This window comes from Grampus griseus (assembly GCF_964374135.1).
Source record: "Grampus griseus genome assembly, chromosome: 17".
In the NCBI taxonomy this organism is placed as follows: domain Eukaryota; kingdom Metazoa; phylum Chordata; class Mammalia; order Artiodactyla; family Delphinidae; genus Grampus; species Grampus griseus.
Window position 1 is genome coordinate 46,228,676 of NC_139011.1, and position 72,089 is coordinate 46,300,764.

The window sequence follows — 72,089 nt, forward strand, 5'->3', positions numbered from 1 at the left end:
CCACATTAGTACAGTTCTTTGGCCTACGGAATAAGAGCTATCAAAGCGGGAAAGGCCAATGGGGAGCCTCTGAAATTGCACAGGCAAGATAGTAAATAAAAAACAATATAGAAATTTCCAGTTGTGATGTACAACATGACTATAAGCTAACAATACTGTTTTGTATATTTGAAAGTTTGTATGTGTGTGAAGTATGGGGTCAGTCTTCATTTCTTTTGTAGTGTTAACTAATAACCCTAGGACCATTTACTGAAAAAGGAAGAACTTTCTTCCATTGATCTGTAATATCACTCTTGAAAAATCAAATTACATATGCAGATCAACATGGTTGACCTAACATGGGTTAGGTCTATTTTGACACAGTTGCCTATTTTTTATCCTCGTGTCAACAGAACACTGACAATATAACTTTATAAATACATCCTGATACTTGGTAGTTGTAAGCACTCCAGCTTTATTCTTCTTCAAAATTTCCTTGACTATTCTCAGCCTTTGCATTTCCATATAGATTTAAAAAACTGCTTATCAATTTCCACTCAAAAAATTGGGACTTTTTAAATTCATTTTTCATTGTATAGAAAGATCAATTTTGTGAGAAATGGCATCTTAATCCACGAACATGGTATACTATACTGAATTTATTTAGAACTTATTTTCATTTCTGTCAGTAGTTTTTTGCAGTCAATAATGTTTTGTGTCACATCTTTTGATAGATTTCTTATAAGGTATTTGATGACTGTTGGTGCTACTATAATTAGCTATTTAAATGTCACATTCTATTTATTTTCTGGAATAAAGGTATACAACTGAATTTTTTAGACATTGTGTTCAGTGACCTTATTAAATATACTTTTCAGTTCTTTTAGATTTTCAATGTACATGATCATGTTATTTGTGAATAATGACTGTTATTTCTTCCTTTCCAATCCATATGCCTTTTCTTTCTCCCTTTTACATTGCTTAGAACATCCGAAACCATGTTTAAAATAAATGGTAAGAGCAAATATGTCCTTATTTCATTCCTGATGTCAGGGGGAAACATGAAATAATTTACCTTAAGTATAATGTAAGCAGCAGTTATTTGGTAGATGCCTTTTATCTGATCAAGAAGTTCCCTTCATTCCAATTTTGCTGAGAATAAATGGATGAATGTGGAATTTTATCAAAGGATTTTACTGCAGCTACCAAGATGATCATTATTTTGTTCCCTTTTTCCTGTTATTCTGGTGAATTACATTTATTTTTTTCCCCCGGTTAACACCCACCCTTCTATTTCTGGAATAAGCCCCACTTAGTCATGATTATCCTTTTTATATACCACCTGATTCAATTCACTAATTTTGTGTATAAGATTTTTGCATCTATGTTCATAACAGAGCCTTTCATAAACCAGCCTTTTGAAGTGACATCTTTCTTCCTTCTCATTTCAGAATGCTTTTGAAAACCAAAAATTATGTGAATTATTACACATCAGAAGTGTACTCTAGGGTGTTTACTTTGTAGTGTGTAGACTGTAGGATGGATTAGTGCAGGAGGTGGATGGTGAAGGATTAGGAAGCTACTATAGCATTAAGAGAAGAGCTTGCACCAGCTTGGTACAAGTAGAAATGGAAAGGACGGATAGACTCCCCAGTACTTAGCTACTGATTAGATGAAAGTGCAACATTATGAAACAGAGAAATTAGGAGAACTTTATCTGAGCTTGGAGAAGAGTAAAAATAATTGGAGTGAAATACTTATCTTCACCATAATTATCACAATCATTAGGATCCATACGAAGGAATGAACGCAATTTAAGCAATTGCAAATGCATGGAAATACGTAACTGGTCACTACGTTAATATCTTTAATTAGAAAGTTTCCTTACGTTGCTTTGAAGCTGATTTTTAAAATCATTTCCATTCACAATCAGAAAAAAAATCGATAATCTTGTATTCATTGAACACCTTAAAATGGGATCCTTTTAAGACAGCACATTTCAATACACATTACGCTATTCCTTTCCTAACCACAGGGTGGCGACTAGGCGCCAACGCCGCACTTCTGTCTATCCCTCCGCTTCTTAGGCAGGTGTGGCTTCCAGGAGCGCGCACGTCCCGGAGTCTGCGCCAATCGCAGGCGCTGCGGCCGCGCACGTCGGTCAGCCGCGGTTACGCTGTCGCGCATCGGCCAGACCCTAGTGTTCCAGGCCATGTGGAAGTTGCTCCCAGCTGCGGGCCCTGCCCGAGGTAAGGGCGGTAGGGAGATGTCCGGGGACCGATTTCCCGGGAGCAGATGCGGTGGGCAGAGGGTTTGCGGATGGTTACTTTCGGACGGTTCTCGCCCTGGGAGACTGCGAAAGCTGGTGCGAAAGCCGCGCATTTGTTGTGTGGGGACTGCGTAGTCTTTCTCGGCGGGTGCGCAGTGCTTGCGAACCAGGCTTTGGTCTGACGGGGGGAGGAGGCATGCGACACTGGGCCGTTTAGTGACCGCCGGGTCCTTTCCTCCCGGTCTACCGCCAGGTTCTCCGTGGTTGGGACCAACTCCTCTGGCGGGACTAGCTCTGACCTGGGCTTAAATGGTCTTCCGGATTGAGTCTTGGCCGGGTATATGTTACGACATCTAGCGTTTTAAGCTTTTGAGGAAACATCCAGAATAAGTTAACAGTCTGGAAGACTATGACTCTGTCTTGAGCGCATTGTGAGGAGCCACGGAGATGACTTGTGTAAATGGCAACTACAGGAAAGCATAATTTTGGTTTTGTTTCGGAGCCTTTTACCGTTTTGTCATCACAACAACTGAAAACATTTTTTTCTGCATTTCTAGCAGCGGAAAATGGTAATTGCATGTAAATTGGTTGCCTAATATATGTAAGCACTTATTAGTTGATAGATAAGCAGTTGTAGCCTATGATTGGCCTTGCCCTCCGGAAGTTTACATTATGAGTGAAGAAAAGATCTACGTAGAGGCTAAATGGACTGACAGTGTAAGGAAGTATGGAGAGGGCAAACTAATGGTAAGGAAAATAAATACTGTAATAATACTGTAGATACTAAAAAGTATAGAGACTCAAAGATCAAGTTTCACTGTGGACTTGGAGCATTGTGAGGTGTAACACAGTAGGAACAGTTTCCAGAAACAGTTGTAGCCTGTGGCTGGCTCTTTGAGTTCCTTTAAGGAGGCAGCAGAAGAAAAATGCCCCTAGTGCCAGTGGGTGGCATTCTTAACTTTTGGGGGATCTTGAACTCTTTTCGGAATCAGATGGAGGCTATGGGGTTCCATCCTTCTAAGAAAAATGTAGGGAAACCAACACAAAAGATTTTTGTTGAAAGAGTCCACTCTAGGTTAAGAATCTGATTAATAAAATATAATCCAGGTCTCGTCAAGGTTTACCTGGACTCCTTTCTACTTGTCTAGTTTATTTGCCCTAATCACTCTACCACTCCAGTGGTACCAGACTAAACTCTACAAGTCTTCAACGTACATGCTGTTCTTCCAACAATTTGTGATTTCCAAATTTTTTTTAAACTAATAACCTTTTCACGTTGTTCTAAAAGCTACCTTTAACATAAAAAAAAAAAATCCCCAAATTATGCACTTGAATCTGGTCTGGACTTTTCTTGCATTGATCTATATTTTTTACTCTTGATCCAATACCATACTTTTTAACTGCTTTCACTTTGGCATATTTTACCACCTGGTAGAGGAAGTTCCCAAAATATTCACATTTTTCTGGACAGTTTTTCACATTATATTTTCCTGATGGAATTTTGAATTTGCTTATCAAGCTCCAAACATAGTGTTGTGATTTTATTTGGTAATGCATTAAATTATAAGTTAATTTGGGCAAGCATTGACAAAATTGTTTTCCTGTTAGAAAAATGGTAGAGCTTTCTATCTATTTAGATTTGCCTCCTTCAGTGAGGCTTTACTGGAAAACACAAGTTTGATTTATGTAAAGTTGATTATTAGCCTTTAAATAGCAAAATAAAAATGTTTAAATATTTGCCGTATGTATATCTTAAATACATGTTTATGTATGTGTGTACCTGTTAATTTACTTTTTAAAAAAATTCTCTTAGAACCATACAGACTTTTGGCTGGTGTTGAGTACATTGTTGGAAGGAAAAACTGTGGCATTCTAATTGAAGATGATCAGTCAATCAGCCGAAATCATGCTGTATTAACTGTTAACTTTTCTGTAACTAACCTGGTAAGTTACTAATTTTATTTCACTAGCTGACAGTAAGAGGATTGAAATCACAAAAGTTTACCTTGGTGTATATGTAAGAGAGTTTGGGAGACTTTTTTATAAAGCTGTTAGTTTTCTTTAAATGTTAACAAAATTAAGGACGTTTGGGCAGTGGTACTGGTGATATTTGTTTATTTAAGATTTGAAGTTTCTGTTTCAGTATTTTACTATTTGTTTTAGTGATTTAGAAACTCAGGGGAAGTAGAACGTATTTCTATTTATTTACTTGAACATTTATTGAGTGCTTACTGTGTGTCAGTCACTGTGCCAAAGCCTGGGAATAGAACAGTGAATAGACCATCGTGACTCCTGCTTTAATGAGTTAATGCAGCCATATGAACACTGGTGTTTCCTGTATATCTTAGGTTTTCACAAGGGAAATTGATTGCTTTACTAGGGAAAACAGCTGTTGTATATGCCCCACAGCTCCTTTGAATGGCTTTGAGTTTGTTTTGGTGTGTTGGTTGTTTTAATAATAAAGGTAGATTATAAAAGTAATATAAATATATACAAATAGCTGTGCTCATGGTAATGCTGGTGGTAATTAAGGAAGAAAAGCCATTATTTTGAGCAAAGACTGCATGTTGGCAAATACTGGATCTGTTCAGTAATATTTAGGTTTTGTGTCTGTATTCTTTTAGGTATAGAAAAACATTGTTGAAAATACTAAAGAAAAAAATTGTTACTGCAAGTCAGACACTCTAGCCTTTTTGCATTGGACTGATTTTTACTATGTGATTTTGATAATTTAAAAAAAAACAAAAACCTTAGGAATGAAGCTGTCATGTTATACATGAAACAGACTGTACAAAAGCAAACAATTCTCAAATTATGAGGGGTCAGGAAAATCTCCCCTGACTTACAAAAATAAAGAAAATGTATGTTCTAAGAGGAGTGATTCTGGAATTGACATTTTTCTCTTAATTGCTAGTTGAGTGATCATTCTTTGCTTGCAACCAAAACAATAACTCTATTGCCTACTGTGTTGGGAGGTTAGCCACCTATCACCTATTCCAGAAGTTATCAACCTTTTGTTTTGAAACCTTTCCCCTTAGGAATAGTATTTACTGAGCAGTAAGAGACTTTAAATTATGTATTGATTTTTTTTTCAGAGTCAAACAGATGAAATCCCTATATTGACAATAAAAGATAATTCTAAGTATGGTACCTTTGTTAATGAGGAAAAAATGCAGAATGGCCTTTCCCGAATTTTGAAGACAGGGGATAGAGTTACCTTTGGAGTGTTTGAAAGTAAATTTAGGTAAGAATTTTTAAATTGATATTAAAATGGACAGCTTTATTTTGTACCAATCAGATTCTAAAGGAAAAGGATATTTATGGATAATGAATTGGGACCAGTCTATTTAGTTCCTACTTAGGACAGTGGTGAACTTTGCACCACACGTGGTTAGTGCATTTTATTAATCATAGATAGTGAAAAGAGTGAATGAGAGTTTGAGTGGGCCCTAAGAACCTTGATGGGAGCTACTTTTGTTTGATTCTGCATAGGTCAAAGTATAATGTTAAACTTTGATCACTGTTTTTTTCTTAATTGCGACTTAAGACTTAGGAAGTGATAATTTCATAAGTTAGAAAGTTTAGTAATTTAATAAAAATTAAAATAACAGCATATGATGTGAGCTTAAAGTTTAAAGTAACATAAGTTGCCATCTCTATAACTATGATAACTTTGTGTAACTTATTCTCATTTACAGAGTAGAGTATGAACCTTTGGTTGCGTGCTCTTCTTGTTTAGATGTCTCTGGGAAAACTGCTTTAAGTCAAGCTGTATTGCAACTTGGAGGACTTACTGTAAACAATTGGACAGAGGAATGTACTCACCTTGTCATGACATCAGTTAAAGTTACCATTAAAGTAAGTTGAATGCCTTGTTGTTATGTTAAAGTAAGTTCTCTGAATTTAAGTTTATTCCTTTACCCACTATACACGGATGTTTTAAAAGTCACTTGCTTTAAAACTATCAGAACTGTTAGTTGTAGATGTATATATGCCAATGAATCCCATATCTACCGTATAGGCTAGAATGGGGCAAGCAAAAGCACATTAAATTATATTTCAGATATTGATTTAGCATTTAAATGATTTATATTATCCTTTCACCAAGAAGTTATTACAGCCTATAGTTTGTGTTTTCAGTCTAAAAGCAAAGCAATTAGAGATCAACTGCCAATCTTCAAAGTTAGCAGCTCATGTCTTTCCTTCCTCCAGTCTCTGATACCATCTCATATTTTCATGCTCTTTTCTTTAGTTCTTATTTGGCTTTAGACCCTAATCACAAAGACTTTACGTTCTTACAATATTACCTTAATGTATTGTCACAATCTAGAGATATGTAGATATATGTTATTTGTCAAAGCAGTGATATATTTTGGGATGTTTCAGACTTTGCATCATCTTCAGATTTGGTTAATCCAAAACTAATTGAAGAATGATTTTGGGAGGTGATTTGTCTCCTTCAGCAGGTTGACTATAGATATGTGAGATTGTTTTAGGTTAATATCTATAGTGAAAAGCAACAGTAGATTCCTTTATTCAATGATACAAAAATCCTTTAATATATAATTAATTAAATTAGAATATGTGTCTTATACCTAAATAGGTGTCATAGAGAAAGGCTTGCTGTTCAAATTGAACCTCATGTTAAACTTGGATCAAAAATTGTTTCATCTTTGTAAGTTTATGAAATTGATTTATAAATTCAACAGAGTGATTAGCCTCCTGAATAGTAATTTATGCTAATAAACCCAAATAATAGATTCATAATTCAAAATGTCCATTTATTAGTTTATAGTAGGGATGTATCTTTATAGTGACCAGAATATTTACATGTAGACTCCAACATGGTCCTCTTGAAGATACCAAGGTACCTGAGAAATGGAATAGGTAATCATGCCATTGCTTGGTGGGTATGAAATAAGAGCAAAGGCAGTTAGATTGTCTTGAAAGATATTTTACTGAGTCTGTGACAGACCTGGAAACTAGGATCCATTTACCATAGTACACAGTATTCCAGTGACTAGGATGCTAATGGCCACCCAGTCCCTGGATATTAGAGAGTACTGTATATATACCAACAAAGGCTTGCAGAGCAATACTCCTTTTTCAATATTTATGATCAATCGTGTGCAAAAAATATTTGTCATTATATTATTTTTTTAGTAAATTTTCCAAAAATACAGGTTAGTTTATGTTTTTAAAATTGTTGAATGTTAGAACCAAAAGGTAACCTAAAGAGCATTCAGTTCAGTTTTTATTTTCTGAAGAGGAAACTGAGGCATGGAGCAATTGAATCCTTTGCCCAGGATCACATGTATTGGAGTTTACTCAGTCCAGTGTTGAATTGCACATTACTGCTTCATGCAAGAAGTCAATTATTTCATTCATATTTGAGGTTCATAACTTTCAGATTTCATTCTTGAGAGATACCCTAAATTGCTTGCTCACATTTAGGTAATTTCCCATGTTTATTAGAAGCATTCTTACCAATTCTTTAGTTGTATTATTTCCTGGAATTATGCTGAATCTTATTTTCATTGCCAGTGATGGTATATTTTAATCTGTCTCAAATTTTGTGGATACATCTTATTTGAGGCTTATAGTTTAATTCACTTGCTAGTTGAAGTTTCTTCCCCCACTCCATCTGTATATACTTATTTTCAGCTTTTGTCCAACACTAAAGAGTTATTCCTTTATTTACTTTCTTAAAAAGACTTTATTCCATAATTAAAATCAGTTTGAAAGGCAATTAAGGTGAAAGAACTCTCTCATGTTTATCTCTTGTTACTGTCTTCTCTAGGGCAGACATTACATTTCCTTAATTCTAAGATGTACATTTTAATGTTTTTAAAATGGTATACATTTTTAAATTGACTTGTATTTTATGTTATGTTGTTCTGCCCTCCCCAGGCAGTTTTTAAATTAATATTGTAATTGGTAACTTCTTTTTTTTCACCTTTAATAATGATTGTTTATTGTTTATTGCTACTTGCCTGTATGTTACATTTATTTGTTATTTCAACAGTCTTATTGCTATTTTAGCATATAGGCCTTTGCTTTGCCGAATTCTGACTTACATGAGTTGTAGTTACCACAGTTTGTTTATTTTTAATTTTTATTTTATATTGGAGTATAGCTGATTAACAACCTTGTTAGTTTCAGGTGTACAGCAAAGTGATTCAGTTATACATACACATGTATCTATTCTTTTTCAAATTCTTTTCCCATTTAGGTTATTACAGAATATCAAGCAGAGTCCCCTGTGCTATACAGTAGGTCCTCATTGGTTATCTATTTTAAATATAGCATTGTGTATATGTCAATCCCAAACTCCCAATCTGTCCCCCCCTGTATTGTAATTGGTAGCTTCTAATAATCAAGTGATTATACAGGGATTTTTATACTAAAACTAGGCAGTGACCAGTACTGACTTCTGTTTTATAGATTGTGTCTCCTTTATAAATTTAGAGAGACAGGAGGAAAAACAGAATAGAACAGCCTCTTTGTAGTCTATAACTTACATCTTTAAAAAAACTAGGGTATGAGTATATGTATTCACATGTTTTCTTCTTTTTAGACAATATGTGCACTCATTTGTGGGCGTCCGATTGTAAAACCAGAATATTTTACTGAATTTCTTAAAACAGTTCAGTCCAAGAAACAGCCTCCAGAAATTGAAAGGTATATTGCTTATTTTAAATATAATAAAATATGACATACAAAATATGATAGCACTGGTTTTATTTAGGTTAATTCCCTCTTTATTGACTATTTCAGGATGTAATGTTACAGTTCAGTATTATTAATGAAGTTTTCTTGTTAGTATGTGAAGAAAGTTTCCCAGTTCTTTGTTGATTGTTCTTATCTCTGTGAAACACATGTTACATATGTGCCAATATTAAAAGGAAAATATTGAAGGACAGTAATAGCATAGAGGTGAAATCAGTAGAGCACACATGCCAATGCTGGGCATCATGCATGCAGGACACCAGGAATTGTGTGGTGCAGCATCCCTGTTGTGGAGCCTCAGAGTCCTGGGCCAGAATATTAACAGCGCTGTGGCCTTGGGAATTGAGCTGATTTCTTCTAAGTGTCAGTTACCTCCTTTGAAAAATGAGACTAATACCTGTCCTGCTGAGTGTCTAAGTATTCAGTATTATTAGTATTAGTATAAGTATTATTTATCTTAACTAGTGGCATACATAAAGTCTGAGCATATTGCCTGGCATCATAATAGGTGCTTATTAAAAGAAGTGTAGCTAATTGCAATATCTGGGAAGATTCATAGTAGCTTGATTATTTAATTTTTTGGATGCTCTGCTAAATTTGTGAACCACCAGACTAAAGGATCTATCCACTGTATGTATTGTATTAGTAATGTTTGCAGTAATATAAGCTATGGTTGAGGAGGAAGATATTTGTGATTTTTCTTTTTAGATTGCATGGTTAAAATACTGGTGACTGTAAAACGGTGGGTGTTTTTAGTCGACATAAGAACATGCTTGCTTAAAATGTATGTCAGCTTATAGTCTATATGGCATAACAGATTTGAGGATGTTTTAAAAATCTAAAATTCTATGCAAATTAAGTATTTTATTACCCAATTTAAGTTAAGTATTACCTATTCAAGCTAAGTATTTTATTACCAATTTAAAAATATTACTAGCTATTATAAGCTAATTTGCCCAGTACATATATTTTTAGGAACTATTTATACCTGATAATATGTATTTGCTTTTAAAAGTAACTGAATATCAGATTTTTCTCTTTGTTTTTCATTTTCATTTGGGAGGTTTCGTGTATTTTATAATCTGGTTAACAGAAAATATGCTTTCCTCTGGAAAGAGATCTTCAGATTTTATTTTATTTATTTTTTGACCACACCAAGTGGCTTGTGGGATCTGAGTTCCCTGACCAGGGATTGAACCTGGGCCCTTGGCAGTGAAAATGCAGAGTCCTAACCACTGGACCACCAGGGAATTCTCGAGATTTTAAAATAGATGATTCTTAACCTTTTTTGAGTCCTAGACCCGCTGTGAGAAAATGAAAGCACTGGTCTCTCCTCTAGAAACTTCACTTACTACCAACTTACATAGTATTTCAACAGAATTACATTTTTCCCTGAAGTCTATTTATGACCCTCCCTAGAAAAGTTGATAAATCCTATAAATAATGACTCTTGTTACAGATAATAAACCATTGTTAATTCTAGATTACTTAAGAGTGGAGGGGTCTGAATTTTTACTACTGGTGATATGTTTTATGGTCTTAGAGTTTTTAGAATTAGTCATTGATTCTTGCTTATTTGTTCAGATTCTCAGGTGTATTTAACCTTGGTTTTTTGGTTTTTTGTTGTTTTTACTTTAGGTTAGGCATAGTTTTTTTCTGGCTTCAATTTGCGATTGTATTAACTTAGATGACTATAATAAAACATCCCTACTCTAAGATTGTTCACTAACTCCTAATTCAGTGTTAACCAGGAAAGACTATTACATTAGTTCATGTTTGATGATGGCAACTGATAATCAAGTTTTTAATACTATTTTAAAATACGTAGTTTTTTGCCTAAATAGATTGCTATACTTATTGGGATCCATTTTGATATGTTTGTTGAAGACTAATTTGACTCCATACTCAATTAAATGATTAAATTTAAGATATTAAATAGTAGTAGGATGGGTTATAAAAGGGATATGAGATAAATTGTGGTGGCTCTTCTATTACATAACTACCTGTTCTTTTAGTTCTGTAAAAGCATTATCACTAGTCCTGAATTTAAATTAGGAGGCATACTATATTTTTACCTAACAAAATGTGTAGTCCTTTTTGGTACAGTTATGTCTGCATCTTTGCACTGTTACCACGAAACAGAGTAAGTGAAGGGTTAAGATAGAGTACCTGATGTGGTTTGTGATACCTAATTTTCCTATACTGTTATCAAAGTACCAATGTAGATGAAGTCATTTTTAGATTACATTTAAAAGAAGTATTTAATTTTGATACTCTGTGCTCTAATAAAGGAAGTTCATTAAAATATTATATATGTCTGAATGTTAAAAAAAAATGATCCTCAAGAGAAAAAGGGAGTTTCCCTTTCTCAGTTTATTTTAAACAACAAGCAGCATTGTTTTCAGAAAACACTGTTGGGAGAGAGAGTCCTTACATCATACAAAACTTGCTGGTTATGCCAAGAATGAAAGGCCCTGACTACCCTATACCCAGGCCATTTCTCAGGGTTATGTTTGCAGTGAGAAACCTGGAGGGATGAGATAATATCTCCTTCCCAGGACAGAGAGCAGGCCTGCTTATAGCTTGTTATAAAATGGGTGGATTCCCAAGTTCAGTGTAACACTACCCATGGTATATACCTCTCCTGTAACACAACCCATGGTATGTACCTTCTGTGTCATCCCCAGGGGACTTGGCATGGAAGGAGACCTGCTGCAAACACACTGAGGCTTGCTGCTTGCTTTGTCTCTGACCCAGGAGTCTTGTGTCTTCTGTCAGCATCCATGAAAGAGGAATAGGTTAACTTATTAGCTTGTAATAAAATCTCAGACCCAAGAGACACATTAGCATGAAACAATCTTGGTAAATGAAAGTTTAGGAAGCTTATAGAGTTGACCTTAAATAATCAATTAAAATTTAAAGCAAAGAAATTTAACACACACTAGAGATTTTTTTCCTGGAGATACAAGCTCAGATTTACAAGGTGTGGATGCCAATGTAATTCAAACCTTTTGGAGATCACCAAAAAAAATCATGAAATCATGAACAGGTACCTTTGGAACTAATGAAATAAACAGCTATCCAGATGTTGGGCAAAGAAATATTGTGGCTTGGAATAGTTTCCATGGCCAGAATTATACATGAATTCAGAAAAATTCTGTATTTGGAAAATCTTGGGACAGAAGTGAAAATGATGTGCTCTGAGTTAGATGAAATTTATTGAACATCATGTGAAGAATTTATATAAAGTTATAAAATATACATAGGAAAAAGTCAATATTTCTAGATTAATATTTTATAGAATTTGTGAATAATATGTACCAGTTACTACATAATAAAGCATAATTATTTTATTTGTAGCTCTTGAAGTTTCTGTGTAAGTATGCCAAAAAATGTTTTAATTTTTTCATTATAGAAGTTAGAGGTCACTTTATATTTGTGGTATTCTTGTATTCAGGCAGTGTGCCTCTAACCTAGGTCTCTGCCAAGTTAATTTACTGTTTTCCAATTTTATTACTAGCTGTCAAATCACTATAGCCTCAGTGATGCTTTAAAACTTCTAGAATGTAATTTTTCAGAAATATTGACTTTTTAATGATGTTTTCTTCACATTTATCACTAGTCTCTCCTTTCTTGTTTTCATCCTTAATACTACTAAAGAGAGAAAGATTTTTCTGCGTATATGAAGTTCCAGAACATGGTCTGTTATTTGTCACTGTATTATATATATCATATATGTATATATATATCATATATATGTATATCATATATATGTATATGTATGTATGACTCCAACATTTGATTCGATTCTTGATAATATGGTGGGTTTTTTTCCTTTCGAGATCAGTCTTATTGAGTATTGGGGCTCAAATTTACCAATATTTTTAAAAGAAAACCAAAATACATTTTTCTAGTCCCAGAATTTTAATACTCACATTTGTATTGAGGGATGTTTTTACTTTCTGTCTACTTCTAATTTATTAGGTGAAATTTTTATTTCTGTTTTATACTGCCGGTTTATTAAATATTTATTGAACCAGGCAAGATAGACCTGAGGATATAATGATGAGCCAAAAAGCATTACAGTTTCTGCCATCTTGGCACTTAGTAGAGGAACCAAACATCAAAGAATCACACAAATAAAAGTTAGAACTCTGGAAAGCTAATTGCATATCATTCTCATGGAATGTGACTTGGTATAACAAATGTTCACTCTTCATTGAACTAAACTGTAGTTAACTGTTATCTGTTATCTGTGGCAAAATTAAGAATGACAATGTGAAAAACACAAAGCTGCAGATAATTTTAAAATGCTATTTTAGTCATTAGAAAGCAGTAGGAATCTCACATTTAGTCAGTCATATGTATGTATTAAACATTTACATTCTATTTTTGTCTGAGACTGGCCCAATAATCTAGTGTTGTTACATTACTATGTAGACTAATTTGTAAACACCCATTTGTATATATATGAAGCCTTTTACACTAAAAGAAGTATAAGCTACGGAAGAATTTTCTTGAAAGGGATGTAAGGTATTTGATGAAGAGATATTAAAATTTTTCCTATTTATGAATTAGAATGCCTGTTAATTTTTTAGTGCTACCTATTTTCTCATTGTAGATTTAATTAATAGTTAAAATAGTTTCCACTATTTTCTGTATGTGTTTAAAAGTAGAATAAACAGAATTTTAAAGTCAGTTATTTAGAAAACTGCAATAACTCCCCGGGTTTGCATTCCATCCTACCAACTAAATCTGCTCTTACCTGCAGATAACTCAGTCATTTGACATTGCAGATTCTAGGAATCACTACTTTAAAATAGCCTTAAAACATCCATTAGTAATCTAGCAGATTAAAACCCATGCATTTGTGGTTTAGTCAGTTATAAAAGTTTTTTTTAATTAATAAAATTTTAGTCATGACAGCTTACTGTATGAGATAATGTATGTTTCCAAGGAGAAATCTGGGGGGTGGGAGGAGGGAAATGTAAGGAAATTAGTTCTAAAATGCTGGATGGTGACTCTTATGACCAAAACATTTTTGTCATATTGGATGTTGCTCTCTGTGGATAGTTAACTCTAGTGACTGTCCAGATTCCCCCCCATCCTACATTGTCCCCTCATCATCACCATTATGCTTTAGTAATTTTTTTAAAATCTTTTTTAAAGACTTAATTTTTAGAGCAGTTTTAGGTTCACAGCAAAATGGAGAGGAAAGTACAGGTTTCCTGTATTCCCACTGCTCCCACACATGCATAGCCTACCCCATTATTGATATCCCCCACCAGAGTAGCACATTTATTACAATCGGTGAGCCTACATTGACACATCATAATCACCCAAAGTCCATAGTTTACATTAGGATTCAGTCTTTGTATTGTACATTCTTTGGGTTTGAACAAATGTAGAATGACATATATCCATCATTATAGTATCATATGGAGTATTTTCACTGTCTAAAAACCCTCTGTACTCTACCTATTCATCCCTCCACTTCCCCAACTCCCAGCAACCACTGATCTTTTACTGTCTTCATAGCTCTGCCTTTTCCAGAATGTCATATAGTTGGAATCATACAATATGTAGCCTTTCCAAATTGGCCTTTTTCACTTAGTAATATGCATTTAAGTTTCCTCCATGTCTTCTCATGGCTTGATAGCTCATTTCTTTTTAGCACTAAATAATATTCCGTGTTTGAATGTACCACAGTTAATTTATTCATTAACTACTGAAGGACATCTTGGGTGCTTCCAAGTTATGGCATGAGTTCAACTCCTCTGGGTAAATGCCAAGAAGCATGACTGCTGGATCATATGGTTAAGAATGTGCTTAGTTTTGTGGGAAAGTGCCAAAGTGTCCTCTAAAGTGGCTGTACCATTTTGCATTCCCACCAGCAATGAATAAAAGTACCTGTTCTTCTACATCTTCACCAGCATTTGGTGGTATCAGTGTTCTAGATTTTAGCCATTCTAGTAGGTGTGTAGTGGTATCTCTTTGTTTTAATTTGCATTTCCTTGATGATATATAATATTGAGCAACTTTTCATATGCTTATTTGCTCTCTCTATTTCTTGGGAGAGGTATCTATTAAAGTCTTTGGCCCTTTTTAAAAATCAGGTTGTTTGTGTTCTTGTTGAATTTTAAGAGTTCTTTGTATATTTTTTATAACAGTCAGATGTGTCTTTTGCAAGTGTTTTCTCCTGGTCTGTGGTTTGTCTTCTCATTCTCTTGATGTTATCTTTTACAGAGTGGAACCTTTTAATTTTAATGAAGTCTAGCTTATCATTTATTTATTTCATGGATGAAGCCATTGGTGTTATATTTAAAGAGTCATCTCCATATCCAAGGTCATCTAGATTTTCTCCTGTGTTATCTTGCAGGAGTTTTATAGTTTTGCATTTTATGTTTAGGTCTATGATCCATTTTGAGTTAATTTTTGTGAAGAGTGTAAGATCTGGGTCTAGATTCATTTTTTTTGCATGTGAATGTCCAGTTCCATCACCAATTGTTGAAAAGACTAAGCTCCATTGTACTGCCTTTGCTCTGTTGTAAAAGATCAGAATTGATTCTATGTGAGTTTATTTCTGGGCTCTTCATTCTCCTCCACTGATCTATTTGTCTATCTTTTTGCCAGTACCATGCTTTTTTTTTTAATTAAAAATTTTTTTTTAATTTTTAAAATTTTTTGGCTGCGTTGGGTCTTTGTTGCTGTGAGCAGGCTTTCTTTAGTTGCGGCGAATAGGGGCTACTCTTCGTTGCGGTGTGAGGGCTTCTCATTGCAGTGGCTTCTCTTGTTGCGGAGCACGGGCTCTAGGCACGTGGGCTTCAGTAGTCGTGGCATGTGGGCTCAGTAGTTGTGGCGCACGGCCTTAGTTGTTCCGTGGCATGTGAGATCTTCCCGGACCAGGGCTCGAACCCATGTCCCCTGCGTTGGCCGGCGGATTCTTTTTTTTTTTTAATCTTTTATTTATTTATTTATTTTAATTTATTTATTTTTGGCTGCTTTGGGTCTTCGTTGCTGTGCGCGGGCTTTCTCTAGTTGCAGCGAGCGAGGGCTACTCTTCGTTGCCGTGTGCGGGCTTCTCATCATGGTGGCTTCTCTTGTTGCGGAGCACGAGCTGTAGGGGCGCGGGCCTCAGTAGTTTTGGCGCACGGGCTTAGTTGCTCTGCGGCATGTGGGATCTTCCCGGACCAAGGCTCAAACCTGTGTCCCCTGCAATGGCAGGGAGATTCTTAACCACTGCGCCACCAGGGAAGTCCCACACTCTCTTGATTACTGCCGCTTTACATTAAGTCTTGGATTCTGTAGTGTTAGTACTCCAACCTCGTTCTTCTTCCTTAATATTGTGTTGGCTGTTCTGGGTCTTTTGCCTCTCCATGTAAACTTTAGAATGTTTGTTAACATTCACAAAATAACTTGCTGGGAGTTACTGGGATTGTGTTTAATCTATAGATGAAGTTGGGAAGAACTGACATGTTGACAATATCGAGCCTTTCTATCCATGAACATTAATAGTTTTTACTAGAAGGTAGAGAGAAACTAAAAGTCTGCTCAGTTATGAATAGCTGTAACAAAAGATCTGATTATATAGAAAGTTATATGAACTGAATTATCTGTTGATTTTACTTCTCTATTTTCTTCTTTTCCCTAATCTCTATGGATGATTAAGATGTGTTTATAGTGTTACATTAAAGAGCTAAAAGATTGTATTTTTAAATCTTTGGGAATTTTATTTAAACTCACAAAATGTAGGTTTTAAAATTCCCTGAGCTTCTCCAAAGAGAGTTGTAACAAAACACTTACAGCAGTAGTTCATAGAATTACAATATGAACATTATTACTAATACTTACTGGTTCCTAAGCAAGCACAGCATGCTAATAGAATTTGATCTTTAATGGATGATGTTTCAACCATTTGGTTTTGGGGTTTTTTTTTGGTTTGTTTTTACTTTTTTAAAAAACTTTTTAAGTACTTTTTTCTCTCTTAGCTATTTGTAATTTACATAAGTTGTTTGATTCATATATATTTAATTGTATCTCATTATGAGTCCTTAAGTCCCAGATAAAACTCTTAATTTTTTAATAATATAATGGTATTATGGAAATTAAGCCTTTCTAGTGTCTAGATTGCCATTCCATTTAAAAATCTAATGTTATACATTAGATTATACATACATACAGTGTAGGGTATAATTAGAATGTACTTTATTTTATTTTTTATAGTTTTTACCCACCTATTGATGAACCAGTTATTGGAAGTAAAAATATTGATCTGTCAGAACGACAGGAAAGAAAACAAATCTTCAAAGGGAAAACATTTGTCTTTCTAAATGCCAAACAGGTAATGTTATAAGCTAAATTTTTGTAAAGAAAATGTTATAAACTAGGATAAATTATTACTGTTGTCAATAGTTGTTAATACACTTCCTTTTGAGATTTTGTGTAGAAGTGTGAAGTGAAATAAAAAACTGCCCAGGCACCAGAACTTGCCCAGCGTTCATGTATATGACTATGGCATTTCTTAATATCTCTTAATTGGCTTATTAATTGTTTATATAAATACGTACAGGGAGGAGACCAAAAGCTTTGGTTTAAGTTCTAACTTGTTCGGTTAGTAAGCAGCTGTTGAATGTCTTCTGTGTGCTGAAATGACAGTTCCAGGAGTTAATGTTGCAAGTGGAAAAATCATGCAAGTAAGCCCACAGTTACAGTGCTGTGTGAAGAGGAGCTGTAGATGATGTAAGGATTCCAGGGTGCAGTGGTACCTGGTGAACTAGGGATTTTCTCAGAGTGGAAGCTCAGATTGTCCTCTCAGGAAGTATTATAAAATCAATTTTTCTTCAATTCTGCTTATATTTTATTTCCCAAATCAAATGCTTATAATTTTAAGAATGTATTCAAGACATTAATTATGGCTATTTCATTACTTTTTTTCTTTTTCTTTCCATTTTTAGCATAAAAAATTAAGTGCAGCAGTTGTATTTGGAGGAGGAGATGCTAGGTTGATAACAGAAGACAATGAAGAAGATAGTTTCTTTTCAGCTCCTGGAACTTGTGTTGTTGATGTAGGAATAACAGATTCACAGACCTTAATTCCTGACTCTCAGAAAAAACGGATTCATTCAATTATGGATATACTCCAGAGGTACAGAATTATCTTTATTAGTTAAAAAAAAGGGCAAGTAGGTGATTTTATAGGTAACTTTTTTTGCACTCCACATAATAATGTAAAGGTATATACAAGAATTATTGTAAAGATTTTATTGTGTATGGTACTTGGAAATTTATTGTGACTTAGTATGCTAGAAATAGAATATATTTATCCATGTCAGTTTTATCTCAATATTTATTTTCTGCTGCTTTTTTGTTACTTTAATAGAATTTGCAGAATATACCTCTCTTAATAAAGCAGTATTTGTTTTTCTCTAGAATATGTAGTTGAGGAAGTTAAAACTCAAATGTAAAATTGTTCTGAAATAGCCTCAAGCTGGAATGTATTTTTCCTTTGTTTATTACCCATCGAAAATTTGTGTGAAAATTAGGCTATTATGGCTATATAGGCTGTTATGGGAAAGCAGGAAAAAAAGTATCAAGTATCCTAGAATAGTGTTTGTAGTGTGGAGGGGAGGCAGTTTGAAAGCACTAAAGCAAGGATTTTTTTCCTGGACTCTTTACTGGTGTTAATAATCTTAGCATTTTTGAAGCACAAAGTAAAAAAATCAGCCTTGGCAGTCCGTTGACTGAATTTCTATTCACCTAGTAAAAAATAGTTAGGGCTGGGACTTCGCTGATGGTCCAGTGGCTAAGACTCCACGCTCCCAATGCAGGGGGCCTGGGTTCGATCCCTGTTGAGGGAACTAGATCCCACATGTTGCAACTAAAAGACCCTGCATGCTGCAACTAACGATCCTGCATGCTGCGACTAGAAGATCCTGCACACCACAACTAAGACCCAGCATGGCAAAATAAATAAATAAATATTTTAAGAAAATAGTTAGGGCCCAGGGTATTTATATGTCTAAAAAGTCCATAAAATAAGCTCTCCACAGTATTCATTTTTCCTGACCCAGGAGTCTTTCCGACCATGAAGACTGCTTTTTTTAAAAATGGGTTTGCCGAGGTAAAAAGTAAAATTTCAGTCATGTGTCCCATAAATATTTTGCTTAATGGAGATGTGTTAACTGCTGTGAAAAAGAAAATATTTGTGTAACAAAAATACCATCTTACTACTACAACCAAAATATACTGTGATTCTATTGTGTTTTAGGCACTGGGAATATAATGGTTAACAAGATAGCTATGGACCCTGCCACCACTGGAGCTTACAAGTAAACAGATAATTACAACTGTGTATAAGAAAGCAGAATAACAGGGCAGAGGGGAGAAGTTTATTTTAAATAGAGAAGGCTTCTTTCAGGCAGTATTTTACTTATGACCAGTTTACCAATCTTTAAAAGCCATGCTGAACAATAGCAATAATAGCTTACTTACATAATACTATATACTGTAGCAGGTCCTGTTCTAAGAGTTCTACATATATTAAGACATTTAATCCTCATACAATCATGTGTATTTTTACTGCTATGTTCCCCGTTGTGCAGAGAGGGCAAAAGGGGATTTGAGTAGAACACAGGGAGCGAGCAGAGGAGCCAGGATGTGAATACATGCAGTCTGGTTCCAGAGTCCATGCTCTTTACCATTACATCTTGCTGCCTTGCTGGAGTGGAGGTTGCTCAGTGGCTGGTGACTTGATCATGAGATGACATTTTGTTCTGTACTCTCTGGATCCTGTTTCAATTTGGTCATAGAGAGAGGACAATTTTACAGTTTGAGAAAGACTGTCACTTAAAATAACACCTGTCCATTTAGTCCAAGCCGTTGATAGCAATTGAAGGTACAGTTATATCAAACCAGTAAAGTCAGCTATTGACTGAATTTCAGACAATAGGGCAACATTGGGATGGGTTAGTGCCATGGTGCTATTGATTAGTTGTCAGAAGTGGGTATAGGAAATCAGTGATTAAAATTAAATATCTCTGAAAAAGATTTGAAGTCTAGGGGAACAATATAACCCTGATTTTTGTTCTTGCTGAGATATTTTCCCAATGTCTTAGCCCATATTTGGGAACTCTTCCTGTTACTAATTTAATTATTTTCTCTTTATCCTCTCCTCCTTTGCCTTATCCTCTTCTCACCTGTTCCATAGCTTTGCATAAAATTGAATGAATCATAATCTTTGGATCATGATACACCGTCATCACTGAACTATAAATAATACACATTCATTTTGTTCACTAATTATTTACTTAGTTATTTTAAATAAATTTTTATTATTGTAAACTGCTACTGAGATTATCTTTGTATGTTTCCTATTGGTACTTGTGCAGGATTTTCTTTGGGATATATTACTACATTACTAGGGTTAGAACACTCAACAGTATCAAACTGTTTTCCGCTTTATACTCCCACCCACGGTATATAAGAGATTAAGTTAGATGCACGTCATTTTCAATACTCGGTATTTTCAGACTATCATTTTTGCCAATTTAATGGATATATAATCATATCTTGTGATTTTGATTTGTATTTCCCTGATCACCAGTGATGGTTAATGTTTCTTCAAAAGTTTATTAGATGTTAATTTTTCCATCTTTGTGAAATACATGTCTCTTGCCCAGTTTTCTATTGGGATAATTGTATTCTTTTTTTGTTTTAAATACAGATTTCCCCAGTTTTATGTGTTCTTGTGTGTGTAGTGTATGTGTGTGTATTTAGTTCTATATAATTTTATTACATGTGTAGGTTCATGTGTTCACCATAGTTAAGATACAGAACAGTTCCATCACCACAAGAATCCCTTGTGTTGTTCTTTTATAACCACACACCCCTCCCTACCTCCCCCTCCATGTCCCTAAACTTTGGCAACCACTAATTTCTTCTTCATTTCTAAAATTTATTATTTAGAAAATGATATATAAATGAAATCATACAGCATGTAACCTTTTAGAATTTTTATTTTCACTCACCATAATTCCTCAGAGATTCATCTAGGTTTTGTGTATCAGTAGTTCATCCTTTTTTTATTGCTGAGTAGTGTTTCATGGTATGGATAACCATGGTATGGATATTGTCTCTTTAATTACATTTTCTAGTTTACTGTTGATGTATAGAAATTCAGCTGACATTGATATTAATCTCATATCCCACCACCTCGTTGGACTCCCCTTTTATTTCTAATACTTTATAGTCTTTTTTTATATAAACCATATCATCTATAAATAATATTTCTCTCCTCCTTTTTAATCCTTTTTGCCTCTGGTACTGCTCTCTCTCTTTTATTCTCTTGGTTTTGGACCAACTGGGACATCCAAAGCTGTTGGATAGAAGTGGTGATAGTAGCCACCACATTCATCTCACTATTGACTTTAAAAGTAATGCTTCCAGTATTTCCCCATTTAAGATGATGTATGTCTTATAACATCATTAAATGTGTATTTTGTTTTACATAGCCAATCTTTTATAACTAATTTTCATGATATGACGTATGTATAGTTTCAAAAGTATTAGTAGGGTAGTAAAATACCAATTTTGAATTGCCTGAAATACAAGTAGGTGTATGTGATCACTTGATGATAATACTTTTTAAAATCTTTTTTTGTGTGTTATTATAAATTCACTTAGAGTTCAAGTCTAAGTTAAACTAATACATATAAAACAATGAATGTTAAGCATTTGAAAAATAACTTTTAGACTACTACAGCCACTTAAAATACATATACATATGTATATTTTACGTATTCTGTAGTATGGATATACTATGGTTTGTTGAGTCATCCATCCATCGAAGGACATCTGCATTTTTCCAGCTTTTGTTACAAATAAAGCTGATATGAACATTCATATACAGGTTTCTTTGTGAACATAAGTGTTTATTTCTCTGGAATAAACTCCCAAGAGTGCAGTTTCTGGATTATATGGTAATTGCATATTTGTGTGCCTTTTTTTTTAATTTGTAGGAGTTTTTTATATATTCTTGGCATTAATCCTTTTTTCACTTGTATGTGATCTTTTTCTACTCATAGATCAAAAAGATATTCACCTATATTTTTTACTAATTTTTACTAGTATTTTGATATTTTGTTTTTGAAATTTATTTTTGATCTATCTGGAATTGATTCTGTTTTATACCAAGGGACCTTACATGCATGGGAATGTTTTTGGCCGTCTTTTCCATTGAGCAATATGTCTCTTAAACTAATACCACGTTTACTACATTGTCTTAATTACTATAACAGTTTAAGTCCTCATATCTAGTAGGACAAATATTTTCTTTCTGCTCTTCTTCAGAAGCATCCTGGCTATTCTTGGCTTTTTATTTTTCCATATACATTTTAGAATCACCTTTTTAAAAACTTAACAAAAAAACAAATGTTAAGCATTTGAAAATGACTTGCTAAGCTACTACAACCACTTAAAATATCTCTACAATAAGTATTAAAAGGAGTTTTAAAGCTCTTAAAATTTGAGGTTTAGTTTCTATGTAGCATTATTAAGTTATATTAAATTATGTTTTATAAAATCAGTCATTATTCACATTACAGAATAACAAGATAGGTTCACCATAAGATTCCTTTAATAAGAAGATTCATTAATACATGTAAATTTGGTAAAATGATTTGATTTACTAACATACGTATAGATGTAGCTTATTTATAGTTCTCTGTACTTTTCTCCCTCCTTATCCTTCTCCCCTCTTTTTCTCTCTTTTAAGTTTTATCTTAGGATTCTAGTAACCATAGATTTGCTTTAAAAAATCTTTTTTATTGCTTCATCTGGGTATTACTATTATTCTGAAAATTACAGAGTTTTAGAACTGGAAGGATCTGTATCCTTTACTCTAGACCTTTGTTTTACAGATGAAATAATTGAATTACTAAAAGGTGGTGAACTTGCCCAATGTAACATTGCTCCAGTGAATAAGCTAGTACTATAGGTATTTGCAGTTCTCTCTGTACCATAAAATAGTGATGTCACTTTGCGGGGGGGTGGAAGATAGATTCAGTTTGACATCATCTTAATAAAAGTTGTTAGTTTTAATATATCATCATACTTAAACTATTTTATTCTAACAGGCAAGGTCTTAGACCTATTCCTGAAGCAGAAATTGGATTGGCAGTTATTTTCATTACTACAGAGAATTACTGTGATCCTCAGGGCCAGCCCAGTACAGGTAATTAAAATACTATTTTATTGATTCTTTAGCAACTTTATTTTATAAATTGCTGATTGGCTGTATCTCCATTATTTTTTTAAATATTTATTTATTTATTTGGCTGCATCGGGTCTTAGTTGTGGCACGCAGGATCTTTGTTGCAGCACGCGGGCTTCTCTCTAGTTGTAACGTATGGGCTCTAGAGCGCACGGGCTTTGTTGCCGCGCAGCATGTGGGATCTTAGTTCCCCAACCAGGTATCGAACCCACGTCCCCTGCATTGGAAGGCAGATTCTTAACTACTGGACCACGAAGGAAGTCCCTGTATGTATGTACTATACTTGCCACAGGTGACCATCTTCACCGTCTTTTAAAAGCCATATGTTTATCTGTTCATTTATTCATTCGATAAGTATTTGTGGCTGCCAAGTACTAGGCACAGTTGTAAGTACTGAAGATACAGTGGTGAATAAAGTAAACAAGATACTTGTTACTGTGAACTTTATATTCTAAAAGTCAGGATTCAGACAGTTAACAAGCAAACAAACACATCTGATAAGTTCTGTTAAGGACAAGTACAAAGAGAAAGCTAAAACAAGATGATGTGATAGTGACTGGGAGTATTTTAGATTGGTAGTCAGGGACAGTCTCACTTAAGATGTCATATTTGAGCCTCACACATCCTGAATGATGAGAAAAGGCAGCCATGGGAGGATATGGATAGCAGAATTCCAGGTAGAAGGAACAGATCACAATCGTGTCTGCGTGGAGAATGGATTCCAGGGGTCCAAAATGGAAGTGGGGATATGAGTAGAAGCTTTTGTGGAGGTCCAGGTGAGAGAGAGCCTGGTGCCTTGGACCATGGTGGTAGTAGTAGAGATGCAGAAAAGCAAATAAATTCAGGCCAAATTTTGGAACTAGACCCAGCACATCTTGCCCGTGGAGGATTTAGAAACAACTCCTAATCTTTTGGCATGAGTAGCTGGTTGGGTGGTGATGCCATTTTACAGAGATGAAGAATACATATTATAATTATCTCAGTGTTGACTATCACAAAAGCCAGTTTACTCAGGGCAGCTATTACCCCTTGGTTTGTTTTTTGTTTTTTGTTTTTTTGGTACACGGGCCTCTCTCATTGCGGATTACAGGCTCCGGACGCGCAGGCTCAGCGGCCATGGCTCACGGGCCCAGCCGCTCCACGGCATGTGGGATCTTCCCAGATCGGGGCACGAACCTATGTCCCCGGCATCAGCAGGCGGACTCTCAACCACTGCGCCACCAGGGAAGCCCTACCCCTTGGTTTTTTAAAACTCATTCCCCTACTTTTCTTGATAAGGTGATGTTGCCATCAAGAAGATGGTTCATTTATTCTTTTCTTCTCGCTTCTTTACCTTAGATATTTTTACGTTTATTCTTCCTCATAACTTTTCTTTGTCTAGTTATGTGTGCATCCATTTGGTATTTCTTTATACATTTATTTGCCTCCTAAGTTCTTTTTATAGCTATTTGTCAGCAGTTATTGGACTTTGGCTAAAAGACAAGTAAGGGCAGCACTATGTAATAATACACTCCAGGGGATATCATTTACATTGTAGCCCACTGAATGGCACCTATAGAATTGGACAGTGTACCTCCTGATTAGTAATAATAGCTGCTGTCTCTTGAGTCTGCAGAGACTGAAGTATGTGCTTTACACAAGGCATTACAATTTAATCTGCAAAACAATCCTTTTAAGATAGATGACATTGTTTGCATTTTATAGATGAGGGAACTGATGTACAGAGAGGTTAAGAAATTAGCCAGAGGTCACATAGCAAATAATTTGATTCAAACTGACTCTTGAAGTCAAAGCTTTTATGATGTTATTACACTGCTATTATGATTGATGGTGTAGGGGTTACTGAGAGCAGATATAAAAGGATAAACAGACTAGTACTTGGATTTTATGATTTGGTTAAGAATGTTTATTCGCCTGATATCTGTACCCTTTCCCATGAGTACACTAGATATGTTTCTGTCTATATGTGGGTAACCTTCAAATACAGTTTTAAGAACTTGTGAAGTTTCCATAATAATTGTGATATGGTGAATGTTTCCTCAAAATTCAGGACTAACATTCTTAGAATTTATCCTTAGAGTCAGAAGTCAAGACCAGCTCTTCAACCTCTCTTAGAGAGAAAACTACTTTGATGTGGATACCAAAATGAGCCATATTCTTATAGAAGCTGTCCATTAGAAAGCTCCACAGCCCTTTAGAAATAGCATGTACTGTAAATACTATTTTGTTGATTGTGCATTTCTGTTCTGTTACAGAAAAAAATAAAATGCTATGTGTAATTTCAGACTTTAACAACACAACAAAAAATATGTAAAAATAAACAATCATTGGGTCTATGTGAGTATCTCCTCTTGTCCCAGGTCCCTGTTTGGAACAACTGTCCTCTGTTCTCTTTTAGAAAACTAATCTCAACTAGCTATATGCTTCAGAAACATTTTTTTAAAATTCAAATTCACATTCTCTGTATTCCAGGATATTCTGGGATGCAGCCAAGGCATCAGATTTTTTTGGTTTCTTTTGCTTGATTTTAACCTCCTGTTTGTCATATAAACTCCAAGAAACTAGGGAAGGACTGAACTAGAGAGGAACCTTCTTTTATATAAATGGAGGAGGCACTCAGACTATAAATTTAAGTCATTTTTTTACTCATACAAGACTTGAAATTGTTCCTCTGTAGCTTCTGCTCAAGAGGTCTGCTACCATCGCTTCCCACAGCCACTGCCCTATTTAACCCTCCATGTCTTTATTTCCTGAGGGCTGTTCTAACCGCCCTCAGTAAGGTCCTGCCTCCATATTCATCTCTACAGTTAATATTTCACTTTGCCACTAGAATCACCTTCCCTTCTCCTAAAAACTTTTACTAGTTCTTATTATCTATAGAATAAATCCCTGAGCCCTTTGTCTAGACTTTCGAGCCTTCAACAGTTTAGCTGTAGCCTATCTCTTCCCATCCTCATCTTTTTTTAATATACTTCCCTACAGAATACATACGCCATATTTTTTTATGTGCCATACTCCTTGACCTTGCTCATCATGGTCCTTGTTCCTAGAATGCTAGCACTGCTCTTCAAAATCTGACTCCTTCCACAAATGCTCACCTCTTTCGTGAAGTTTTTCTAGGTTTTTTCCTCTCCCATAACTCTTCTCCAAGTCAGGTTAATTAATTTGGTTTTTTATACCCCAGTAACTTTTTTTTTTGCATTCCAGTTAGAACTTTTTCCTACTTTGAAGCATAGCCAGTTGTTTCCATGCGTCTTTCAGCCACTAGACTGATTATAAACCCTTACTAATTTTGGTTTCTCTGACATCACCAAGCCCAATACTTGTTTATAGTTGGTATAAATATTTGCTTAATTGAACTAAGTTATTGGTACACAAGATTATCTTTGCTAGGGTGGAGCAACAAAATTTTATCATCCACTGTTAGAAATGTATTTATGGCCAGAAGGTCCTTAAAGATCATCTAATCTTTCTATTAAAAGGTAAGAGACCTCAAGGCTGAGAAAAGTTAAGGTCCCATAAATAAAAGAGCCAAGACAATCCTAAAATTGGGGTTTTGTGACTGCTAGACCAGCATCTTTTCTATTGTGTTATTTCATATGGGAACAAGGTCATAAGGAATTGATAAAAAATCTACATTATAATTAGTAGTATTATTTCTTGCACATATTCATAGGTAGGTCTGTGTGGGTTCCAAGTCGTAGACATCAGACTTACAAACAATTTTAGAACACGGCTAGTTTTGGGGAGAACAGAGTGAATGCATGTCTTCTTTCCTCCCTTTTTCTCCTTTGTTTCCTCCTTTCCTTCCATATTCATTCATTTATCTTTCAACAAGTATTTATTGAACCTTGTTATATGCCTTTAATTACTCTAAACACTTGGAATAAAGAGGTGAGCAGAGTAGAGCAAATCCCTACCCTCCTGGTATTTTAGCAAGGAGAATATTATAAATAATCTTATTGGCAGACATTAGTTATTCTGGGTCATTAGATTCAGCTTATGAATATTTCTTTTAATGGTTATATACACATTTATAATTATTATTTTTTGCAAACTGTGCAAGCTAAGAAGAATTTTAGGGATATGTATGTATAAGGAAATGCCAGTGAGCTAAGGTGGTCATATAAGGAGAGTGGCAGAAGTAAGTTAAATACCTGAATTTGGAATCAGTTATAAACATTTTATTAAACACATCCTGTGTCAGGAGCTAACAGAGTGGTAATTTAGCTTTGATACTTAATAAATGTCAACTTAAAATTTTTTTTTCAGTTAATTTAATTCTGTTAACTTATTTATATCCATTATATACCAAACATTGCTCAGAGATGAGATACAGAAATGAGCAAGACTCAGTCCCTGTTCTCAAGGAGGTTCCAAGTCTAATAAGAGAAAGTAACAAGTAAACAAGTACGGTATACAGTGATGATAACAGCTAACACTTCATAGTCCTTACTATGTTCCAAGCATTTTTCTAAGTGCTGTCCATATATTAGTTCACTTTGCCCTTAAAACAATATGTGAGGAAGAAACAGCATGTAATTATCCTCATTTCATAGATGAGGAAACTAAGGCATAGAGAGGTTAAGTAATACAGGTCACACAGCTAGTGTTAAAAAGTTAGTAAGAGTGTGTTAACAGTTAGTAGAGTGATGTAAAGGGTGGTATGGGATTTAAAATGAGGGGCATCTAATTCAATGTGGGAGGTTCAAGAGAAGTATTCCAGAAGAGTGGCACTTGAATTAAATTGCTATTTTGGTATATAAAATGATGAAGTAATCATTATGGTTTTCTGGAGTAGCCAAAAAATTTATGTCTAAAACTGTTCATCTCTTCTTTTCAAATAGTATATTCCTTCTAAAAATTAAATTCACATTGATTTTGATTTGTGTAGACAGTAGATACACTTTCTGTGGGGGAGAAATTTTAATTTTTGGTCTCCTGACTAAAGCATAATTTGAATTAGAATTTAAGTTGAGTTTGTTTTTATTTAAGTTGATAATAGTTTAACCTGAAGGATTTGATGTGTCTTTAAAATGATTTATTTCAGATAAGCCCATCACAGATGCCAGCAGGCTGCTGCTCATAGGCTGTTTTGTTAAGTATTTGACTGGAGACAACTGTGTGCTATAGTTAATTCTCTCAACATGGCACAGTCCTAACAATTCTAAGTGACCAAATGTCTATCTTGTGTCTAGCAGTTGTGATTCTTTCTTTCACTTCTGTGATTTACAGGATTGAAGACAACAACTCCAGGTCCAAGCCTTTCCCAAGTCTTACCAGCCAATGAAAACTTAATGCCAGGTGCCCCAGTGAATACTACAACATACGTAGCTGATACACAATCAGAGCAAGGAAATAAATGGTAAAGCTTCATTGTTAACGAACTATTGTTATTATTCTATCAATAAATTAATAGTATATTCAAGAAGTAAAGTCAATGCCTGTATCAAGTCATCTCTTGGGAGATAAAGAATTGGGAGTGTGGGATGCCAGGGAAAATAATATTTTGGGACAGGGTTTAGCAGACTTTATAAAGCACTTTATAAAGACTTCCCTGGTGGCGCAGTGGTTAAGAATCTGCCTGCCAATGCAGGGGACATGGGTTCGATCCCTGGTCCGGGAAGATCCCACATGCCGCAGAGCAACTAAACCCGGGTGCCGCAACTACTGGGCCTGCGCTCTAGAGCCTGCAAGCCACAACTACTGAGGCCATGTGCCACAACTACTGAAGCCCGCACACCTAGTGCCCATGCTCTGAAACGAGAAGCCACCGCAGTGAGAAGCCTGCACACTGCAAGAAGAGTAGCCCCTGCTCACTGCAACTAAAGAAAGCCCATGTGCAGCAACGAAGACCCAACACAGCCAAAAATAAATATAAAAATTAAAATGAAGCACTAGAGAGTAAATATTTTTGGCTCTGTGGGTCACTGATCTCTGTCACAGCTACTCAACTCTGCCATTGTAGGATTAAAGCAGCCATAGACAACGTGTAAATGAATGAGTGTGGCTGTGTTCCAATAAAACTTAATTTACAAAAACAAGTGGCAGGCCAGATGTGTCCTGCAAGCTGTAGTTTGCCAACTCCTGAAAATGATAAAGTTTTTTTTTTAATTCCGTGTAAATGTATATGGAAGACTACAAAGAATTATACTGTTTTATTTGTGACTGGTGAAATAAGTTTGAGATCAATTTGTTTCTATTATATGATGTTGCCTGTATGTGAACATTACACAGTTTTAGAGGTACTTTATATGTGTGTACCTGGCTATCTAAATAATCAATATTTGTTCATAAAGGTAGTTTTTTTAGTGGTTCTCTATTTTTTTAAATTAATTTATTTATTTGTTTATTTTTGGCTGCACTGGGTCTTTGCTTCTGCGCGCGGGCCCCCTCCAGTTGTGGCGAGCGGGGGCTACCCTTCGCCGCGGTGCACGGGCCTCTCACTGCGGTGGCCTCTCCTGTTGAGGAGCACAGGCTCCAGGCGCACGGGCCTCAGTAGTTGTGGCACGCGGGCTCAGTAGCCGTGGCTCGCGGGCTCTAGAGCGCAAGCTCAGTAGTTGTGGCACACGGGCTCAGTTGCTCCGCGGCATGTGGGATCTTCCCGGACCAGGGATCAAACCCGTGTCCCCTGCATTGGCAGGCGGATTCCCAACCACTGAGCCACCAGGGACGCCCAGTGGTTCTCTATTTGAAGAGGGTTTTTTAAAATAGTTTTTTGGAATTTTTTTTTTTTTCCGGAGAGCAAGGGTAGCTCATATGTATCCTATGGCATTTTTCACTTAAGACAGTGTATTTTAAATACTCCATAATGAATTATTCGTATTGGAAGATACTTCTGATTGCACTATATTAGACCATACTTAAATTTTCACTATACCTATGTTTTATATTGAGATCAAAACTTTTAAAAGAGAAACTACAAATTTTTTTAAAACAGAACTTTTAATATAACTTTTAAAAGAGAAACTTAATTTTTTAGAAGTCAGTTGAATGACAAGTTTGGGGTTTTTGGTGAAGTAAGAATAGCAAAAGTAGTATATATTCAACCATACATTGTAGAACTGTGTGTTTGTGTGTGTGTGTTTAAATATTTTTCTGATGATCTAGAGTTCTACTCTAGAGTTATGTTCTAGAGACTGCCATCTGGTTGGAATATAACCGTATCAGTTCATCAAAAGTGATCTAAATACCCCATTATATTTGAAATTGGAATGATAGCTTATTCTTTTTATAAATTTCCAGATTTTATTAATTTTTTTACATGGAAATAATTTTACAATTTTAAACAAAGCAAACATCACTTCAGTATATGACCTGGTATAATTTATAATAGGATACTAGGTTGTTATTCCATGTGTGTTTGGCAGTTTTTTATAGAGCATTCCTGACAGTATGTGCTATAGGGGATGAAGAAGAGAAAGGTATCTTGTCTTCAGGGAGCTTTGATGACAAAGGAGCTACTGTCTTGGGATAGTAAAATATATTCACTAAACTACTGTCTCAAGATAACTATGTTCTAAAGCTGTATTACGTTAGTACTACTTAAAGGACTTTGTTTCTGGATAAAAATTGCTGTAAGTGTGATTGTTTACCTTGCATTCCTTTCTTTTGCTGCAGTATGAATTTGAGTGAAAGGCCAAAAGAAATCAAAATCTTCGGAATGGAACAAAAGTTCAGAATACCTTCACAAGAAACATCCACTGTGAAGGAACCCCACAAAGTAAACTCTAGTAATAATAATATAGTATCAAATACTCTTGTTAGTATGAAAATCCCAAAATGTCAGCTTTCACCAACTAAATTCCCAGGTGTAAATAAAAGTGGAGATTGGGCTTCTCAGCATCAGCAAACCAACTCCATCAAAAACTACTTTCAGCCATCTACCAAAAAAAGGTATAATTTTTAATAATACTGCTCTGTGTGTCTAAAAATATTAATATTTGTTATACGATTGTAGAATGGTACTGAGTCCATGTTCTGCTTAAGTATGCTTCTGTGGAAAGCTGTGGCCCTTTGAGCTTATTCCCTCTCAGAAATGTCCAAGTCTCCTTCTTCACTAAGGTCATTAGATACATTTTCCCTCAATTTTTTCCTTCTGTTGTTTCATTTGCTCTACTTCTGTTGAAGAAGAGGTTTCCCACACCTCAGTTTTTTTGACCTACCTATTTCCCTTGGTCATGTCTCTCATTTCCTCTAGGACCATGCTTCATCAATTATTCTTAATTTCTAGCATGTTTAATATCTTCTTCTAGGTCCTTTTCGTCTGTGTTCAAAGACTCTATCTCATTTTTAGTTTTTAGAACCTTCCCTTGACTTGATTTGTTCCTCTAGCTACTGCCCTTTATCTTTTACAATCACTGTTAAACTTCTCATAAAGAGGAGATTATTGTTATTGTTCCCATTTCTATGTGAAATATTTCTTAACTCGCAATATTTCATCTTGACATGACATCCTTGAAAGTAATCATTGACACAAGTTGCCACCTCTTGTGGCCTTTTGGTAACACTTAACTCTTGAACTTTTGTTCTCCTTCTGGTCTCTTCTTGGCTTTTGTGGTAGTGTCCTATCCTGGGGTTTTTTTGCCTCTCTGACTTTCTCCTTTGCTCCCTTTGAGGACTTCTTTTCGTCCTGCTATGTATATTGTACTTCAGGTTACAGATGATCAGTATATTTGGTCCTGACTTATTCTTTAAGCATCATTTCTACTTTCCCACAGAAATCTCCTGCTTTTTCCCCTAATCATAGGCCTAAAACTTTCTCCCCTATCACTGCCTTGTATATATATTTTTGTTTGTAATTTACTTTGTCAAAATCTTTGACTGTTTCTCCTCTGCCTCCCCAAACCAGTATTGCTGATTCTTATTTTCCTTGTCTTATAAATTCCTCTGTTTCCATCTGTTTGTGTTGCTAGCTCTCTGGTTCAAACGCTGATCATGTAAATTATTACAAAAAACTTCTTGATTGGTTTATTTAGGACCCTGACATTAGATTAGTATTATTAAAATATCACTCTAACTGTTCCAGTTCAACATGAATCCAGTAAACTAGAGAGCAGAGACCCAAGTTTTTGTGGGCCTCAGTACAGTTTAAGTGAGTCAGGTATTCAGTACTCATTGAATGAATGATACAGTATTGTATAGAATACCCTTAGTCATATATTCACATATTACTTGCAGTATATAGTTTATACTGTATTCTGGATTTAGCCACTTTAACTTACTATCTTGAATCTAGCTCTCATTAACCCATCAGGATTTAGTCCCAGGGTAATTTTTCCATGTCCACAGGTTCCCTACATTATAAAATAAGCTGTTGTTTTCTGACAAGTCTTTTTTTTTTTTTTTTTTTTTTTACGGTACGCAGGCCTCTCACTGTTGTGGCCTCCCCCGTTGCCGAGCACAGGCTCTGGACACGCAGGCTTAGCGGCCATGGCTCACTGGCCCAGCCGCTCCGCGGCATGTGGGATCTTCCTGGACCGGGGCACGAACCCGTGTCCCCTGCATCAGCAGGTGGACTCTCAACCACTGTGCCACCAGGGAAGCCCCAAGTCTTTTATATTTTATATTTTTCTACCTTTTCCTCCACACTGATTCATCAACTACTGCAACTTCCAGAAAAGAAGATAGACATTTCCCTATTTTTTAAGCCATGGAATTGACCAGTCCTATCAAAACAGTAGGGTGTGTATGAATTATGTACTGTTTTCAGATGTGTTTTTTTATTTCTGGTGAGATTGTTAATCAGTAAAACCAAGAATATTGTTAATTAAATGAAGAAGGGGCTGAATACTGCCAAACTAAAAAAATTACTTAGCTGTGTTCATTTCCTGTTTTTGTTTTCTTCTCTCCTTTTTTGAACCTAAGGGAAAGGGATGAAGAAAATCAAGAAATGTCTTTATCTAAATCAGCAAGAATAGAAATGTCTTGTTCTCTTTTAGAACAAACACAGCCTACTACATCCTCAGTATGGAACAATAAGGAGCAGCAGAATGAGCCTGTGGAAAGAAACCCAGATAACTCGTATGCAGATATAGATTTAAAATCCACTGTGAAAAATTCTGCCAATAAATCTCTCTCTACAGAAAAACTAAGATCAGAAAAAAGAAAAGAAATTGATGATTTAGCCATAGAAAATGAAGTATTGGAACAGTTATTGAAGAACGCAAAACCAGAGTTAGAAATTGAAGTGAAAGTTCAAAAACAAGAGGAAGATGTCAATATTAGAAAAAGGCCAAGATTGGATATAGAAACAAATGGCCCTTGTAATGATGAAGCAATACCAGAAAGTAACAAAATCTCTGTAAGTAACATTTTTTAATAAGAAGTATTGCAAATAGGAACTTAGAATGTTAAAAAGTACTTGAGGTATTTGTATTGACAGTATGAGCAGTCATGATGTTTATTTGGGGGAAAAAATTAGTATCTTCTACACCTAGTATTAAGTATAAGAATTTGTTGGTTGATAGGGTGAATGTTAAAAATACAATGATTCCTTGACTATATATAATAAATGACAAGAAATAAAACTTATTCATGATTTTTTTTTTAAAGAATCAATTTTATTTATTTATTTTTGGTTGCACTGTGTCTTCGTTGCTGCACGGGAGCTTTCTCTAGTTGCAGCGAGCAGGGGCTACTCTTCGTTGTGGTTGTGGTGCACGGGGGCTACTCTTCATTGCAGTGCGTGGGCTTCTCCGGTGACTTCTCTTGTTGCAGAGCACGGGCTCTAGGTGGGTGGACTTCTGTAGTTGTGGCATGCAGGCTCAGTAGTTGTGGCTCGTGGGCTCTAGAGCGCAGGCTTAGTAGTTGTGGTGCACGGGCTTAGTTGCTCCGTGGCATGTGAGACCTTCCTGGAGCAGGGCTCGAACCCGTGTCCCCTGCATTGGCAGACGGATTCTTAACCACTGCGCCACCAGGGAAGTCCCCATGATTGTTTTAATAGATTTCCAGGCTGTACTATTTTATTATATCAGACATTTGGCCATGATGGTAAGTATAGGAGGAACTTTAATAGAGTAAACAGGCACAGAGAGATGAAGAAAGTTAGTAAAAACAAAGTATCTGCTAAATGAATTTTTAGGATAGAACATGTATAACATCACTCGGGATTTTTAATTTTCATTTTTATCTTTAATGTTCTGTCCTCTTTTCATGAATTTGGTATATTTGTCTTACCCACTTTGGTCTAAGAAAACTCTTTATTTTGTATTTTATGCATCATTAAGTTGCCTACTGTTGGTAGACTGGTTACCTCATTAGGTGAGAGCACAGGTACAATGATTTGATAAGCATTTGTTGAGAACCTAGTGTGTATCAAGCACGATATAAATCTATAACTACTATTGAAAAATCAAAATATATGTCCTGTTTAGCCTATATACTGGCATCTTCATATGAGGTAGAAAATCCTCAATGTTTGTTATTCCTTATGAGTGAATACTTAATGCCATTTTGTGGACCAGCTGCATCAGAATCACCTATTGAGCTTTTTAAAAATAGGGATTCCCAGACCAAAGCCCCAGAGATCCTGATTCAGCACATCCAGTTTTCTTCCCAGAATAAGTTCCCTCGCTGTATTAGTTAAGAATTCCTTTTGCTGTCTTTAAAAAATTCTAAAATCAGTGGCTTGAATAAGATAGGGCCAAGATTTACATGCTGTATAATGATATCAGGGAATATAATTATTTTATTTTGCTCTACGATTCTGCAGCATAATTTCCTTTGTCCTTATTTTACTATTTTAGAATTCATGACATTCTGAATAAAAATATGGTACAACATAAATATGTTGTAGCAGACGTTTGGAGAGTGAATAGCAACTCAGTTGTGACACACTTCTGGATATACTAAAGTTAAATCACTGTATTTTAGCACTGTACTTTTTTAGTAAGAACATTGTTAACAAAAGTAATTTTGCTTTCAATGTAAGATAATTTTTTAAAACTTTTTATTTTGAAATAATTGCTGATTCACATGCAGTTGTAAGAAATTATATAGAAAGATTCCATATACCTTTCACCCTGTTTCCCCTACTAGTAACATCTTGCAGAACTTAAGTATAATATCAAAACCAGGAAATTGATATTGATATAATTCATCAACCTTACTCAGACAGTGTGAAATTATTTTTAATTCTTTCATTTTTACTGTTTTAAGAATTTGTTGTCTGAAGGTCCTTGTGGATACTCGTGAATTGATAGAATTACACTTAAATTTTCTAGCTACAGAAGTGATGATCAGAAAAAATATTTTTTAATCCTTTCATTTAAAAAACTTTTTGCACTTTTAAGAAGGCAAAAATGTCATACTTCTCTGGCATTGGATTCCTTAGCTGTATATCAGAAGGGCATTTTCTAAAATATATTGATGATAGAACTACCATTTTTCTGTTTTGGGATTAAATATGGATTCTAGCATGTCTGTAAGATTTACTATAAGCTGAAATAGAGGGCTATTGGCTAGATAACCCTGCTAGGCATTTATCCTTGTGTAAATGACAACTGTGTCGGGGTCTTGGCCTTACTTTCAATTTCCCAGTCTCCATAAAATGCAAACATGTCTCCATATCCTTGTTAACATTCCTCCTCTTAACAGCAACCTCTGTCTACAGAATATCTCTTCTTCACCTCTTTCCATCCTTCTATTCTAAATTAAGGTTTCCTCTTCTCTTACCATATAGCATCTTTGAAAGCCTCACAATTATACCTACCACCTCCTGGATACCATCATGCTATTTATAGCAGCCTGCAGTGAAGTAGTACTATACACATTGAACAGATGTGGAAACTGCAGTGGGAGTTAAGTAACTTGCCAAAGTGACTTAGCTAGGTTTTGACAACTGAGACAAAAATGCAAGGTCCACTCTGTTCTTTTGGCTGTTTCTTTTGTCAGGTTTCTCAGAATGTCATTCATTCACTTATTTATTCTAGGCATTGGGCATGCTAACATGAAAGGCAGTCTGAGAGAATAAGTTTGATAGGCCTTTAGGAGGTAGAATCTCTAAGACTTGGTGATTGACTCAATATGATAAATGAGGAGAGAGGAAAGAGTGTAAAAGTCCCAAGCTTGCAGTCGAAGGGTCTGGGTAGGCTGTAGTATGATTCTCAGAGATAGGAAATAAAAACTTGCTCAAGAGGTTAAGCAAGTTTGAGGGAGTAGGACAGGATGGGGAAAATGTACGGGGGAGTAAAATGTTCTGATTGTAGTAACAACTTCCAGTGGGTAATGTATGTGAAAATACTCAGTAAAAGGGTACATGGTAGGCTTGGAATCGAAATTTTTAATCTTACAACTGACAAATAGCATTAATTTTCTTTAGTCTCTAAGCAAGCACAGAGTACATCTTGCTTTTTCTTTCCAACTTTCTACTTATTAAAATTTTTCTGAATTTTTATTACTGAATCATTGAAAATTTGATGTAAAATGATATGCCCCCCTATTGTATACAAAGGAATTGTAGTTTTTATTGGAAGTATTAGAAAGCTATCTGTGTAATATACTTTTGTCTAGTACGTGGTCTGGATATATGAATATGAAGGATAGTATGATTTTATACAAAGCAGTCTCCATAAATATCTTGAACAATTAAAATAACTCTTTTGGATTAAGGATGACTTAACATTCAATTCTAAATAAATTTAGATAGACTTCTTTAAAAATTTGTTTTTATTTTTGACTGTAAAAGTAATACACGATCATGTAGAAATATGAAAAATAAAGAAAAACATTACAGTTTGTTGATAATCCTGCCATCTGCAGATAACCATAGTCAATATTTTGGCATTTTTTTTTTAAATCTTATTTTTCAAATTGGACTCAAATGTTAATGCAATTTTATAGCCATTTTAAATTCATTTGTATTATTATCATTTCTCTTATTACATTCTTTAGATGTATAACTTGTATGAAATTAAATTGCTTCTTGTTCTTTACTCTTATACGACAGTCTTTTTATATGTATATTTCTATTCTCACGTCATAGTTTCTCTAGGAAAGATGCTTGAAAGTGAAATAACTGGGTCAAGGGCATGAGTATCTCTAAGGTTTTCAGAAAGGTACCATCTTATAACTCTTATGAGCAATATTTTTTATTTCTTTAGCAAGAAAATGAAATTGCGAAGAATTGTGAGCTCAAGAATCACTCTGGTCAACTAAAGAACTATCTGTGAGGGATTTGTATTTTATTTTTATAAAGATTTGACTTGTATGGACCATATGGACCATCATTGCATCAATTTCTGTCAGTCTATATATTCTTAGGATTAATTGATTCTCTTTCTATAATTTTGATCTATTTCATAATTATGCCTCCTCTGGAAATGGATAGATCGTATTATAACCATGGTATAGCAAAAAGAGTATGGACAAAGCCTGAGTGTAATTCCCTGCCCTCTATGGAGTCATAGATAGTGACCTTGAAAACAACAGTTTCACATTTATGAACCTCAAGTCTTTTGTTTATAAAATCAGGTTAACACTTTTACAACAGGGTTGTTGTTTATATCCAAAAGAGTAATGAAATATTTGTAAACTCTAAAACAAAATACAAAAGTATTAGGCTATTGTTATTTTGAGTTCCTGATTACGTTCTGTCACTGTCGCATGAACCTTTTCTTTTGACTTTTCCCTTTTTTCTTCTCTCCCTGACTGTTTTTATCTTAGTCCTGTTAGCAGCTTCCAAATGGATATATAGTAAAGCAGTTTTAAAAACTAAGATAGCCTTGAGCAGCTGTAAGAATGTGGATATGTAACTAACTAGTTAGTTAATAGTAAGTGACATAAAGAATCTCTTCCAGCAACAGGAAGGAATCTTCAAGCTGATTTAATAATTATTAATCTGGAATAAAAAAGTGGCTTTCAGTTAATGAGGTAGTGTGCCCAGAATTAATGACTGACTTTTTTTGAGGTGTCCAAAATAATAAAAAATATAAATTATTGAAAATCCAAGAAACCTTAAACATAGTATAGAGAACTTCTAGGATGGATTGTATAATAATCGTGGTGTATGGTTTTAATGAAAAGAAGCAGACTATTTCTTGCCAAGAAAATGTATACAAGAAGATAAATTGTTTATTGGGATGATTTTTATTAGAATATGCTACTAAATTTCAAACACTATGGTTTTTTAGCCTTCTCTCATAGATAATGTGTTATAAATGTTTCTAAAGTTGTAGAGTAATTGAGTAATTTTCTGGTTTTGAAATAGATATGATTTGATTTCAAGTACAAAGCAGGTGCCAGAAATAAACCTTTCTTTTTTTTTTTTTTTTTTACTGTTTTTGTGGGTATTTGAACTTTTTTCTGTAAACTCCTACATGACAAGTAATTTTCCTTTTCCTTCTAATTTCTTCTCTCCATCTTAACACCATTTAAGAACAATGATGAACTTCAGGGTGATGGTGAGATGCTTCCAAAGACGGTGTTACTGACTGAATTTAGGTCACTGGTGGTTCGTAACTCTACTTCCAGAAATGCATCCAGTGTAAATAATGATTATGGTGAACTAAAGAATTTCAAGAAATTCAAAAAGGTATGTATTCCTTTAACTAAAATATCACAAGAGGCCAGTGTTTGAAATGTTTTTAGAAATATGCTAACTAGTAATAAAAGCAGTTTATGTTGAAAAGTGATGCTATTTCTTCTGCTTAAAACAGTTAAAAACTACTAAGGACATAAACTGACACTTAAATGAATATATAAAACAAATTTTATTAAGGTTGAATTCTTTAAAGGTTGCTGTTTACCTGGTTTTTTCTACCTTAAGCAGCAGGCTTTTGGCTGTATCGACAGTGTCCTCCTAGTTCTTTTTTTTTTTTTAATGTCTTTTGGCCGCACAGCATGGCTTGCGGGATCCTAGTTCCCCAACCCGGAATCAGACCTGTGTCCTCAGCGGTGAACGTGTGGGGTGCTAACCACTGAACTGCCAGGGAATTCCCAGGTCCTCCTATTTTCTAATATTGATCTATGACTACCTGAAGACGTTCTTTAACTTAGGACTTTGTGACAATAACAGATTTGTTCAAACTAACTGAGCACATTCAATAATGAAAACTAGGCATTTTATTATTACGTGTGTATATTAAACAAAATATAAATAAGTATACTGAATATCAGATCTGAGTTCCTCCTCCTTTAGGAACTGACAAGATATTTAAGAGAATTTTTTTCCCTTTTTTTTTGAATTTTATTTATTTTTTATACAGCAGGTTCTTATTAGTTATCCATTTTATACATATTAGTGTATATATGTCAATCAGAATCTCCCAGTTCATCCCACCACTACCACCACCCCCTGCCACTTTCCCCCGTTGGTGACCATAACGTTTGTTCTCTACATCTGTGTCTCTATTTCTGCCCTGCAAACCGGTTCATCTGTACCATTTTTCTAGGTTCCACATATATGCATTAATATACAATATTTGTTGTTCTAAGAGAATATTTCTGATCCAGTCTGTATTAATGCATGCTTACTTCATGTTCAGTATCGTGTTGCAAAATCTCATTGTTAAATCAAAATTCAAAAGGCATACTAATTTTTAAAATTAAGTTACCAAACAACAATCAATAATACTCAATAAAAAGAAGCTTAACTGGATTGCCTCTAGTGAAAGAATTTGACTTTTTCTGTATATACTCAAATCAATGAAACAGCTCTATTTCCTCTCACACTCATTTTCATTTATAATATATAAACATCTTTAGTACTTATATGTGATTTACAGTCTTTGTTTTTTTAAGCTTTTTTTAAAAAAAGATTGTCAATTTTTTAGTGCATTTACCAAGGTTTACTATTTAACAGGTCAAATTTCCTGGAGCAGGAAAACTTCCACACATCATTGGAGGATCAGATCTAATAGCTCATCATACCCGAAAGACTACAGAATTAGAGGAGTGGTTGAGGCAGGAAATGGAGGTTAGTAGGAAGTAAGACCCAGTAACTTGTTTGATTTGTATTTTGATCCCTTGTGATTTCCTTAGAGCAAATTCTTCTTAAAACCAAACTTAAGATGAGTGACCTAAGGTTATTCTTTCAGAAAAATTCGTGAGTTACAGAGCATTAAGATTAATTTGTACCTTTCCATAACACTTCATTAAGGGACTTCTAGATTTATTGATCATATCCTATCTAATATGCCATCTAAGCCTCAGGAAACCAAACCTCAGTTACAGTGCTCTTTTGGGAAAATATGAACTGCTTTACAGCTCTCCATGTTAGAATGTGGTTTCCAAAAACTCACTGTTTTACAGCTATTGGCTGCAAGTAAATATTTATAAACTACTATAATGAGAACTCACAGGGAAGAATACAAAAATATGCTTCTTTTACTTTCTCCCTGGGTGTTTTGAGTACTAGTGTATGTTATATAACAAGACTGTCCACGTGATCCATAATTCTTTCAACCCCTTTTTTTAAACTGGTGAATTTGAAAAAAATTCATTAAAGTTGGGAGCTTTTTAATATAGAAGTACTACGTGGAAGTTAAGAATTCAGAAACACATGACCATTGAATTGAGAGGTAACCAGAGTCCATATCCAAAGGTAGAAAGTCTTCTTCTTAGTCTTTGTATTGCGTGATTATCCGGTGCTACTGAAACCCAAAGGTGGGCTCCATTGGTCATCTCAATGGGCTGTTTGAAGTAGGGCTGTTTGGTAATTAGGGGGTAGGGACAATATCTCTTTCTTGCACTCTGATGTGACATAAGTTAAATCCCACTTTCTTCTCAATGTATCTTAGCTCCTTTCTGTATATTTCACTGCTTTGTTTCTTTGGATTGTACTTTGGTAATTTCTTTAGATTGTCTTCCAGTTTAGTACTTCTCTCTTGAGCTCTGTCTGGTTGGTATTTCATTCATCCACTGAGTTTTCATTCAACCTATTGGATTTTTTCATTTCTGGAAATCTTTGTCATTTATTTCTAAATCTTGTTCCCTGCTGACATTTTAAAGTTCCTCTCTTGTATTCTTTTCCCAATGAGACCAATACCTAAAGTGTTGATCTGTTTAATGTAGTTCTCTCTTACGGTGCCTTGTTTCCAAGTATGTATTTTGTGATCTTTGAATGTGAACTGCTCATTTTCCTTGGAACTTGATCTATGGGAATTCCTTAAGTCCTAATTTGAGGTTTATTTCCTCCAGAAAAGATAAGTTTGTGTCTGCCAATCTTGTTCTACCAATATGAGACTACTTTAATCTCTGCTTGTGATGTTTTGGGATCATTCAGGTAGTTAATGTATTTGGACCAGAAGCTTGGGTGAAGGCTACCTTGTCATTATAAACATAGTGAGATTTTTTATTTATTTCTTTCACCCTGTGTCAGGGTCAAGATAGGCAAGTTTCTTTGCTGTCTCCTTTTGTGTTGTAGAGTTTGTTCCTCTTTCGCCCTTTAGTGCTGGAGTCTTTTATTCTATTTATCTTGGATTTTCTTTAATAATGCTCATTTCCTGTACAGACATCAAAGGAGAGCCTGGGTTTTTTCCTGCTTTGTAGATCCCCCCAGGGCAGGGCAAAAGCTGGCTTTGGTACTTGGTGACATCTCAGGATTTTTATTTTGCTTTATTATGGGTTTAATGTAGTATTCAGAAATTTGTTTTTAAACATGCTTTTTTTAATCAAAAAATTGTTAGGTCACTCAAAAATAGGGTTGTCAGGATTTTTAATGTCAGAAAATGGAAGGATGGAGGTACCATCCTTCACTTCATTCTTTTTTGAAAGGATAACTGGCTTTGCCATTTAATAAATGTGCATTCCAAATAATTATGGTAGTACACAAAAGAATGAAGAAGTGAAAATCCTAAGTACCCATTTAGACATTAAATACATAATGTTCCAGACGTCTGTTTATTGAGGAGGAGTGGAGGCAGGGAGGGATAATGTAGGAAGGGAAGGAGAGAGATTGATAGAAGGAAGTAAAACTGAAAGCATTGCTGAATTCGTATAAATGTTTCTTCCTTCCAGATATTTCCTGAGATCCCTAAATAAGAAAAACACTATCAGGTTACAATCAGTATTTGTTTCAAACTACATATTTTGATTTTAGATACTGTTTGTTGGCTCCTACTGTGAAGAGTGAGGAAATTATTTGTGCTTCCTCTGCTTCCCCGCCCGCACCTCATGCCAGTGCCCCTTTTCTCCCTTTTTAGGTGACTTGCATGCCTTCAGTATTCCTTCTTAGGCTTGAAAGTCAGTAACAGTCAGAATATATCTCAGTGTTGATCATTCTCCCTTCATTTTTCCCAGAGTAAAGTATGCTATTTTGATTTGTAGGTGCAGTTCTTTTTTTATTTCAAGGAACTTTTCTATTACATCTTTAAAAACATTTTTATATTTGCTGGGTTCTCTACATTTAAGACATAACTCTCCTTTTATTAAATCACCTTTGCCCTTCACAAGCATTTCTTCTACGTTCATTGTGGTTTTCTTAAGCTCTTTCACTATATCAGAAATCCAAATTTCAGTTGTGTCTCTTCTGTTCCTCACCAGCTATGTTATGTGACCTTGAGGAAATTACTTCTTTATCCTTCTGTTTCTTCCTTTGCAGAATGGGAATAATAATAGTACCTCCATTTCACAGGCTTTTTGTGAGAATAACATACGATACTACTTAATAAAGCATTTATAACAGTGGAAACAGTGTTAGCTATTTCTCATTTATTTAATTCTGAAATGGTGTTATTAGAGTTCTCGGTTTGTTTACTTAGCATTCATTCCCATTTCATTTCATTGTGTTTTTTCTATATTTAACTCTTGTTCTTATTTTATTGCATTCATGTTCTTATTAATTTTATTTATTTTTTATTTATGGGTTATTATTTGTTTCAGACTAGGTTCTTTAACTGTCTTTTGCAGGTTCTATGCCAGTCTCTCTCTCTTTTTTTCCATCTGGATGTGGAGTGGCTTTCCTGTTTTCTTTCATCTTGCAGCTATTTAAAGTAAAATACCCTTTCCAGATATTGTTTGCTGTGTGAAACATTATATGACATCTTATTGCAGGGATTACATTCTGAAACCAGTTTGTGAGGCAAAAATTGAATGTCGTTGAAGTCACTCCTACCCATCTTAGCTTGTTCATAAAAAACAATTATCCTGATGCCTCCATACTGTTGGTATGGCAGCATGTTCAGTCAAAGGCACATTGCATGTCCCATCTAGTTTCTATTGCCTGAAAACATTGAATTGAGGAAAGGCAAGGGTAATGTAAAGCTGTGTGCAGCTCTTTCTTGGAACTGGAATTAAATATGTACCAGGGAGTATATCTTATCCCAGAAGAGAATAACTTACATTTTAGGTTATTTGCCTAATTTGTCAGGGATGCCTGGAGCCTATGCCTTTGGTCAGTGTCAGTCCCACTTACCTCTCCATGCCATTAGTCCCCTCCCAGCAGTCCACCAGCAGTTGTTTTCTCTTTCCTGCTCAGGCTACTTTTTCCCAAATTTGTATTATTAGTAAGAATTCTCAGGTTTGGACAGTTCCGTAGCACTTTTTAATGAGTTGGGGGAGGGTTAGGAATCAGTTGCATTAATCTTTTGGTTCTTTGCACAGCCACCTTTTTGAAGTCTGTGGCGTGGGGTTATGTGCTTCTTGATTAATTATAGCTGTCGAGTTTTACTTGTTCTTGGATGGGGAGGAGTTGACAGAACGATGGTGCAGCTGCTGACTTTTTCCTACCTTTCATTTATTTCATTAGCATTAGTAGAGAGGCTGTGTCCTAGATTTATTCTACCAAATCTCTCCTTTTTTTGCTAGAACAATTTTAGGTGCTCTAGGTAGGATTTGCTCTCTAAGATAATAGAGTTGACTTTGTTCTTCTACATGACTGCAGCTTCTATGTATAAATGTGCTACTGTCTTGATGTTTCCCTAGGCTTGCTCTAGCTACTCTTCTGTATTCCCTGCCTTTGTTCTTTTTTAGCCCTCCTTTTTCTTCTTTTGCTGCAGACCAGTCTTAGTTTTCATAATCACTTAGTTCCCAAACTTTCTTTGAATATAGGATGTTTTTATTCTGTGCATTAAACGTAATAACTCTTTGACCTCTACCCAACCTGATTTGACTTTTGAAAGACTGTGATTTGTAGTTCTCCCAAGCCACTGAAAAATGCCAGTAATAGGAGGATTTCTGGTTTTTAATACTTTTTTACTTAATGATTTTACTAAGATATATAAGATAAAGCTGAGTTTTGTTTACTATTTAAACTTTAAAATTCACATCCCTTACTAGGAAGCCTCTAAGAATATTTAGGAGAATGATACCAGCAGCTTTTTTGACAACTGCTTTATGAAAATCATGTGCCTTCCCATTTGTGTTCTGCTGTACTTACTAGAAAATGTAAAAGATGTAATTTCAGTTTGACATTTCACTGTATGAATAGAAAATCATTCTATAAGTTTGAATCCCTGCAAGTCTTCTTCTAGGCCCTTTCCAAAGACTCAGAAGCAGTGTAACAGCCTGGTTAATAGCTGGTGCTTTTATTCAAGGAGACCTGGTCAATCCCAGTTCTTCCATATGACAATTTTTTGATTTTCTACAATGTACTTAACCTAAGTCTCTGTTTCCTTATTGATTACAATTGGAATAATAGTGTAAAAGTAGTAATGAGATTATATGAAGATTAAATGAGTTCTTTTTAGAAACAGTTTTAAGATAGTATCTGGAAATACACAAATGTAAATTACTTACAGTAAGCAAACTGTCTGCATTCAGAGAACTTACAGTTTTTTAGTGGAGATGTGATATAAATAATTATAACAGAAGATAGAAATTGATGAACATCTAGGAGTCACATAGGTAAAGTTCTGTGGGAGTTCTTCATAGCAGACTTACTTTTAAATGAAGAGGATTAGAAAGCCATTGTTAAAGAGGTGAAGAACATGTTCCTTGATGCATAGTAGACACTAAACAATTATTGAGTGAATGCACCTTGAAAGATGGTCAGATGTGGAAAGAGGAGGATACTGTATCACATTTTTTGTCATGAACAAAAGCAGAGAGGGTCCCAGTATATTTGTTCGGAGGTGAGCCTGGTTTTTTGTTTGTTTTGTTTGTTTTGTCTTTTTGTGTGATTCAGTTTAACTGGCATACAGGGTTCATGAAGAGGAGAGTGAGAAGTGATTGAGGAAGTAGAATGGAGCCAGGTTATGAAGAGCCTTTCCCATTTAAGGGTCAGACTCAAGAGTTTGTGTTTTCTTTGGTAGGTGGGAGAAGTCATTGAAGGGTTTTGAATGGCACATGATAGGATCATGGCACATGATAGGATCATACATACTGAAGTCCATCATACTGGACTTTAGGAAGATGCGCCCAGCACAAGGTATTTCCAGTCCTAACTGTCAGAGGTACTTTAGGAGTTTGGTGAGTTTGTGTTTTAAATTATTTTGTGGGTGAGGTGATTCAGCAGCAACTTCTGAGTCCTGATTTGGGGCTGTGAGGAAGAGAGCCACTTTACCTGCAGAGCTGCTCTGGTTGAAGGGGGGGTAAATATTGCCCTTTCAGCCCCTCCATCAGTGGTATGATCTCAAAACACTGAAATTTCATTTAGTAAAAGGGTTCTCCTGGAAAAAAATGTTTAAAAACTCAACAAGCTAGCAATGTATGTGTTGGTTGCCTTTGAGAGGAGATTGGCTGGAGAAAGTTGTTCAATTAGAGGACTTTCGCAGTAATCTTGGCATGAAGTGAATACGGAACAGACCTGTTGAATGGGCAAGAAGTCATAGAGGCAAAAACTTACAGACCTGGTGACCTCTGGGATGTGATCACCCAGCATGGCAATTTCATTAACTATATTTTCATCACTTAGCAAGTTTCTGAAACTATGTTAATTTTGACAGGTGCAAAATCAACATGCAAAAGAAGAATCTCTTGCCGATGAACTCTTTAGGTAAAGTTTAATTTCAGCTTTCTCCTGAATCTTTGTATATAAAATTCAGTTCTATTGATAGAGGTTAAATATTTGTTTCTTCTATCCTTAGAAATAGACACTTCAGTACCTTCACTGAAAGAATATTTTGTCTTGTTTTTAATATAGGTATTTCTTTTTACTACTTGAGCACCTCATAATTAGGTTTACTGGATATAGCTTCTAGGTTTGAGCTTAATTCACTTATACTGTGTCACAAGATATTTAAAATTTATTTGGGGCATTTAGGCAAAAGAAGGGTCCTGAGCTGGGTGAATTTGGCTGATAAATTTGTGAGATTTTCAGCTCTGAGCAGAATTATGAATGAATGGGGTTTTGAAATAAGACAAGTAAAATACCAGACCATTTGTTAGTTTTATTTGGCACATACATAAAAATAAGAAGCTGGATTAGAGTTTCAAAGCAGGTTTTTGTGGGCGGGTTAGAGGAGTTATAATGGATGATTATAATTTAATTCTGATTTAACATTTTCAGCATTCCTGCAGACCCAACAAACATTATAATAATTAGCTCACAAATATTCATAAACAATATTGTAGGTAGATACTGGCTAGGGGAGAATAACATTTTCCCAAGAAATACTGTATTTTGAGTCTGTTTTGTAACCAATTTGATTCTTTAATTTCATTATTGACAGTGTGAATCATTGATGAAAATGTTGACAAATGGTGCTGATTTTTCATAAGTACAAGTCAGATGGGAATAGTTGCCCAACTACATTGTTTGTTATAGGAGAAGACTTTATAATTATATTTGAGGTTCATTATGCTCTTGGTGAAAATGATATAATTTAATTTGAGAGTGGAGAGGTCTGTTTGCAGCCATCCTGGAGGAAGTATAAAAACATGTATTAATTTTTAAACTGTTGTTTTCATTAATTATTTTAGTGCTTTTACAGGATTTTTTGATGATGTTTTACCAAATATTCATCAAAGCAGCATCAAAAGGATAAATGACAGTAAAAATGTCAGTGCTTAATATCTGATCCCAAGGATAAAATTAGCATTCTCATTTCTGTTTGCAGAAGTATGTCTATGTTTTGAAAGCTCTTTAACTTGAAAAGTGAAAGGAATGCTGTCATTTATCTAGATATCATTTAACTGTTTCTTTCTTTGCAGATACAATCCTAATGTAAAAAGGAGAAGATAACAGGGTTTTATGAAGAAGCCATGGAAAAACATTTCCTATCAAGTATTTACATCGAGTTTCCTCTGGGATACATGCATATAGTGTATAGAAGATTTAAGTTTATGGCCTAAATTTGTTAAATAAAATGAACAAAACTCCATTTCTTTTGTGTGTGACAATTAGTATTGTTTATTCTGTTTTCAGTCTTTGTTATCTAATCTTTTATAATAATGTTTTTTTCATTTTTAAACGTTACTTTAACTTATTGAATAGTTACTGTGGTCTCAGTTCAAAATTCTAAAAGTATAAAAAGGGTAAAAGATTAAAAAGGTCTCCCTTCTACCACTGTCCTAGCTATTCGTTTCCCCTCCTCTGAAAAAATCCATGACACTCATTTCTTATGAGTCTTTACAGAGATTTTTAATGTCTATTCAAATTTCTCTGCATATCATTTTTCAGTAATTTCCTATAAAATGATAGCATAATATATACAGTGTTCTGTACCTTATTCTTCTTCACTGACTAGATTGGAAGGTTATAGTCATATCAAAACATAATTTTTTTCTGTTTATTATTTTTTTCTTTTCCATTATGCCATAGTCTTCCCTGAGCTGAAGTAACCCAAGTGAAATGGATTTCAGTGTTGAAGATGTCACCCACATATTATTCTAGTACTGGGAATGATAGTGGAAGACTTCATCAAGCTTCTGGATAGATCTCACTAGAATGAGATAAGACCTATTTGGTGGTCTTACTGAGCTGGGTGTTTTGAGCCTTTTAGAATCCTAGTTTTTGTATCTATAAAGTAGAAATGGTAAGATCGTCTTCTTTCTACCTTAAAGGGAGATGGTAAGAAAAAAAGAATGTCTTTTTCCACATTTTGTCATATAGACAGCTTTGGCTGTACATTATAATTAGGGTAAAGTCTTTTTACCTGCTCTAAGGACTGATGCATTTTGTCTTAGGAGGTAGAACATGCTTTTTATACTGACTGAAAACTTCCTAGTTTCACGTAGGTTCTGCCACCCCTTTTTAGGTTGTGAGAGATAGCCTAGCATGAAAAGTTATATCATAAATTAGTTTATAGTGTTGCTAAGCCTTCATGGAAGATTTAGTGTTCCTTCATATTCAGTCAAGGGAAGTCACCATATTTAAGTATCTGACTAATATACTTTGCACCCTTGACCAGCCTTCAGAACATGTTATTTCCTTTCAGGACATAGTTTTTAAATGTCCTAGCTTTTTCTTGTTTCTTCGTTTTATTATCCCTTCAAATTCTTTGTTTAGGAAACATTATTAAATGTGTATTTTATATAAAACATTACCCTCCACAACATTGAAAGAATTCAAAGATAAATGAATAATGGTCTCTCTAACTTTCTAGGAGTAGTCTAAAAGCTCAAACACTCCAGAACTGACTGAGTTTTTAAAATTCCCTTTAAGTTCTGTTTAGCTTAGAAAGTATTGTTAAATAGATGAAAGATGTTTGCCATTGCTTTGCATAGATCCTTCAGTGCTGCACAGTTTTTATAAAGCTCTTAGCTCTGCCCTGAACAACTTTAGTCACACCCATGCTTGGGTAAGGTGTGTACCTTTTCCCTTGGATTTTGGGGGACTCTTCTGTAAGCCTTTACATGTTTTAGGAGGAAGAGGGGAGGTGTAACTTGCCACCTCCCTTTCTTAGTCAGATGAGTGGGAACTCTGCCCCCATTTTTGACCTGGGCCTTTAGGTGGTGGCAGGGAAGAGGTAGCCTAGCCTTTGACCATAATCTCACAATTGTCCATTGCCCAGCAGCACTTTTTTTTTTAACATCTTTATTGGAGTATAATTGCTTTACAGTGTTGTGTTTCTGCTGTATAACAAAGTGAACCAGCTATATGCATACGTATATCCCCATATCCCCTCCCTCTTGTGTCTCCCTTTCACCCTCCTTATCCCACCCCTCTAGGTGATCACAAAGCACCAAGCTGATCTCCCTGTGCTATGCAGCTGCTTCCCACTAGCTAGCTATTTTACATTTGGTAGTGTATATATGTCAATGCTACCCTCTTACTTTGTCCCAGCTTACCCTTCCCCCTCCCTGTGTCCTTAAGTCCATTCTCTACGTCTGTGTCTTTATTCCTGTCCTGCCCCGAGGTTCATGAGAACATTTTCTTTTTTTTTTGGATTCCATATATATGTCTTAGCATAAGGTATTTTTCTGTTTCTCTGACTTCACTCTGTATGACAGACTCTAGGTCCATCCACCTCACTGCAAAAAAGTCAATTTCGTTGCTTTTTATGGCTGAGTAATATTCCATTGTATATATGTGCCACATCTTCTTTATCCATTCATCTATCGATGGACACTTAGGTTGCTAACATATCCTGGCTATTGTAAATAGTGCTGCAGTGAACATTGTAGTACATGACTTTTTGAATTATGGTTTTCTCAGGGTATATGCCCAGTAGTGGAATTGCTGGGTCATATGGTAGTTCTATTTTTAGTTTTTTAAGGAGCCTCCTAACTGTTCTCCATAGTGGCTGTACCAGTTTGCGTTCCCACCAACAGTGTAAGAGGGTTCCCTTTCTCCACACCCTCTCCAGCATTTATTGTTTGTAGATTTTTGATGATGGCCATTCTGACCGGTGTGAGGTGATACCTCATTGTAGTTTTGATTTGCATTTCTCAAATGATTAGTGATGTTGAGTATCTTTTCATGTGTTTGTTGGCAAACTGTATATCTTCTTTGGAGAAATGTCTTATTTACGTCATCTGCCAATTTTTGGATTGGGTTGTTTGTTTTTTTGATATTGAGCTGCATGAGCTGCTTGTATATTTTGGAGATTAATCCTTTGTCAGTTGCTTCATTTGCAAATATTTTCTCCCATTCTGAGCATTGTCTTTTTGTCTTTTTTATGGTTTCCTTTGCTGTGCAAAAGCTTTTAACTTTCATTAGGTCCCATTTGTTTATTTTTGTTTTTATTTCCATTTCTCTGGGAGGTGGGTCAAAAAGGATCTCCAGCAGCACTTTTAAAGTTGCATACCCCCTTCCCTTTCTCTAGGTATAATGCTCTTTCTACCCAGAAGTATCTTCCTTACGTATTTCTTCCTAATTCGTTAACTGAAGCCTTGTGGTTGGGCACACTAGTGGGAGTCTATATTTGCTTATTTGAATGATCATGATCCATATTCCTTCCTAAGAGATCAAAGCACATTGAGACTTAGGTAAAGTTTTCTCCTCCCTCAAGTTTAACAAATTTACTGGCGTAGAGTTCATAATATTCCTGTATTAAGCTTTTAATGTCTGTATAATATATAGTGATGTCTCTTTTGTTCTTTTCAGAGATTTGTGTTCTTTTTTTTTTGCTTGATCAATCTAGTTAGAAGTTTATCAATTCTGTTCTAAAAATTTTAAAGAATGTTTAGTTTCGTTGATTTTCTCTATTTTTTGTCTTGTTTCATTAATTTTCACTCTTTATTTCCTACCTTCCACTTACTTTGTGTTTAACTTTGCTCGTATTTTTCTAGCCCCTGTAGATGGAAACTTAGATCATTGATTTTAAACCTGTCTTCTTTCTAATATTAGAATTCAAAACTATATGTTTCCCTCTGTGCACTGCATTAGCTGCATGTGACAACTTTGGATATTTGTGTTATTATTCAATACAAAATATGTTTTAATCTCCTTGTGCTTTCTTCATTGACATGTGCATTAGCTATTTAATTTCCAAATAAAAGTTCTCTGTCTATCCAGAGATATAATAGCTAGTTAGTTACCAGTTCTTTGTTACTGCTTTCTAAATTAATTGCACTATGGTGAGAGATGTATTTAGTAAGAATTTCAGTCTTTTGAAATTTTTTGCAACTTGTTTTATCACAGCATATGGTTGGTCTGTTTGTGTTCTATGTACACTTAAAGTGTATTATGCAGTTTGTGGGTATAGGTGTTCTATAAATGTTAGTTAGGTCAGTGGTTAATAATACTATTGAAATCTTTAATATACTAATTTTTTTTCTCTTTGACCAGTTACTGAAAGATGCATATTAAAATCTCCAACTGTAGTTGTGGATTTGTCTATTTCTCCCTTTAGTTCTGTCCATTTTTACTTCATATATCTTTAAGTTTTATTGAGATATAAATTAGTTTAAGGTATACAACATAATGATTTGATATATGTACATGTTGTGAAATGATTACCACAAGTTTAGTTAACCTCAATCACCTCACATAGTTACAAATTGTTGTTCTCTCGTGATGAGAACTTCTTAGATCACATCTTAAAGGTTACCAACTTTTAAATATACAATACAGTATTGTTAAAGGTAGTCAAGATGCTGTGCATTCAATACCCAGAAACTGTTTATCTTATAGCTGGAAGTTTGTTGTACCTTTTGACCACCCTGATCCATTTTCCCTACCCCCCTGCCTCAGGGAACCACCAATGTGTTCTCTGTTTCCGTAAGTTGGGTTTTTTTAGATTCCACATGAGTGAGATCATGCAGTATTTGCCTTTCTCTGCCATTTTAGTATAATGGCCTCAAAATTCATCCATGTTGTAACAGATAACAGGATTTCCTTCTTTTTTATGGCTGGGTAATATCCCATTTTGTATATATACCACATTTTCTTTATTTGTCCATTGATGGACACCTAAGTTATTTCCATGTCTTGGCTATTGTAAATAATACTTCAGTGAAACAGAGGTGCATATATTTCTCTGAGACAGTGATTTTCTTTCCTTCAGACATATAGCCAGAAGTGGAATTGCTGGGTCATATGATGTATTTTTAAAAAACTTTTTGAGGAACTTTCATACTGTTTTCTATAGTAGCTACACCAATTTACATCCCCATCAACAGTGCACAAGTGTTCCCTTTTCCCCACATCCTAGCCAACACTTGTTATCTCTTGTCTTTTTGATGACAGCCATTTTAATATGTGTGAGATACTTTTGATTTCCCTGATGGTTAGTGATGTTGACCACTTTTTCATGTACTTGTTGGCTATCTGTATGTCATTGGAGAAATGTCTATTCAGTTTCTCTGTCCGTTTGTTAATTGGATTGTTTGATTTTTGCTATTGAGTTCTTTATATATTTTAGATATTAATCCCGTATCAGATATATGTTTTGCATATATTGCATATATTTTCTCCCATTCCATAGGTTGCCATTTCATTTTGTTGGTTTTCTTTGACATGCAGAAGCTTTTTAGTTTGATGTAGTCCCACTTGTTTACTTTTCTTTTATTGGCTTTGCCTTTGTTGTCAAATCCAAAAAAACAAATCATTGCCAAAACCTATGTCAAGGAGTTTACCTCCTATGGTTTCTTCTAGGAATTTTATGCTTTCAGGTCTCACAGTCCAGTTTTTAATATATTTTGCCTTGATTTTTGTATATGGTGTAAGATAATGGTCCAGTTTCAGTTTTTTACATTTGGCTGTCCAGTTTTCCTAGCACCATTTATTAAAGAAACTATCCTTCCCCCCCCCCCTTTTTTTTTTTTTGCAGTATGCAGGCCTCTCACTATTGCGGCGTCTCCCGTTGCGGAGCACAGGCTCCAGACGCACAGGCTCAGTGGCCATGGCTCACGGGCCCAGCCGCTCCACGGCATGTGGGATCCTTCCGGACTGGGGCACGAACCCGTGTCCCCTGCATTGGCAGGTGGACTCTAAACCACTGCGCCACCAGGGAAGCCCCTCCTTTCCCCATTTTATATTCATGGATCCTTTGTCAAAAATTAATTGACTGTAAATGCATGGCTTTAAATCTGGGCTCTCTTATGTTTGATTGATCTATGTGTACTTTTATGCCAATACTGTACTGTTTTGATTGATATAGCTTTGTAATATACTTTGAAATCAGAAAGTGTTATGCCTCTAGCTTTGCTCCTCTTCTTTCTAAAGACTCCTTTGAATTTTTAAGTTTTTTGTGGTTCCATACAAATTTTACAATTATTCTATTTTTGTGAAAAATGCCACTGGAATTTTGATAAGGATTTCACTGAATCTGTACACTGCTTTGTGTAGGATGGATATTTTAACAATATCAACTATTTCAGTCCCTGAGCTGGCTTAATTAATGCTGGCTTCATAAAACGAGGTTGGAAGCGTTCCCTTCTCTTCAGATTTTTGGACTCACTTGAGAAGGATGGGTATTAACTACTCCTTAAATGTTTTGTAGAATTCACCAGTTAAGACATTTAGTCCTGGACTTTTCTTTGTTGGGAGATTTTTGATTATTGATTCAATCTCCTTAGTATTAATTGTAATTGTTTATCACAGCAGGGTATTGAAATCCCCTACTGTTATTGTATTGCTGTCTCTTTCTTCAAATCTGTTAATATTTGCTTACATATTTAGGTGCTACTATGTTGGGTGCATAAATATTTATGTTTGCTATATCCTCTTGTTGGATTGACCCTTAATATTATATAATGACCTTCTTTGTCTTGTATTATACTCGGGATAGAAGTCTATTTTGTCTGACAAAAGCATAGCTACTTCTGCTTTCTTTTCATTTTTATTTACATGGAATATCTTTTTCCATCTCTTCACTTTCAGTCTGTGTGTATCCTTAAAGCTAATGTGAGTCTCTTGTAGGCAGCATATAATTTGGTTTGTTTGTTTGTTTATCCATTCGGCCATTTTACGTCTTTTGATTGGAGAATTTAGTCCATTTACATTTAAAGTAGCTATTGATAGTGTGAACTTACTATTGCCATTTTGTTGTTTTCTGACTAATTAATTTCTGTAAATTGTTTTCCAGTTCATTTGTTCCTCCTTATCTTGTTCTCTTCCTTTGTTTTTTTGTTTTTGTTTTTTGTTTTTTGTTTTTTTTTGCGGTATGTGGGCCTCTTACTGTTGTGGCCTCTCCCGTTGCGGAGCGCAGGCTCCAGACGCGCAGGCTCAGCGGCCATGGCTCACGGGCCCAGCCACTCTGCGGCATGTGGGATCTTCCCGGACCGGGGCACGAACCCGTGTCCCCTGCATCGGCAGGCGGACTCTCAACCACTGCGCCACCAGGGAAGCTCTGTTCTCTTCCTTTGTGATTTGATGATATTCTGTAGTGGTATGTTTAGATTCCTTTATCTTTTGTGTATGTACTATAGGTTTTTGCTTTGTGGTTTCCATGAGGCTTACATAAAACATCTTATAGTTATAACAGTCTATTTTAAACTGATAACAACTTTGAATGCATACTAAGCTCTGCAGTTTTACTCTTCCCACCCCCATGTTTTATGTTTTTGATGTCACAATTTACATCTTTTTACCTTATGTAACCATTAATAAATTATTGTAGCTATAATTATTTTTTTCTACTTTTAACCTTTATACTAGATTTTTAAGTGATTTACTCATCACCATTACATTATTCTAAATTTATATTTATCAGAGATTATATTTTCATATGTTTTTCTGTTACTAATTAGCATCTTTCTTTTCAGCTTGAAGAAGTCCCTTTAACATTTCTTGTAAGGCTAGTTGAGTGGTGATGAACTCCTTTAGCTATTGCTGTCTGGAAAATCTCTCCTTTGATTCAGAAGGACAGAACAATTCAGAACGTTGCTAGGTGGAGTATTCTTGGTTGGAAAGTTTTGTTTTTTGGGGTTTTTTTGGTTTGTTTTTTTCTTAGCAATTTGACTATATCATTACATTCCGTTTTGGCCTGCCATGTTTATACATGGTTTATACATGATAGTATATTTAGAAAATCCTAAAGATGCCACCAAAAAAAACCTATTAGAACTACTAAATGAATTAAATAATATTTCAGGATACAAAATTAATATATAGAAATCTGTTGCATAGATTTCTTTTTTTTTTTTTTTTTTTTTTTTTTTTTTTTTTTTGCGGTACACGGGCCTCTCCCGTTGCGGAGCACAGGCTTCAGACGCGCAGGCCCAGCGGCCATGGCTCACGGGCCCAGCCGTTATGCGGCATGTGGGATCTTCCCGGACCGAGGCACGAACCCGTGTCCCCTGCATCGGCAGGCGGACTCTCAACCACTGCGCCACCAGGGAAGCCCCTAGATTTCTTTTTTTAATTAATTATTGATGAAAGATATTGAAGATGATACAAGCAAATGGAATTATATACCATGCTCGTAGATTGGAAAAGTTAGTATTGTCAAAATAACCATACCACCCAGAGCAATCTACAGATTCAATGCAATCCCTATCAAATACCAATGGCATTTATCACAGAATTAGACCAATAATTTAAAAATCTGTATGGAAACACAAAAGACCTCACATAGCCAAAATAATCTTGAGAAAGAACAAGGCTGGAGGAAGTCTTATGCTCCCTGATTTCAAACTATACTACGAAGCTACAGTGATGAAAAGTTTTATGGTACTGGAACAAAATAGCCCGGAAATGAGCTCATATTTCTATTGTCAATTAATTTATAACAAAGGAGGGAAGAATATACAATAGGGAAAAGATAGCCTCTTCAATAAATGGTGTTGGGAAAACTGGACAGCTATATGCAAAAGAATCAAACTGGGCTACTTTCTCCCACCATATACCAAAATCAACTCAAAATGGATTCAAAACTTAATAACACTTGAAACCATAAAAACCCCAGAAGAAAACACACGTAGTATGCTCTTTAACATTAGTCTTTCCAGTATCTTTTGGTGGAGATATGTATCCTCAGGCAAGAGAAACAAAAGTAAACAAACAATTGGGACTACGTCAAACTGAAAAGCTTTGGCACAGCAAAGGAAACTAAACAAAATGAAAAAGTTCTACTGAATTGGGAGAAGATATATCTGATAAGGGATTAATATCCAAAATATACAAAGAACTCTTAAAACCCAACTTCAAAAAAAAAAACCAATTGAAATAGGGGTAGAGGACCTCAAAAAGACATTTTTCCAAAAAAGACATACAGATGCCCAACAGACATATGGAAAGATGCTCAACATCACTAATCATCAGAGAAATGCAATCAAAACCACAATATCACCTCACATCTGTGTCAGAAGGCTGTCTTCAAGGCAAGTAACTAGTGTTGGTGAGCATGTGGAGGAAGGGAACCCTCTTGCACTCTTGGTGGGAATGTAAATTGGTACAACCACCATGGAAAACAGCATGGAGTTTCCTCAAAAAATTAAAAATGGAACTACCATACAATCCAGTAATTCCACGTCTGGGTATTTTTCCAACAAGAACACTAATTCAGTTAGATATATGCACCCTTGTGTTCCTTGCAGCATTATTTACAATAGCCAAGATATGGAAGCAACCTGTGTCTGTGGTGTGGTGTGTGTGTGTGTGTGTGTGTATGTACATATATATATAATTCAGTCATAAAAAAGAATGAAATCTTGCCACTTGTGACAACATGGATGGACCTGGAGGGTATTTTGCTACATGAAATAAGTCAGAGAGAGAAAAAAATACCGTATGGTTTCACTTATATGTGGAACATAAAAAACAAATGAACATACATTATAAAACAGATTCCTAGATGCAGAGAACAAACAGGTCATTCTTACAGTGCAGGGGGCTGGGGGATGAGTGAAATAAGTGAGGGAGATTAAGAAGTACCAACTTCCAGTTGCAAAATAGAGTCATGGGGATGAAATGGACAGCACTGGGAATATAATCAATAATATTGTAATATCTTTGTATGATGACAGATGGTAACTAGACTTATTGTGCTTATCATTTTGTAATATACAGAAATATCAAATCACTATGTTGTGCACCTAGGAAAAAATTCAAATTTTAAAATGTTTTTTGGTATTCTACTTTACTGCCTCTATTGGCTTTACAGCCACACCTTATAAAATTCTCTAGTTGCTGTAAGGAATACATTTATTGCAGTTTACCTTAAATAACATACCACTTCCAGTGTAATATATACATCTTATAAATGTGTACTTCCATTCATCCCATTACTTATAATTATCACGTATTTTACTTCTACATGTCCTTAGTTCTTAATTTCTGCTTTAAATTTTCTTCTGGTTAAACACTGTCATTTTCATTTTAATAGTCAATTAGATTTTAAATAATTTAAGGAATTAGAAAAATAATTTAAAATTTTCATTTCTGGAATTTCTTTCCTTCATGTAGATATATGTTTCACCAGATATCACTACCTTCAATGTGAAGAACCTCCTTTAAGATTTCTTGTAGTGCATATCTCCTGGTATCAAATTTTTTCAGTTTTCATTATAGGATATTTTCACTGGATATAGAATTTTAGTTTGACACCCTTTTTTAAACTTCAGCACTTTAAAGACATTGTTCCACTGTCTTCTTGATTACATTTTTCTGGTAAGTTGTTCATTCTTCTTATTGTTCACTGCTATGTGTCAAACTCTGACTGCTTTTTAAAATTTCTCATCTTTTTCAGCAATTGATCAGTTTCCTTTTATTTATCCTGTTTACATCTTGAGTTTCTTGGATCTGTTTTTATTTTTTAAATCAAATTTGTAAATTTTTTAATCTTTATTTTTCCATATATATTTTTCTGCTCCCGTCACTCTTCCTCTCCTGGATCCAACTATACAGGTTAGACCATTTGTTATTTATCTCATATGTCAGGTTTTTTTTCTTTTTTTAAATCGTTTTGCTATGCTTTAGTTTGAGTAGTTCCAATTAACCTATCAAGTTCATTGATCTTTTTTTCTACAGTGTCTTGTATATTTTTATGCCCATGTAGTGAATTTTTCATTTAAGAATGTATTTTTCAGCTGTAGAATATATGGGTTTGTCTGTTTTTGTTTTTGTTGTTCTGAAACTCACCACCTATTCACTCAATGTAAACCTTTTTCTTTAATATTTTAAACATTTATATAGTAGCTTTTAAAGTGCTGTCTGCTATTTGTAACATCTGTGTCAACTCTGGATCTTTTTTTTTTTTTTTTTTTTTTTGCGGTACGCGGGCCTCTCACTGTCGCGGCCTCTCCTGCTGCGGAGCACCGGCTCCAGACGCACAGGCCCACCGGCCATGGCTCACGGGCCCAGCCGCTCCACGACATGTGGGATCCTCCCGGACCGGGGCACGAACCTGTGTCTCATGCATCGGCAGGTGGACTCTCAACCACTGCGCTACCAGGGAAGCTCTCTGGATCTATTTTGATGGCTTTTTTCTCTGGTTATGTCACACTTTCTTGTCTTCACACCTAATAATTTTTTATTGCATATTGTATAATGTGGATGCTGTGATGTTGCTAAGGATCTGGATTTTGCTGTCTTCCTTTAGAGAGTGTCCAGTTCTGTGGTGGCAGGCAGTTAATTTACTGGCAAATACGTGTGATCCTGTTGAGGACTGGTTTTAGAGTAATGTGGATTTATAGTAACTGTATTCCCAAGGGTTGGCCTGTTTGGGGTCTCAACTGAATGCCTGGCTTTTTTTTTCTTTCTTTCACTTTAAAAAAAGATAAAGTTGAACAAAGTTCACATACTCAGACTGCTTAAAACACAGAGCCGTGACTAAATCTTATTTTTATTGTATTATTTTCAAAACCCCAAAGAGGTTCTGCTTTTTAATCATTCTTTCAAGAGCTAGACTTTTGAGGGATGAAAGAGATGCCCACATCATGGTATGACTAGTAAAAATATTTAGTGCTTTCCTCCCTCCCTGAATAGGTAGTTGATACTGATGAATAATGAAAGATTTGGAATTATGGGACAGAAATTGATCAACTTAAGAGTACAAGAGTATATTACATCAGAGAATAAGCTTTAATGTTACATGCAACATAGGACAGCTAGGTCTGAGAGAGAATTGAGAAATGTGAGGTTGCTAAAAATGAAATTATTCACCAGGGCCTTTAGGGCCCGGGGCCTTTAGGGCCTTTAGGGCCCTTCTGAAGTTTTATTTTCCTTGAAGTCTTTTTGTGCGTGTATGTGAATACTCTCATTGCAAAAATGCTATTGGTCGGGTAAAAGAAAACTTTTGAGACACAAGGGGATGTCAACAGTTTTTATCCTTCCCTAGAAACCATCTTTGTAACAATGTCATTTTCAATTTAGAATCGACATTAAGAAAAACATCCAATCCAACTCATTCAGAACTCAAAAGAACAAACAAGAAAGTGCTCAATCAAGTGCATGAAAGGATGTTATACCATATCAATAGATGTGAAACTAATCTGAAAAAGTTACCATTATAAAAACTGGGTAAGTCATTTCTAAAACCAAGTTAATCATACATGACAGTTATCAAGAGTGTAAGAATTCATCTGAAACAGCTAGTTGTAGATGTCTATTCCAAACAATTCTATTTTAAGGTGAATTGTTATTCTGTAAGCACATAACATTGCAATAACATGAACAGAAAAATACTTTTAGTCCATTTTTTAATACTAAAAAAAAAAAAGAGGGACTTCCCTGGTGGCACAGTTGTTAAGAATCCACCTGCCAATACTGGGGACATGGGTTTGATTCCTGGTCCAGGAAGATCCCACATGCCACAGAGCAACTAATCCTGTGTGCCACAACTACTGAGCCTGCGCTCTAGAGCCCGCGAGCCGCAACTACTAAAGCCCGCGCACCCAGAGCCTGCGCTCCGCAACAAGAAGCCACAGCAATGAGAAGCCCACGCACTGCAATGAAGAGTAGCCCCCACTCACTGCAATTAGAGAAAGCCCGTGCACAGCAACGAAGACCCAATGCAGCCATAAATAAATAAATAAATAAATAAATAAATAAAATAGAAATAGACTTTGAATAAACACATTCCAGGTGAAATAAATTTTACCAAAAAAAAAAGAGAGAAAAAGACTTCAGAAATTCAATTTGCCATGGAGAACTTCACAAGTAACACTTTTCTTGTCTAATACTAAATTTCTGGGGATCTGCATGAAAACACAAGACATTAAGCACACCTAAATATAAATCAAGATAGAACATAATTCAATAAATAACCAAAGGATTAAATGCTATGTCATCTCCAGTGAACAAATTTCAAAGTAATCACCTTGAGAATAGAAAAGACAGGTTTTAACTTTTTCAATTTTAATGTTTAATAATTCTGGTAATACTCAAAAAGTATTGCAATATTATAAGTACTTATGCCCAAATATCTTAAGTTTCAGTGACAGAACTTAACTCAGTGTTCACAAAGGAATAAATTGTTCCATTCAAAATTTATTGAACTGCAAATAGTATTATGCTAGTTAACTAGAGAATATATCTCTAAAAAATATCTCAGCAGGTTCCTGGATGTCTCAGTATATGCCAACATTATTGGACTGTTTAAATTAGAAGCTGAAACTATGAATTACCTGTCAAGGTTTCAACAATAAAAATTTTAAAAGCCCATATTTGTTAATAAATTAGATTTATACAATTGATAATTTCAAAATAAATAAAACCTGAGTAGTATATGCCCTCTACTTCCACCCACCCTCAGCATCTATCTGTACCTTTTTACATCCCATTTTCTTTTAGACCGGTGTGTCTCAAGCTTTAATAAGCATACATATTCCTTGAGGATCTCATTAAGATGTAATTTCTGATTCAGTAAGTCTGTTGTGGGTCCTGAGAGTCTACCTTTCTAACAAGCCAGAAATGAAGCTGATGCTATCTTTGAACCACCCTTTGAGCAGCAAGGTGACCCAATATATAAAGTGAGGGAAACCTCTGGCCTAATGACTGTGGTTTTATAGATTCAATGCTGTCATATTTTGTAATCAAACATAAATAAGCAACAATGATCACAAAAAATGTCTTGGAAGAAAAGAATGTTTTAGTTAAGTGAGAACTTAAAGTATACCAAATTGGCAGTGTTTCTATTTGTCTGACAATTGACACCTTTGATACATTATAATGTAATTAGGACACCAAATTCTGGTAACTTTAAAAAATAGTTACTATAGCTTGAGACTCTCTCAGTTAATTCAAGTTCAGAAAATTCAAGCCAGTACACTGTAAAACCACTATTAAAAATCTTTAATGGTAAAGTGTTCATATAAATTACTTGTAAACCTGCTCTAAGCTATCCCATCTCCTCCTCCTCTTTCAACAAATAAATGCTGCTTTTTTTTCTTCTGTCTTGTAGCTAAACAGCGTGTAACACCCAGTGCCCCTCCCTTTAAAAATCGAACAAAATTGTCTCCAACCAAAGGACCCAATGCAAAAAGGTTGGCTTCTTTAACACACTCATATGTATATGCATCTATTTCCACAGGATTACCCTTACATGTGATTGGCTGGCTTGAGTTGTGGCCCAGGTAACACCCTTGCTCCTTCAGAAAGGACAGATTGGGATGAGAACCTATCAATACTACTGCTGCAGAGAGCTTAAATATTTTTTTTAATCCAGAGATATTTTGAAGAATGCATTTCATGTCCGACTTAAAGGAAAGCACATGGTGCTCAGGAAAACTGGTATAATCAGATAAAAGATTTGAGTCTAAAGAATATGACTGAGTACACATCATATGATAGACTTTATGGTATTCTGGATAAAGCTTTTTGGGAAGCTGTTTGAAAATTAAGCTTGGATCAGTTACTCGTCTGCGAAATACATGAATCACAGGGACATTATTGTTGTAAGCACACAGTACTGCATCAGCTGCGGTAAGCCCAGAACCTACAATTAACACTGGATCCACTTTGCCACACAACTGTCCTTTGCTTATAGCGGCTCCAAATTCAGGCATTGAATGAAACACAAAAGGAAAATCTTCCCCATCAATTTCCAAACGGCCAGGAGAATCCAATGTTCCGGTTGCCAGAGCTACATTTTCAGCAAAGAGACAGAAGGGAATATGGGAACCATCTCTTATTCGCTGATAACCCCTGATTTCCCAGTTTCTCTTGGTAAATTTTGACTTCTCTATCTGTAAATGCTGTGTTGAAATATCTCTGTCTTGACCATCATTATCAACTTGATCTCTGTAGAGTCTTGATACAGAGGTAATGTAAGTATTCTCTCTGAAATTCTTCTGAAGACCCATGACTTTTACATAATGTTTATAGTAGCGAGCTATTTCCTCTGGCATAACTCGATCCCCTTTTAGGTTCCTATAAAAAGAAAAGGAAATATATTCTATGAGGATAATACTTTTAGTTTCCATGATTAGCACTTCTCCATCTAGTAAACTATTACATCTTTTTAATTCCTCTGGACTGTCCAAGCTAAAGCTAACACTTACCATAACACTTTACAAAGAAAGAAAGCCTTTCCTTTTCTTTAAAAATGTTAATAAATTAGTTTATCAATGGAGGAAGTCCCATGAGGGTAGAGATTGTATTTAATGCATCTTTGTTTCCCCAATGCCTTGTATAAGTATCTGTTCAGATTAGCTGCCTTTATCAATAAACTTTTATTAAATAAATGGATTAAAATGTGGATATCTGAAAATTAGACTATTTTAGTCTATGTCACAATTGTAATCTAAATAATTCAGTCTATAGCTATACTACTCAGTCTGTATTCTATTTAACTATTGACTGAATTGTTTACAACCATCGAGATATTACAGGTCTGACTGCAATACATATACTTCTCAAACATACTATCTAGACACGATTTTTAATAAGTTGCTTTCTGTTTTCCTAATGACCAAAAATAATTCAGATCAGTCTTTTGCTGAACAAAATCATATTTAAGTAGATAACAGTTCTCTCTCTGTGTTTTCCTACTCATAAAGAGATCTATAAATATAAGCTGCTCTTTATGAAAAAAGCACGTTAATACATCTTTTATTTTTCACTTGAAATTTAAAGCAATGGGCATTAGTATCCTTAAACAATGCCCCAATTAGAAGTAAGTAGAAATAAAAACACCAAATCAGGGAATTCCCTGGTGGTCCAGTGGTAAGGACTCCGTGCTTTCACTGCCGAGGGCCGGGGTTTGATCCCTGGTTGGGGAACTAAGATCCCATAAGCCATGCAGTGGGGCCAAGAAAACCCAGAAAAAACACCAAATCATTTCACATAATTCAATGTAACTTGTAACTGGAAGAAGTTCAAAGTTTAATGACTAATAATTAAGATTTAGAATGTATTAACTCTCAATTTGTAGAGAAACCCTATGTAATAGTTACTATTATTATTATCTTCATTTTGCAAACTAGGAAGTTGATAGCTAGTTTAAGTTATTTGACCAAGGTCATAACATTAGAAGGTACAGAGTCAGGATTTAAACCCTGCCAATCTCTAGAGGTCTAAGAGTCTTAACACTATGCAAGGGCAGGAACTAAAGCTAATATTTATCACAAGATTCATTTTCACATATTACTTAAACACACAATATGCTCAATTTAGAAGGATGAACACTCTGGTATGTAAATCATAAAGCTTTCTTTCCCTTTCTTACCCACATCATAAAGGGAAAAATATGTTGAGCAATTTCACTTTCTTACTTATGAAAATCAAGAACTTGTACAATTTGCCTGATTTTGCAACTTAACATTTCAAACCCATATAAAATTCCTTTTTAAAAACCCAAAAGTCATATTTGAAAGGTTTAAATTTACTCTGGTCTAAATTTACTTTCCTTAAATCTTCTTAAATTAAGGATAATTACTGTAGATTAACATGGTTTCTATCTAGCAGAAAGTCAAGCATTCAAACATTACAGCCCTGTTCTAACAAAGGTTGAGTAACTTCCTGCTTTAATTTATTGTTTCTGGCAGCAAAGTAGAGTAGATTCTGTGTATTAGTAGTTCCTATCTATAGGAATGAAAATGGCTTGAAAATGATAGGGCTTTTCATATTTCTTTTTAAATTTTGGGTTCTTTCTCCCAAATAAATACAAAATAAACTTTTATTCTTTCAAGTTGAGATTTTCATATTTTCTTTGTTTTAAAATTAATTTTCATTGAGGTATAGTTGTTTTACAATGTTGTGTTAGGGGATTTTCATATTTTCTATTCTCATATTTTAGTATTCTTATTAAATATTCACCTCTACAGCCAAGTAGGCAATCACATCATGGATTCTATTTTATTCCATCATTCTAAATTATTCATTATATATATTCTGGTTTCTCTTCAGATCATATAAATCTTAAGCGTTTTAAAATTATTCATTATATATACTCTTCTACTCTGAAAAGTCAAATACTTTAGGTATGTATACATGAGATATGCATACATGAAGTTATATATCCATTCATAAAAATAAGTTATATATATCCACTCATAAAAATAAGTAAATAAGGAAAGGATATGTAGGTGGACAAGAAAGTAACAAAACAGAGTGGTTTAACAGGAGAGTGGGATAAAACTATGATTAACAATCTGTAGACAAGCCCTTACTTCTGTGTGCTTAGTTTTATAAAATCTCTAAATAGAAACTAGCTCATAACCACTGCTGCAAAGAGGTTTTATTTGAAAGACACATGCATCAATATTATTCATCTAAGACAGGATCACAGCTAGTTTGAGATTTGCTGACAGACTCCCATTGTACACCAAAATTTTAATAGTTTTATCTTTACCTTCGTTTGCTAGATACCCAATCTTTAAATTTAAGTCCAGGTAGCTCCATCCAATTTCCAAAGCTGATTGTCAACATCGAGCCTTCCATATTCTATTTGAATAAAAAATGTACAATCAAAAAACACATTTTATCAGTAACAAGGTTTTTTTTTTCTTTTTTTTTAACCAAAGCCATCTCATTTACTATAATTAAGTCTGGATAAGCAGAGCTCTAATAAATCCTAAATGGTTGTGTAAATCACCTCTGGAAATTTATTCCAATTAACTTTAAAATATTTTCAACACTTGGTAGTATCTATATTCCTTCTTTCATGTAACTATATATTTATAAATCAGATTTACAATATTACCCAATGCCTATAATCAACATAATTAGATGCAGAATATCGTGTTAGAGGAGCAAATCAGTATTTTCATTTTAAACAAAAGGGGAAAAGTTCATTCATTTCTAACGCTTTAAATGTCTTTCCATTTTAATATTATTAACAAATCTTTTCTTTTTTTTGCGGTACGCGGTCCTCTCACTGCTGTGGCCTCTCCCGTTGCGGAGCACAGACTCTGGACACACAGGATCAGCGGCCATGGCTCACGGGCTCAGCCGCTCTGTGGCATGTGGGATCCTCCCGGACTGGGGCACAAACCTGCGTCCCCTGCATCGGCAGGCGGACTCTCAACCACTGCGTCACCAGGGAAGCCCAACAAATTTTTTTAAATGGGCAGCAAAATGGCTTCCCCCCCACCCCAATCAATTATGATTGTGAAGTCTAAGCTGGTTTCAATATAGCAGGCATCGCTTTCTAAAACTAGGGAAATAAGTTAGTGGTTGCCTGATTAAGAACAGACTCACTGCTGAGGCTAATGCTGCCTTTAAGGAAGTGAGCCCCTTCAAGCTTGCCCTACTTCTACTTTGCTCAGTACAAAGCAAGAAAAGCCCAAGGGCCAAAAGCACCTTTCCCAATGATCTCTTTCAACCAACTCTTTTAGGCTATGCCGCCTTTTATCTGAACACTTCTTGTCCTGTTTCTACACAGCCCAGTATTGGGAATGGGACTTGTTATTATTATTAGCTAACATTTACAGAGCACTTACTATGTGCTACGGCTTATAAAGTCATATTATTTGTGACAGTACAAGATCACCACAGGAAGAGAATGTAGCAAGTTGCCACTGCTTTGAAGCAGGCTGGGCCTGATACTAGGATTAGAACCAAGTTTCAGGTATATATCGCTTTAGCACTGATTCAAATATGTTTTTAGTAATCAAGGCTTATCCATACTTTAACTTTCCTGAATGTAAGTGGGAGAAATGAAGTAACAGAGATCAAATATTGCCTGCACATTTTTCCAAGCAGAAAATATATATGTACAATAAAACCTCAGGAATTTATAGAAGGTTCTCTAAAAACTTAAAAAATATATTATGGCTTTTCCAATAAATGCAGTTTTATTAAGAATGCTACTTATTAACAAAGCAAATATAAACATGTAAGCTAAAAGGCACAGATATTTTGATAGTTGCTATCCATTACTATAAAGGTAATTAAGATGAAAAAGTCAGTGATATAATCTATAAAGTCCCCAAATACTCTGAAACAATCGTTTGATAAATGTAAACAACTTTTAGCCATATAACATTGCACTAATATAGGAATATCCAACTGAAGTTTATACTAAAGATTTGATATTTAAAGTTAAAATTCCCATGAAGTCTTTATTTCATAACACAGCAAAAATTATTTAACATTTATTTGTACAAGTGAGCACTCACCACACACTAGACACTGTACTAACTTCTAAGGACACAGGAGTGAAGAATAATTATTAGTTGCTGCCCGCTAATGAAATATGCTGAATCTTTATGTTGATAGTCCTCTGGTTTAACCTCTGCTATGGACTGAATTGTATCACCCCCCAAATCCACATGCTGAAACCCTAACCCCCCAACGTTATGGCACTTGGAGATGGGGCCTTTGGAAGGTAATTAGGGCTAGATGAGGTCATGAGGCTGATGCCCTCATAACAGGATTAGTGGCTTTACAAGAAGAGAGTTCACACTCTCTTTGCTACATAAGGATATGCAAGAAAGCAGCTGTCTGCAAGCCAGAAAAAGAGCCCTCACCATAAACTGAATCATCTGGCACCTTGATCTTGGACTTTCCAGCCTTCAAAGTGTGAATCTGTTGTTTAAGACACTCAGTCTATGGTATTTTATTTTAGCAGCCCAAGCAGACTAATACAAACTTTTTTCTTTTACATTTTTCATTTAAGATCTTGAAAATGTAGGGAAATAATACATATTAGAATGAAATACTGTGTGAAATTTTGTAAACTCTACAATGAATAAATGAATTAAAAATGTTGTACTATGCAAAACATCTTGAAATATTTTCTGTATAATTCTTAGAGAAACACTTATTCTAAGACATTATCACTAATCAAATTTGGCTTAATTTCTACTAGTAATTAATTCATATTTATCCAAACACATTAAAATTCTCAGATAAAGATGTGGTAATCATCATATATAATATTATATCATAATGTTTAAGAATCAAAATGGTCTTATCAAGATGACGTATAATAATTCACATTCACTAAAATGCTAAGGAAAATATACTCACATGCCAAGCTCCACCAGGTGGACCTTTACCAAGAACTAAGTGAGGGATATAATGATGCTGTTCCAATTTCCAATGCAAAATGGATGGATAATCATACCCAAAGTCAGCATCTGGATGAAGAAGTGCGTCGAAAAGTACTGCAACAGGATTGGATGATCGACCCTCAAGGCCCTCAGACAAGTACTCTAAGTCCTGAATTTTTTTTTTTTAAAGAAAGAAAAAAGGCAGATAGAATTTGGAAAAACAAACAAAAAAACTCCGGCTAACATAATAATAGTGAAGACCATTATTGTAATCCAGCATTTCCTATAGAGTGTGCTACAAAACACTGACATTCCTTGAGATCTTAATAGATTCTCTGGTCAAATAAGTACGGGAAAAGGTTGGGTTTCAAAAAGCTAATCAGATCATTTTACTATAAAACTTGAAGATGCCTTTAATATGCTAGTATGCCTTACTATGTCTACCATGACACTCTAATAATAAAAAGCAGCATTTCCCAAACTTACCAGAGCATAGAGCACCTATTAAACTCCATCAGGAAATAATTTGTGAAATTCTGCTCTAATTAATTCAGGAAAATAAATGGAAGCAACTCAGCAGAATATATTTACAATTCTAAAATTAAAATGTTAGGTGTTACTTAGAAGAAAAGGTTTTCAGCTAAGAAATACAATGCTTATATAGTAGAAAACTAACCTTGTCTCAGTATAAATAAATTTAAAAGCATCAACATGTGAAAAATAATACCTGATCAACAATGGAAAGATGTCTCGCTTCTTCTAATTTGCTATGTAAGATTGTGTTTGGATGTATTGCTTCTGATGATAAATATGGTCTGTAGCCTGACAGCATATAAGAAAGGCAGATTCCTGAGGGTCCATTTCCTATTAAAAAAAAAAAAGGTGGAGAGGGGTGTATCTTGCATCTTAATACTCATGTTCTTTGGCTTTTCTGTTTCACAGGTGGTTTTTCTCCTTCACCAATTCTTCTTTCTCTAAACTCTCAAAGCCAAGTATTCACAAGAGAAGATTTTTGTCTTCTCTCCTATTTTCTTTTGGGAGTCTCACCTACTCAAAGCTTCAACTCTCTATGCTACTAACCCTCAAAATTAGATATCTAGGCTGACCTCTTACCCCAAAAATATATCCCAAATTTCCATATGCCACTTCTTCACCTCACTGAACCACTAATAACTTAATCACAATGTGTTCAAAAGCAAATTCATGAGTTCTTCCATTTTGGTGGCCTCTCCTTTAAACCTCATTCCTTTGCTGGTATGATACTTACCAGGAAAATCCTAAGTTAATCAGGTTCTGGTTTAAACGTATTTTGTCACCTATATCCATTCAGTTGCCTTTGTTATTCTCACTCATATATTCTCACTCAGAAGACAAAAATTTCTTCTTGTTCCTCTTCAAGATTCACCTACTTCAAATCATTTCACATTCTACATTCAAATGAGTTCTCATAACAGAGTTCTCATTATGTTACCCGTGCTATGTTACCCACTCTACCCAAAGCCCTTCATTGCTTGTTTCTTCTATCCAGTGTTCTCCATGTTCTGGTCTCAACCATCTTTCAAGTCCCACCTCTTAATAATTTCCCTCCTGTATTTCTATATCCTTTACCCAAAACCAAACTGGATTTTTTGTTGTTCTTGAACTCCAACAACTACTTTGATTTCTGTAGTTCTTTTAGTCTGGATTGCCACTTCTCTATTATATCCATCTACCAAAAATTTAATCTATCTGGGACAACTGTAAGCCATCAGAAAAATATCCTGTTCCTTGTCTAATATTTTGCCCCAAATAAAATAAGCTCAAAGATATAAACATGAAAAGTAACATCATAATATTAGGAAAGAGGTTAATATTTCTACTTATAATGCTGTAGCAAGAAGCCTTTAAGTACAACACAAAACTCAAAAGACAGAAAGGAAAATAAACCATTTGACTTCATAAAATTTTTTTTAAATGGCAAATACTGGGAGTTAAGATCTGAGGTAAAGAGCTAATTTCCTTGAATCAAAAAGAAAGAGACAAAACTAAAGAAAAATCATGATACCAACAGAAATAGAAAACAACATTTGAGAAAACCCAACACTTATTCATGTAAAAACTCTCAACAAACAACAGAGGGGAAATTCCTTAACTCGACAAAGAGTATCTACAAAAATCCTACAGCTAACATCATAATTAATGGTGAGAAATTAGGGGGGTTTTCCCTATAAGATCAAGAAAAGGATGTCTCTTCTCACCATTCCTACTCATCACACACCTTAATGGAAATCCCAGCTAATGCACTAAGACTAGAAAAGGAAATTAAAGGTATACAGATTGGGAAAGAAGAAACAAAACTGTCTTTGTTTGTAAATGCCATGATTATCTATGTCAAAAGTCCCAAAGAATTTACCAAAAAAAACCTCCTGGAAGTAACAAGCAATTATGTTGCATGAAAAAGGTTAATATATACAAGTCAATTGCTTTCCTACAGACCAGTAATGAACAAATAGAATGTGAAATTAAATACACAACCCCACTTATATTTGCAAGAAATACTTGGGTATAAGTCTAACAAAATTCACATAAGATCTAAATGAGAAAAACCACAAAACTCTGATGAAAGAGATCAAAGAATATCTAATTGATGGAAAGCTATTCCATGTTCATGGATAGAATGATTCAATATTGTTAAGATGTCAGTTCTTCCCAACTTGATCTACAGATTTGATGCAATCAAAATAAAAATCCCAGCAAGTTACTTTGTGGATATTGGCAAACTGATTCTAAAGTTAAATGGAAGGGCAAAAGACCCAGAACTGCCAATATAATATTGAAGAACAAAGTTAGGGCTAATACCATCCAACTTCATCTTACTGTAAAACTACAGTCAATAAGACAGTGTGGAAATGAAAGAATATATAAATGAATGGAACAGAATAGACAGCCAAGAGATAGATCCTCACAAATACAGTCAACTTATTTTTGACAAAAGAGCGAAGGCAATGCAATGGAGAAAGGATAATCTTTTCAACAAATGGTACTAGAACAACTGGACATCCACATGTAAAAAATGTGAATCTAGATACTAACTTTATATCTTTACAAAAATGAATTAAAACAGATTATAGACCTAAATATAAAACATAAAATTATAAAACATCTAGAAAATAACTATGAGAAAATCTAGGTGACGTTGGGTTTGGTAATGAGTTTTTAGATATAACACCAAAAGCAAGATCTATGAAAGAAAAAAACTGATATGCAGGACTTCTTAAAACTTATGCTCTGCCAAGTAACTGTTAAGAGAATGAAAAGGCAAGTCACAGACTAGGAGCAAATATCTGCAAAACATGTATTTGATAAAGTACTTGTTTCTAACATATACAAAGAACTCTTAAATCTCAACCATAAGAAAACCACCAACACAATCAATTAAAAAGTAGGGAAAAGCTCTGTACCTCAAGGTATAGAGATGGAATATAAGCATATGAGAAATTACTCAACATTGTATATCATTACAGAACTGCAAATTAAAACAAGATACTACACACCTATCAGAATGGCTAAACCCCAAAACACAGACAGTATCAAATGTTTCCAAGGATGTGGAACAACAGGAACTCTCATTCATAGTTGCTGGGAATGCAAAATGATACAGTCACTTTGGAAGACAATTTGACAGTTTCTTAAAAAGCTAAACATAGTCTTACCATATGACCCAGCAATCACACTCCTAGGTGGGTTGAAAACTTAATGGCCATGCAAAAATCTGCACATAAATGTTTGCAGCACTTTACTCATAAATGTCAAACACTGTAAGCAGTTTATCCATTCGCTTCAATAAGCGAATGGATAAACTGAAACATCCATACAATGCAATAGTATCCAGTGATAAAAAGAAATGGGTATCAAGCCATGAAAAGACAGAGAGAAGGATCTTAAATGCATATTGCTAAGTCAAATAAGCCAGTCTGAAAAGGCTACATACAGTGATTCCATATATATGACATTCTGGAAAAGGCAAAACTATAGAGATAGTAAAAGATCAGTTGTTACCAAGGTTTGATAGTTGAAGGAAAGGATTAATGGGTGGAACACAGGAGGTTTTTAGGGCAGTGAAACTATTTTATATGATGTTATAATACATGACATTATACACCCAGCAAAACCCATAGAACTGTACAACCCAAAGAGTGAAGCCTAATGTGCACTATAGATTTTAGTTAATAATAATGTATAAAAACAGTGGTTCATCAATTGTGACAAATGTACCACACCAAAGCAAGATGTTAATAAAAGGTATAAAAGGGGGTTGGGAAGGAGAAGAAAAGGAATATATAATAAAGATGTTAATAAAAGGTATAAAAGGGGGTTGGGAGAGTATTTACAGAAATATTCTCTGTAATTTGTTTCATTTTCCTATAGACTTAAACTGCTCTAAATAAAGCCTATTAAAATAAATACTGACTATACGAAAAATAGTGGGAGTTAATATCTCAAAGAATCAAAAAGAAATAACACTCAAAAGACAATACAAAAAGAATACAAATAAACAGTTCATAGAGAAATATATACACAGGCAGAATGTGCCCCAACTCCCAAAGATTTCCCATTCCTAACCCCAAGAACCTGAGCGTGTTACCTTACAGAGAAAAACGACTTTGTAGATGTGATTAAATTAAGGACCGTGAGGTAGAGAGAGTAGCCTGGATTATCCAGGTGGGCCCAATCTAATCACACAAGTCCTTAAAAACAGAGACCCTTTCCCACCTGTGGTAA

The 72,089-nt window shown here is 34.9% G+C and overlaps 2 protein-coding genes across 3 annotated transcripts in view; one reads left to right on the forward strand and one right to left on the reverse strand.

Annotated features, from left to right (window-relative positions):
• The first annotated feature begins 2,167 nt into the window (after positions 1-2,167).
• Positions 2,168-47,436, forward strand: NBN (nibrin). 2 transcript variants are annotated; one of them, XM_082674827.1, is made up of 16 exons: positions 2,176-2,228; positions 2,502-2,817; positions 4,062-4,192; positions 5,344-5,492; positions 5,947-6,106; positions 8,826-8,929; positions 17,201-17,318; positions 17,932-18,122; positions 23,110-23,207; positions 28,482-28,611; positions 30,867-31,142; positions 33,114-33,549; positions 38,623-38,778; positions 40,048-40,161; positions 46,070-46,119; positions 47,277-47,436. In XM_082674827.1, the coding sequence occupies exons 2-16, from the start codon at positions 2,709-2,711 to the stop codon at positions 47,305-47,307; spliced, it is 2,253 nt and encodes a 750-aa protein (XP_082530953.1). In that variant the 5' UTR covers positions 2,176-2,228; positions 2,502-2,708; the 3' UTR covers positions 47,308-47,436. The 2 variants fall into 2 exon arrangements, with proteins under 2 accessions (XP_082530954.1, XP_082530953.1); XM_082674828.1 differs by lacking the exon at positions 2,502-2,817 and having other exon boundaries at positions 2,168-2,228.
• Positions 47,437-60,215: 12,779 nt separating this feature from the next.
• Positions 60,216-72,089, reverse strand: part of OSGIN2 (oxidative stress induced growth inhibitor family member 2) — a 21,296-nt gene continuing 9,422 nt past the window's right edge. Inside the window, exons 3-6 of the mRNA XM_082674557.1 lie at positions 68,056-68,192; positions 67,306-67,497; positions 64,685-64,776; positions 60,216-62,262 (exon numbers count right to left, since the gene is read on the reverse strand). Coding sequence (XP_082530683.1) covers positions 61,227-62,262; positions 64,685-64,776; positions 67,306-67,497; positions 68,056-68,192 — 1,457 coding nt within the window. The 3' untranslated portion in view covers positions 60,216-61,226. The remainder of the gene's footprint in view (positions 62,263-64,684; positions 64,777-67,305; positions 67,498-68,055; positions 68,193-72,089) is intronic.

Excerpts from the sequence above, each read along its gene's own strand:
- NBN (XM_082674827.1), top strand. The coding sequence starts at position 2,709 with ATGGCAACTACAGGAAAGCATAATTTTGGTTTTGTTTCGGAGCCTTTT. Across the intron at positions 17,319-17,931 it reads TCTTTCTAAATGCCAAACAG|CATAAAAAATTAAGTGCAGC; the intron begins GTAATGTTATAA and ends TTCCATTTTTAG. Across the intron at positions 28,612-30,866 it reads TCAGAGCAAGGAAATAAATG|TATGAATTTGAGTGAAAGGC; the intron begins GTAAAGCTTCAT and ends CTTTTGCTGCAG.